The sequence below is a fragment of the Dromiciops gliroides genome, chromosome 3 (genome assembly GCF_019393635.1).
Source record: "Dromiciops gliroides isolate mDroGli1 chromosome 3, mDroGli1.pri, whole genome shotgun sequence".
In the NCBI taxonomy this organism is placed as follows: domain Eukaryota; kingdom Metazoa; phylum Chordata; class Mammalia; order Microbiotheria; family Microbiotheriidae; genus Dromiciops; species Dromiciops gliroides.
This window is the reverse complement of record NC_057863.1, coordinates 238,682,133-238,754,221: the sequence shown is the minus strand read 5'-3', so window position 1 is coordinate 238,754,221 and position 72,089 is coordinate 238,682,133. Positions and strand designations below refer to the sequence as shown.

At 35.4% G+C, this 72,089-nt stretch overlaps 1 protein-coding gene across 1 annotated transcript; it reads left to right on the top strand.

Moving 5' to 3' along the window:
- The first annotated feature begins 34,392 nt into the window (after positions 1 to 34,392).
- ARSH (arylsulfatase family member H) lies at positions 34,393 to 70,615 on the top strand. Its single transcript, XM_043995941.1, has 10 exons — positions 34,393 to 34,415; positions 39,835 to 39,984; positions 45,250 to 45,371; positions 50,938 to 51,063; positions 52,865 to 53,288; positions 55,258 to 55,394; positions 57,880 to 58,014; positions 60,606 to 60,768; positions 61,693 to 61,814; positions 70,248 to 70,615. Exons 1-10 carry the CDS (start codon positions 34,393 to 34,395, stop codon positions 70,613 to 70,615), a joined length of 1,770 nt encoding a protein of 589 aa, XP_043851876.1.
- Positions 70,616 to 72,089: the final 1,474 nt, after the last annotated feature.

Here is a 72,089-nt window from a genome sequence, read left to right as displayed (position 1 = left end):
AATGGAAGAAGATAATGGAGAGAGACCTACAGGAGACTCAAAAGAGAAAATGGATAGATGAGTGATGGATGAAGGACATGGAGGACATATGAGGAATAAAGTAAAGGGAAATGACAGAGATATTAGCCTCTGAGACAAGAAGGAAAAAGATGAAATTATGAGTTGTAGAGGTGCTTATATCTGGTAGCCTTTATTTCTGAATATTGAATATGAGTTAATTAGCATGAGTGTGAAGGGTTGATGGCTTGAATAGAGAGATAAAGGTCCAAAACAATTTCTTTAGAGGATACAAAGAAGGAGGCTCAGATAAGAGTTTAACTAGGAATTGTGAGGCTTCCTTGATAAAAGTTTTAAGAAGGAAAGTATTCTTTTTATTTTTTTCTAAACCTAGACTCTTACTTAGCTTAGTTAGCTGACTCAAACAGGAAGCTCTGAGAATTCACATAGTTTGCTAGTACTTTATGAAATATTGACATGATTGGAGGCAAGTTACAGAGGGACTTAATTGTCATTCAGAGAAGTTTGTGTTTGATTTGACTCTAGGGGTAATGGGGAGCCACAGAAACTTCTTGAGTAGGGGAATGACATGGCTTGACTGACCTATGCTTTAGGAACATCCATTTATTAGCTCAATTACTTTGTATCATCAACCTCATCATCTGTTTTACTTTGCCCATTGACCACACTTCTAATAATTATATTCTTGTTTTTTCCTTATGAGAAAGACCCTGCCTTCTAACTCATTTCAGAAAATATTTCAAACTTGTTTCCCTGAATAAAATCTCAACTCTCAGAACTGTGAGACAGTATGGTATAGTGTATAGAGTGATAAATTCAGAATTGTGAAGACTATAGATTTGAATATTGACTTGGACTCTTGCTAGTCATTTGAGCTTGGCAGGAGGTTGCTTAACCTTGGTCAGCTGTAAAATAAACAGGTTAAACTTAATTTCTAGCATCTCTTCCAGGTCTAAACTTCTGATCCAATGGCTCATGTGCTATTTTCTCTAGTTTAATCTCTATAAGAAATCTTACCCTTGAGCTGCACTTCTTGTGACTCAATCCCCAATACATGCTACCAGACTTTTCAAATGCTATTTTTGTTTCCCTCCATTTATTATAATTAATAATAACTCACATTCCTACAGAATGTTCAAGTGTAGAAAGTGTTGTCCTTGCAGAGATGCTGTGAAAAGGGCATCATAAAATTTTATGCCATTTTATAGGTGTTAAGGGCTAAAATTCTAGCTAGTCTGCCTAAAATATCTAATGAGTGGTCGCCAATAAATTATAAGCTTTAGCAAGAGTTAGACTTTTAGGCATTTATAAAGGAGAATAAGAATTTGGTAAAGAGAGAGAAAGGCCTACATTCATCTATCTATTAAAGGGAGAGCAGGTTTCTAGCTCCCTTCTCTGCCAGAGTCCCCAAGAAAGAGAGTAAGACCGAGCGCCAGTCTCTTCCTTCCTCCTCCCACTAGCCCGTGTCACTTCCTGATGCCAAAGAAAAGACTACTGGTCTTGCCCTCAAAGACCTTCGCTTCATGGGCGGAACTCTTCTAGAGTAAGTCTCCAGCAGGTGGCATCATTCCAATCGTTACATAGGTGACTTAGGATCCTAAAATCATGTCTTCAAGAGACAATGGAGAATAAACTACTCTAAATGTCATTATTTTGTAGATGAAGAAACTGAAGACCATAATATGATACAGTATGTGGGAGAGAACACTGGATTTTGAATCAGGTTTTCAGTTCAAATCTTGGCTCTGGATTCAGGAGGACAACCAGTAAGCATCAAGTGTCTGAGGCTTGATTTGAATTCAGGTCTTCCTGAATCCAGGGCCAGTGCTTTATCCACTGCACCACCTAGGTGCCCTCCGAAGTATTTTTATATATAAAATCTCTACCAACTCTACCACTCTATTCATTACACTGTCACCCGTCCCATATGTTTAAATTGGCATTACTAATCTACTCTCCCTACTATCCTATTCTAAGACAAATAGTCTACACACAGAGGTTCCAAACCAGGGATCCACTAACTGGAGGAGCAGTGAAGTGGCACAGTATATAGAGCACTGGGATTGAAACCAAGAAGATTCATCTTCATGAGTTTGAAACTGGCTTCTGACATTTACTAGCTTTGAACCCTGGACACAGCTAGTGTCGAGTGTCTGAAGCTGGATTTGAACTCAGGTCTTCCTGAATCCAGGGCTGACCCCAATAAAATGATTTTACACACACATGCCTCCACCCTCTCCATATATATATATATATATATATATATATATATATATATATATATATATATATATATATATATATATATATATATATAAATCTTTGCAAATCTTCAAGTGCTATTTAAATACTAGCTTTTGTTATTCAGTCTTTTCAGTCATGTTCAACTCTTTGTGACTCCATTTGTTTGTTTGTTTGTTTTTGACAAAGATACCAGAATGGTTTGTCACTTCTCCAGATAATTTTACAGATGAGGAAACTGAGGCAAAGAAGGTTAAGTGACTTGCCAAAGGTGACACAGTTAGTAAGTATCTGAGGCTAGATTTAAACTCAGGTCTTCCTGACCCCAGGCTCAGCATTGTATTAGTAATTATCATATGGTGATGTAATTTAGAGGGTATTACTGAGTTTTTCATAGAATTTATGTAGAGATTGAATCCTCTGCAATTGATATTGTTATAAAATTTGTAGTTATTTTCATGCTGGTATTAGAAATATTTATCACTGATATAAAAATACTGGATATTCAATTGTAACTTATAATGATATTTTTCCTTGCTTTGGGTTGCATGATAAAACTTGCCTTGCTGACTCTTATTTTTATCCCCAAGGAGAACTTGTGAGCTACCTTTTTTATTTATTAATTTTTTTAAAGTATTTTATTATTTTCCAGTTACATATAAGGATAGTTTTCACAGGTTTTTTATTTCCAAATATTTTTTCTCTAACCCTCCCTTCCCTCCTCTCCAAGACAGAAAGCAGTCTGATATAGATTGAATATGTACAATCACATTAAACATGTTTCTACATTAGTCATCTTGTGAAAGAAGAATCAGAGCATAAGGGGAAAACCTCAAAAAAGAAGGAAAAAAAACAAAACAACAGTCTAAAAGTAGAAACAGTATGGTTCAATCTGCATTCATAATTCACAGTTCTTTTTTCTGGATTTTGGGAACATTTTCTATCATGAGTTCTTTGAAAGTGTTTTGGATCATTGCACTACTGAGAAGAGCCAAGTCTATCAAAATTGTTCATCACACAATGTTTCTGTTACTGTGTACAATGTTCTTCTGGTTCTGCTCCTCTCAATCAGCATCAATTCATGTAAGTCTTTCCAGGTTTCTCTGAACTCCTCCTGCTCATTGTTTCCTACAGCACAATAGTATTCCATTACATTCATATACCACAACTTGTTTAGTCATTCCCCTATTGTTGGGCATTCCCGTGATTTCCAATTCATTGCCACCACAAAGAGCACTGTTATAAATATGTTTGTACATGTGGCTCCTTTTCCCTTTTCTATTGTCTCTTTGGGATACAGACCTAGCATGGTACCACTGGGTCAAAGGTTATGAACAGTCCCATAGCAACTTTGGGCATAGTTCCAAATTGCTTTCCAGAATGGTTGGATCAGCTCCATCAACAATGCATTAGTATTCCAGTTTTTCCACAGCTTCTCCAACATTTACTATTTTCCTTTTTTTTTTTTGTCATATTAGCCAAACTAATAGGTGTGAGGTGGTACCTCAGAGTTATTTTAATTTGAATTTATCTGACCAATAGTTATTTGGAACATTTTTTCATATGGCAATAGATAGCTTTGACTTCATCAGAAAACTGCCTGTTCATATCCTTTGACCATTTCTCAGTTGGGGAATGACTTGGATTTTTAGAAATTTGGTTTAGTTCCTGATGTATTTTAGAAATGAGGCCTTTATTAGAAATGCTGGCTGTAAAAATTGTTTCCCAGTTTTCTGCCTCCCTTCTAATTTTGGCTGCACTGCTGCTGTTTGAACAAAAACTTTTAAATTTAATGTAGTCAGTCTTCCATCTTGCATTTCATAATATTCTCTATCTCTTGTTTGGACATAAATTGTTTTCCTCTCCTAATTTATCTATGGTATCAGCCTTGATGTCTATATCTTAAACCCATTTTGACCTTATTTTTGTATAAGGTGTAAGATGTTGATCTATGCCTAGTTTCTGCCATACTCTTGTCCAGTTTTCCCAGCAGTTTTTGTCAAATACTGAGTTCCTGTCCCAGAAGCTGGAGTCTTTGGGTTTATCAAACAGTAGATAATTATAGTCATTTACTACCGTGTCTCCTGTACCTAACCCACTCCATTGATCTACCACTCTATTTCTTAGCTAGTACCAAATAGTTTTGATGGCTGCTGCTTTATAGTATAGCTTCAAATTTGATATGGCTGGCCTACCTTCCTGTGTATTTTTTTCCATTAGTTCCCTTTATATTCTTGACTTTTTGTTTTTCCAGATAAATTTTTTTTTCTAAGTCTATAAAATAATTTTAGGTAGTCTGATTGGTATGGCACTGAATAAATTAATTTAGATAGAATTATCATTTTTGTTATATTAGCTTGGCCTATTCATGAGCAACTGATATTTTTCCAATTACATAGGTCTGATTTTATTTGTGTGAAAAGTGTTTTGTAATTGTGTTCATAGAATTCCTGGGTTTGTCTTGGCAGGTAGACTCCCAAGCATTTTATATTGTCTACCATTACTTTAAATGGAATTTTGCTTTCTATCTCTTTCTGCTGAGCTTTGTTGGTCATGTATAGAAATACTGATGATTTATGTGGGTTTATTTTATATCCTCCAACTTTGCTAAAGCTGTTAATTGTTTCAAGCAGGTTTTTTTTTTTTTTTTTTGCGGGGCAATGGGGTTTAAGTGACTTGCCCAGGGTCACACAGCTAGTAAGTGTCAAGGGTCTGAGGCCGGATTTGAACTCAGGTACTCCTGAATCTAGGGCCAGCGCTTTATCCACTGCACCACCTAGCTGCCCCCTCAAGCAGTTTTTTAGTTGATTTTTTAGGATTCTCTAAGTATACCATCATATCATCTGCAAAGAGTGAAAGTTTTGTTTCCTACTTGCCGATTCTAATTACTTTAATTTCTTTTTCTTCTCTTATCACTATAGCTAACAATATTAAATAATAGAAGTGATAATGAACATCCATGTTTCACGCCTGATCTTATTGGGAATGCCTCTAACTTATCCCCATTACATATAATCTTTACTGATGGTTTTAGGTCGATACATCAATTTGTATTTTTGTAAATATTCATACATTTCATTTAGATTGTCAAATTTATTGGCATAGAGTTGGGCAAAATAGCTCCTGATTATTGCTTTAATTTCTACTTCATTGGTGGTAAATCATCCCTTTCATTTTTTGATACTAGTAATTTGTTATCAGAAGAGGTATCAAAGGCATTAATAAGGATGATATGAAACAGTTATCAGTATTTATTTTACCTGTTATGACAAACTGCTTTAAGAAAATAGCTTTGATCTAACTGATGTAGCAATTTGAAGGTTACAAAAGGCTTTCTTCACAATAAGTCTCAGAGATAAATAGTACGTACACCTTTTATTTTCCCTGTTTTACACATGAAGAAAATCATAAAGATTAATGGCTTGTCTATGTTTATACCTCTCAAAGACAGAAATAAAGCCCAGATGTGTCCCTGCCAGAATTCCAATTTTTTTTCATATTACTTAATGTATGCATATTGGAGCATATGTATATATGCAAATAATTATACATATGTATGCATATATATGTGTGTGTGTATTAGTAGGAGATTCAGGAGACATGGATTCTCTTTTTGCCATTAACAAGCTGTAGACAATTTTGGGTAAATCTCAGGGCCTATGTTTATTTATCTACCAAGATGGCAAGTTCATTTAAATGACTACTCCTAGCTCAAAAATTCTGTAGTTCTAAATTGTAAAGGAATTATTGAACTAATTCATAATAAAAAAGGCATATTGCTTAATATTTAATCCTTTCTGTAGCTCTATGGCAGAGTGGAAAGAGCACCAGCCCTGGAGTCAGAAAGACTCATCTTCCTGAGATCAAATCTGACCTCAGACACTTACTAGCTGTGTAACCCTAGGCAAGTTACTTAATCCTCAGTTAACCTCAGTTTTCTCAGCTAAAGAAGGAAATGACAAACCACTCAAATATTACTGCCAAGAAAATCACAAATAGGATCACAAAGAGTCAGACAGGACTGAAACAATACGACAACAACAAATTAATTCTTGGATGTACTAAGAATCCCATGATTTTAAGGTTGCCTATGGACATTAATTTATACTTTAATATTCTAAATATGAGGTTCTTCTCTAATGGCCAAAGGGTGAGTATACTACAGAAGAAAACTAATGACATTTCTATTGACACTTTTACCATAAATGAAGCCAAAAGAAAATAAAAGGTGGCTTAGGGGGAGTTCTGGGGGTGGAGCCAAGATGGTGGAGAGAAGCCAGGAAGTTGTCTGAGCTTTCTGTGTTTCCCTCAAAAACAACATTAAATCAAGCCTCTAAACAGATTCTGGAACTACAGAACCTACAAAAAGAGAGACACAATTCTCCTACTTGCAATAATTTAGAAGACTTCAAAAAAGTTCTGTTTCACTTGGGTGAAAGGGGAGGGCGGCTCAGCACTGCTCAGCTCTGCTGGCAGCTCAGCTCAGCACAGCTTGGCTCAGTAGGCAGCTCAGCTCAGGGCAGCTCAGCTCAGCACAGGTCAGTTCAGCACAGGTCAGCTCAGTGGGCAGCTCGACACTGCTGCAACTTGACACAGCTAAGAGTGGGGTAGCTGAAAGTGGTGCAGCTGAGAGCAGTAAGAAGCTTGCAACAGTGAACCCTGTGCCCCAGGAACAGACCTCAACTTTATAAGTTTAAAAATAGGCTACAACATGAGCAAGAAACAAAAAAGGACCCTTACCATTGACAGCTTCTATGGTGAAAGGGAAGACCAAAACTCAAACTCAGATGAGTTTGCCAAAATGCCTATAAGTAAAGACTCAAGTGGGAAGATGAACTTGTCTCAAGAACACAAAGCCTTCTTTGAAGAGCTCAAAAAGGCTTTTTAAAACCAAATGAGAGAGATAGAAGAAAAATGGAAAAAGAAATGAGAGGAATGAGAGTTACACTGCAAAAAGAAGCACAAAAATTGACTGAGGAACACAATTCCTTAAAAAATACAATTGGCCAAATGGTAGAAAAAATTGGATAAATGGAAAAAGAAGTGCAAAAGCTCATTGAGGAAAATAATACCTTAAAAATTAAAATTGGGCAGATGGAAGCTAATAACTCCATGAGACATTACCTATTTGCCAGGCACTTTGTAGGTACTTAACAAACTACTATTCTCTTCCCTTCCCCACCCCCTCCCTCCTGCAATAGAGTAAGGTTTACTAAGAAGGAGGTCTCCAGGGGAGGGCCATTGAAAGCTATCCTTGATCTTTAATATATTTCATTAATAAATTCATTGAAGGCATGGTTATTCAATTTTTTTTTTTAGTGAGGCAACTGGGGTTAAGTGACTTGCCCAGGGTCACACAGCTAATAAGTGTTAAATGTCTGAGAAGGATTTGAACTCAGGTACTCCTGACTCCAGGGCTGGTGCTCTATCCACTGTGCCACCTAGCTGCCCCTTATTCAATTTTTAAAGACACAAAAATGGTATTACAGTATGATGAATAATATACATTTGCATTGGTAAATCTTTGATCAGGAGTTGAGAGATGATTATGTAGGAATTAATGAATGACCTGTAGCATACTACATATTTAGATTTATGCAATTGATAGAAAAGTATGAAGAATGCAATTTTTTATTGTACTTATTGTCAAGTGAAAATATTTGATTCAGTAAGACAAATTGCCACCTTATTAATAACAACTATCATTTATATTTAGCGTTTTGCCTATATTATCTCTTGATAAAACAACCCTCATTCAACAAAGTATTTCCAATGTATATATTATGACCAAACAAAAGTTTATAAAAAATACAGTAACATTAATTGACAAAATATTGACATAATAGATATAACATTAATTGACAATGCTCTCATTAAATACTACATTTAACAATGTTAGCCAGTGGTATGTGCCACAATTACAGAAGATATTCAGTATATATTTCAAATCGAAGAGATGGTGAGGACTTCCAGATGTTTCTGTTGGCAGTAACATTGGTTTGATTGTATGAAGTTACATGACATGCTTTTAAATTTTTTTCCAGTTACATGTAAAGGTAGTTTTCAACATTCATTTTCATAAGATTTAGAATTCCACATTTTTCTCCCTTCCTCCCTTTCCTTCCCCCTCTACAAGACAGCAACCAATCTAACATAGGTTATATATGTACAATCCACAAGTAATATATTTTTTTTAGTCTGTGTTCAATTAATATCAGTTTCTTTCTCTGGGAGTGGATAATGTGCTTCATAATTAGCTCCTTGGGATTGTCTTGGATCGTTGCATTGCTGAGAGTACTCAAGTTATTCACAATTGCTCATAGAACACTACTGCTGTCACTGTGCACAATGTCTTCCTGGTTCTGCTTACTTCACTATACATCAGTTCATATGAGTCTTTCCAGGCTTTTCTGAAATCATCATGCTTGTCATTTCTTATAGCACAGCTTCTTCAGTCATTACCCAATTGATGGACATTCCTTTGATTTCCAGTTCTTATCCACCTCAAGAAGTTGCTATAAATATTTTTCATATAATTTTTTCCCCTTTTCTCTTTTTCACAATTACTTTTGTTAACTGTTTCCTTCCATCCTATTCCCTTCCCCATGATATTTACTCTATTATCTATCTTCTTTCACCCTATTCCTCCTCAAAAGGGATTCTGCTCTCCCTTCTTTTGCCCCTCCCTCTTTATCCCCTTACCCTCCTATTTTCCTGAAGGGTTAGATAGATTACTCCACCTAATTGAGTGCGTATGTCAATCCCTCCTTGAGACAACTCTGATGAGATTAAGGTCTTTGAGCCTATAATGATGACTGTAAAGTTAATTTACTGCCCTGCTCCTCCCCATCTATCCCCCTCTCTCCATATGCCCCTTCCTGTTTCTTTCATGTGGGATTTCACCCCATGAAATCACTCTCCACTTCCCCCTCCCCCAGTGCATTCCTCTCACTCCTCAATTTTAATCTAAAGATGTCATCGTGGGGCAGCTAGGTGACACAGTGGACAAAATACGCACACTGGACCCAGGAGAACCCCAGCCCAAATTTGGCCTCCGACACAAGACACTCACTGCATGACCTCAGGAATGTCACTCAAATACAAGCATCCCACAAAGACAAACAAAAAATAAATACTTTGCAGATATTATCCCTTCATAATCAATTCTCACCTGTGCCCACTGTCTAAATTTATTTCTACCATCTGCCCTAATAATGAGAAAGTTCTTATGAATTAGACATATTATCTTCCTATGTAGGAATGAAAACAATTTAACCTTTTAACATTCTTTTTTCTTTTTCCTGTTTACCTTTTTATGGCTCTCTAGGGTCTTGTATTTGAAAGTCAAATTTTCCATTCAGTTTAGGTCTTTTCATTACAAATAACTGAAAGTCCTCTTTTTCATTGAAGTCCTATTTTTTTTACTCTGAGAGATTTTACTCAATTTTGCTGGATAGGTGATTCTTGGTTGTAATCCCAATTCCTTTGCCCTCTGGAATATCATATTCTATGCCCTCTGATCCTTTAATGTAGAAGCTGCTAGATCTTGTGCTATCCTGACTGGAACTCCACAGTACTTGAATTCTTTCTTTTTGGCAACTTGCAATATTTTCTCCTTGATCTGGGAGCTCTGGAATTTAGCTATAATATTCCTGGGAGTTTTCTTTTGGGGACCTCTTTCAGGAGGTGATTGGTAGATTCTTTAAATTTCTACTTCACCTTCTGCTTCTAGAATAACAGGGCAATTTTCCCTGACAATTTCTTGGAAGATGATGTCTAAGCTCTTACCTTGATCATGGTTTTCAGGTATTCCAATAATTTTCAAATGATCTCTCCTGGATCTATTATCCAGGTCAGCAGTTTTCCCAAGAAGATTTTCACATTGCCCTCTATTTTTTTATTCATTTGGTTTTGCTTTATTGTGTCTTGGTTTTTCATAAAATCACTAGCTTCCATTTGTTCAATCCTAATTCTTAGGCAATTATTTTCATCAGAGAGCCTTTCCATTTGTCTTTTCAAGCTGTTGACTTTATTCTCATGTCTTTCCCATATCACCCTCATTTCTCTATATTTTCCTCTACCTCTCTGACTTCAAAGTACTTTTTTTTTTTTAGTGAGGCAATTGGGGTTAAGTGACTTGCCCAGGGTCACACAGCTAGTAAGTGTTAAGTGTCTGAGGCCGGATTTGAACTCAGGTACTTCTGACTCCAGGGCCGGTGCTCTATCCACTGCACCACCTAGCTGCCCCCTCAAAGTACTTTTTGAGCACCTCTATGGTCTGAGGCCAATTCATATTTTTCTTGGAAGATTTGGATGTAGGAGCCCTGACGTTGTTATCTTCTTCTGAGGGTGCACCTCAATCTTCCTTGTCACTAAAGAAATTTTCTATGGACCTCATCTTTCTCTGTCTGCTCATCTTGCATGTCTTTTACTTGACTTTTAGTTCCTTAAAGTCGGGCACTGTTTCCAGGCTGCACTGTTCCAAGCTTCAGTGGGTCCCAGGTGGTACAATTTAAGGAGGGGCAATTTCTTCACTCATCTGGCCTATTCCCTGGTCTGTAGATAACCCCAGGCCAACTTGCTAATTAACCAGACATCAAAACTTTGTGTACTGTGCTTGTTAGTTCCTATGAGCCTGTGCCCTTCCCTCATCTGGGCCACTGCTACTCAAGCTTACTTCATGGTCCCCAGCAGGGGTTCAAAACCCAAGTTGTGATTTAGCACAGCAGAGACTCCTGTAATCTCCCCACTGCCAACCACTTAGCCCTCTCACCAGACTGTGAGCTTAGTTCCAGATGACAGTGGTGTTCCAGCTGATTCAGAGGCTCTGGGGGTCTCCTTCTCAGGCTTGGCCTGCCTGAGACTGGATCTGTGTCAGTGTGACTGTGGGGTTGGGCTCCACTCCTGCCTCAGCACAGCAGCCCCCTCTTTCTGACCTTCTAAGCCATCTTTGTTTAGAAAATTATCTCAATACATTCTTCTGTAGGTTTTGCTCAACATGCTTTTAAATGAAACCCATAATCATTCAAAAGATTTTGGTTTAGATATCTATGTAGGTATGACATGTGGAATCAGAAATAACAAAGGAAACAAAAGTTGAAGCTTCTGAGCATATTTATTTATTAAGCAATACATGCCAATTATATAACAAATCAGGACTAGGATCCCCAGCTTGCACTGGACCTTAAATATAGTGGGAGACAATTTTTATGCATTAAAAGCAAACAATAGGATTTAAAACAGGATACAAGACTAGATAATCTGATTTCTAGTTAGAAAAAAAGATCAGGGACTTTCTGAGTTGGAATATGGATGAGATAGTTTTAGGAGTTGGAAGAAGAGACAGCAAACAGGTATGCTTTTTGGATGTGATACAGGATGTAACTCAATTCTCATTATTAGCAAAAAGGTATAATTTAAAGGAAAATGAAACTTAAGTTTCAAAATTTAGTCAGTTTTACAAGATGGAGCTGGGTTGGTTTACACAATTCTCTTAATTTCTTCCTTTGCTCAATGGGGGATGGGGCCACCCCACTCCCCCATAGATCACTTATCTATGAGCCAAATGCATGAGGTTTTTAATGTGCTTAAGCTAGCTATCACTGTTATTTATCAAGAAGAGACCACTGGGAAGCACCTTTTTTCATAGCTTAGTTAGTACAATAGCTAATACAAAGCCTAAGAACAGTAATGACAATATCCCCTAAGGACATAAAACTTCTTAAATAGGTTCTATAGATAAACTTGGCCAAGCTATAGTTAAAAGTACTTAAAGGGCTTACAGTGTACTAATTTTTAGAGGGGAAATTTACAGGTAACCAAGAAAACTTAGCAAATATAAACATTATGAAGAAAAAGGCCAAAGCAATGTAACATCAAATCTCCTTGTATCCCCCACTCCCAGTGTCCATTTAATCAGCACATTTTGTCTTGAGTCAGATATCCTATGTAGCCATCTAGTTTCTAAATATATCTTCTCTTGGACATCTAAAATAGACTTTATTCTCAGGGAAGCTCTGAAAGGGGCCCTCTTTTTCTGGTTCTAAGTCACTTGTAGATATGCCTGGATAATTCTGCTGAACACTGACAGTAATAAAACCTAATACAATTTAGTAAAATCTCTTAAATTGGTTTTCCAATAATTAGTTCATGTGGTAAAAAATAGCTCAAGCTTTATGGATCTGATCCTATTAAAATAAACTATAAGAAGAACAATAAATTAGGCACCAATAATTTACCTGAGACTTCAAAACGTTTCAGTTTTTACATACTACTTGCTTTTTCTTTCTTTCTAAAATCTTAATAGTATTTTATTTTTTCCAGTTACATGTAAAGATAATTTTTAATGTATGTTTTTATAAGATTTTGAATTCCAAATTTTTCTCCCTATCTCCTTTCCCATCCCTAAGATGGCAAGCCATCTGATATATGTTATATATGTATAATCATTTTAAACATAGTTCCACATTATTCATGTGAAAGAAGAATCAGAAAAAAAGGGAAAAACCTCAGGAAAGAAACAAAAAGTAAAAATAGTATGCTTCAATCTGCATTCAGATTCCACAGTTGTTGTTGTTGTTGTTGTTGTTGTTGTTGATTTTCCTGGATGTGGAGAGCATTTTCCATTATGAGTCCTTTGGACTTGCCTTGTTTCATTGTATTGCTGAGAAGAGCTAAGTCTATCACAGCTGATCATCATGCAACATAGCTGTTACTGTGTATAATGTTTTCCTGGTTCTGCTCACTTCACTCAGCATCAGTCCACTTACTTCTTTCCAGGTTTTTCTCATTGTTGTTTCTTTCTTTACCTAAACCCTGTACTTGATATGAGAATCTAAAAAAAGTTCATGAGGGTCTGACCTGTAAACTGAAATCTTCTCTCTTAAAATTAACAGATACTTTAAAATAGGAAAATAATTCCATCTTCTTCATAATTATTGGTGCAATTTTATATGCAAAATCCTTAACCTAATTTTGAAGAATTTGTGATGATTAAAAATGCAAGAGAAATGGTTTCTGGATAACTTAGTCATTTTATTAATGAGTTTGACAGGTTGTTAATAAAAGGATGGTCATTTGACATCTCTCTTAGACCAAAGACATTCATGGTGGTAGAACACAGAGCTTATATACCCTTATCTCCAGCCTTGGTCTATCAATTCAAAGAATTCCTTCTCTTCATAGGACTCTTCAGTAGGAGCCCCCAAAGTGACACCCACACACACACACACACAGAAGCCTTCAGCTTTCCAGATAAACAGATCTGTCTCCACTCAAGACTCCTTGGCATTCCTCTTGTATTTACCTAACCAAGATGAAGAGATTCAATTCAATCTTATTTCAAGGAGAAACTGGACTTCTAAAAGTCAGGACGTTAAAAGAAATGGGAAGTTCTGAATCTCCCCAATATATCAGCTATTAATAATAATTTCTCACAATCCACTATTTTATTGTTGAGGGTCATGTCCTTCCAATGAATGACTAACTGATATTACAAACACTTCATCAAGAGTTCTTAACTCTGGGGCTTATGGTGTGTAACAATATGAGGGGAAAGGGGGGAGAAATTGGGAAACACTTTGACAAAACCAAAGGGGACAGTCCCCTTTTGTAAGTATACCTTACAGATAAAGTATGCAAAGGGAATAAGTAAACATTAAAAAAAAATGTCCAGGGGGCGGCTAGGTGGCGCAGTGGATAAGCACTGGCCCTGGATTCAGGAGTACCTGAGTTCAGATCCGGCCTCAGACACTTGACAATTACTGGCTGTGTGACCCTGGGCAAGTCACTTAACCCCCATTGCCCAGCCAAAAAACAAAAAACAAAAACAAAACAAAAAAAAATATGTCCATTTAAGTCTCAGAAGTCCCATCTTATACAGCTGCCTGATTCTTGAGACACCATCTGATGCAGTTCTCTGGTCCAGGTGTGATCTGAGAGCATCCATCTGACTGTCTTCTTAAACTCAGGTCACTCATAGAGATTCTCTTCCTCTACTACAAAATCTCCTACAAAACTGGTCTTAACATACATTTAAATTACTTTGCCAATTACCAGATCAGATAATGAAAGTTAACTTAACCCTTATTTCTCTATTGTTATAAAATCAAATTTGCAACCTTTTTGACTGGGGAATTTAGAATTTTATATTGTCCAAATTGTTTTGTGTTACATACATGTGTTACATGTGTATATTTGAATGTATTTGTAGATAGATAGAGACAGACAGACAGACAGATAGATAGATAAATAGATAGATAGGAAACTCAGATACAAACAGAAAATTAGAACCCAATTTTTATACTTGGTATTATTCAATCCCCCATTAGGAGGATGAGGTTCCACCAAGAAATCTCAGAATCCTTTTTATAAGAAGATGGACTCTAATACAAAAAAAAAAAAAAAAGGAATTCATATAAAAGTTTCCAGATTGACTGCAATTATAAAAAAGTTTCAGGAATGATTTACAAAAATATATTGAGTAATTAATTTTACAACAGTGCATATCAAGTAAATTATTTATAGGATAATATTTTTAATTTCTAGCCATGTTCAAATGAATAACCCCTAACAAAAGTGAATTTCTCTTTAAGACAAGATAGACCACAAGTCATTCTTCTTCTAACATAAGTAATTGTGCTGTTTCCTTAATACAGAACTGAGATAATTGTGATAATAACTAAACAACAAAATCATATCCTGGTTTCACAAGTTTTTGAGTTAATTGCTTAATCATCCCCATACTATTATGAGAAATTAAAGGACATTCTCCCACACAGAAATATACAGCTAGTAACAGATGTCAAGGAAAAATACTTTATTGTTAGTTGCTTGGCATATAGAAAGTACTAAAGTAAATCTTATACCAACATCTTACTATAGTAACTCAGATGTATTCCAGTATTAGCCTATAAAATAAAGATGTAATATTGTTGATACTTATCATATAACATGCTTATAGAAATTTGTCATAAAAGAATAAGGACATAACTATACAGTAAGGGAATAATTTTCCCATAAATTCATGTCAATTCTAGGCAAAAGTGATGCAGATGGATAATTGCATTGATCCAGGTGTAAAGTCAGTGAGGTGGGATATTTTTCCAATGTAAGAAATGTCATCTTGGGGAAATTAAATTAGAAGAATCCTACCTCAGCCCCTGACAATATTCATTTTCCCAGCCTTTCCCAAGAGAACTCTATTTGCATGTGGAGGGTTGTTGGCATTATCAATCATTGTGTCAGTAGCATTCATTGATGATCATACCTGGAATCAGACTTGGAATAATATCAGTTAACAATCCCATTAGGTCTGAAATAGCAAGTTCCAATAATTAGAGCTTGAGGTGGGTTCCACGCTCAAGAATTATATATTCTAGATAACAAGCATTAACCATAGTCTCAAATTGCCAACAGTGAGAATTTCATTACAGAAAAATCATATCTTATCTTGATATAACTAGTATTTGTTATTGCATGCTTTTTATCCCTAAATTCAACATTGCACAAATGATTTTGCTTTAAAATGTTTAATAACAAACAACAACAGACTTGGGATAGGGCATGTAAATATAATAATCCCAAAGTGTATATGGATTAGACAATGTTTCACATAATAGTATATAGTTATTAATCATGTTACATGTCTCAGAATTCTTTTAAACAAGGGGAACATCTTTAAGGTTATTTTTAACTGACTCATTTCTTTCTAAGCCCACCTTTACCCTCCAAAATTTCTTAACTGCTTTTGCTTAAAATGTATATAAATCCACACAGTCTACTACCTGGTGTCCTATTCAGCATAGGCTGGATAGTACCCAGGCAGTATGTTAAAATTTTCTTCCCTGCTCAATAAAAACTTTTATTTAATTTTATAAGCATTTTCTTTCTGGTTTTCCTTCTCTTTTGGGAAGAATGGGATTTAAATCTCAAGAATTGTCCTCTCTTTTCTCTGGAGAACTGGCCTTTGCATTCTTCAGTCTTCCCCTTTGGGGAACAAGAGATCTAAATTCCATTTTAAGAGACATTTGCTTCATTTTACACTAACATAACTGACCGTACTGAAATTGTATTTCTTAAAACAAATACAAAGGGGTTCCTGCCTTTTTTTCTCATTTTCCTAGCCTATTTCTTGACTTTTAATTCTTTGTTAAAGCAGGGCTCTGCACTGTCCCAATCTTTTGTACAGCTGTTATCAGAGATACTTTTAGGGACCTGTAAGTTTTCATTTCTTCCAAGGTGGTATGATCTAAGGAGAGGTGTCTTTACTACACCCCTGGCCTGTACTCTGGTCTGCGAGTGACCACAAGCTCTCTTTTCTGTCCTGGAACTGTCACAAAAGCTCCATCTCCACTGTGGCTGCAAGCTAAGGTGTGCTAGCGTTCCTCCTGGCCCTGAGATTGCCACCCAGGCCTGTGACCTGGATCTGAGCATGAGCAAAGCAACAGAGTCCTGTCTCAGTGCTAGCAAAGAGTCTCTGTAATCTCCTACAGGCAAGTTATTTGACTCCCCTTACTTTCTGTAGGCTGAGATTTCCAGAAGTAGTCACTGCCTCTGCTGATCCAGTGGCTCCCAAAGCCTGCTCCTGGTTTGCTGGGGCTTGGGGCTGTGTTGATGTGGCCTGAGTTGGACTGCACTCCACTCTCACCTGTGTGCAACAGACCTTTTCTGCCAACCTTCTAAATTGTCTTTGGTTGGAAATTATTTCCCCCTGTCCTTTTTTTTTTTTTTTTGGTGAGGCAATTGGGGTTAAGAGACTTGTCCAGGGTCACACAGCTAGTAACTGTCAAGTGTCTGAGGCTGGATTTGAACTCAGGTCCTCCTGACTCCAAGGTCGGTACTCTATCCACTGCGGCACCTAGCTGCCCTGTACCCCTGTCCTTTTGTGGGTTCTGCCACTCCAGGAAATTGTCTTATGACTTTATTTAAAGGTATTTGGAGGGTTTTGGTGGTGGTAGTGATGGTTGTTTTGGGGAGAGCTCAGGCCACTCACTGAATTTCCTTTACCATCTTTGCTCTGCCTCTGGTTCCTGACTTTTAACCTTAGAAAGAATAGATCTATATAAAATCAGAAAGTATTTTCCACTTATAGCTTATGACAATAATTTGATGCTTTAGTATTAATTCAATAACTGATAGATTCAGTAATATAATGGCAAGTTTTCCCTTTGTGAGAATCAGGTTGCCACCCCTTGCTGAGAAAGATATTTCTAGTAAGGGAATGTCCAACCTTTCCCAAGGTAACTTCCCTACCTTATTCCCAGGGATATTTACCAGATATTTACTAGCCTTAGTTCTCAGATATTGCTTGCATTGACTGCTGACTGCTGACATGTCTCTTAAAGAGAATAGTTCAAAGACTTGACAAACCTAAGCATGAAACTCAAAAAGAATTTTTAGTCTCAGAAAAGCTTTCTCATTGGTTAATAAAGTCTCACTAATCACAGTAGGTTTGGACATAATTATTATGAATTTCAAATTATTGCAATATATTAGCTTGCAGATAAAATTTAGTAGACCCTCTAAAAATCATACAAAAGATCATTTACTTAAACATCACACAAGTTTTTTTTTTAATGAATGATTGATTTAACTTAAATGTTTCTTCCTAAAAGTATTTCTCTTTCTTAAAAAAAGCTTAAAATTTATCCTGATGTTATAAGGAATAATAACTAAACTTTTATGAAGTAAATTAGAAGCTAGAATCACATATATCTTATTCAATCTTAAAGCAAAAATAAATCTTTAAAGTTGGCATTTATCAAGATTAAATTGGTATAAGATATCTTTAAGTGTCATAAATAAATCCCAAAGTACTACAACAAAATAAATTCCTAATTATTACAAAATTCCTAGTTACAATCCCCATTCCTCAAAAGTTGTTTGCAATGGGGAGGAGATTCAGTAAATCAAGAAAATGATTACATTCTAGAATCTCACATAGTTAATTAAGTCCCTAGAAAAACTGCACTGGCCAATTGCTACAAGCCTCCACATTAATAAACATGTAAATATATTCTTAGAAGAAGCAAGTTTGAAAATTACACCCCTATTTTGTAAAGAGCTTTCACAGAGTTGATTTATGACCAGCTGGTCCAAGAATTCTTGTAGGCTTAAAAAGGAGATTTTTCCAAGGTATTTTATTTGTATAATTACCAATTTTCTCTCTTAAAAATATTTATATAAATACTTGATTAAAGGAATAACTTAAAACAACTTATCTAACAATCTCATAATTTCTTATAAGCAACAGCAAAATAATTTAAGGTGAACTTCCTCTTAAACATGAAGACAAAACTTGGAAGTGTATAAGTTCTTAATTACAGTACTTCAGAACATTACCAAAAGATCATCAGGGCTGATAGAATGACCTCATAGCTTCCTAAGCCATTCATTCCTGCTCTCTCTCTTTTTTAAACAGTATAATTACTAATCTAACAGCTTTGAGATTATGAGAAATTGCTTTTTTAACATAGCTGATACAAATGATACTAAATTATACACTAAGAAAATTTAGAAATGTAACAATACCCTAAACAATATTATGTTTGTAAAACTTGAGACATAAACAGTTAATTACCTAAAAGGTGAATCTAATTTCATTGGATGAGCTTCCAAATTACCTTACAGAGGAAATCATTCATATCATCAACATTGACATTGTATATTATAAAAACCATATGAAGTTTTCAAGTGAAGCAATTACATCTAATTAAAGAGATAATATTTATATAGCATTTGCCCTATATCAAGCACTGTGTCAAACACTTACAATCATGTAATCCTCACAATAACCCTGGGAAGTAGGTTGTATTATTATCCTCTTACCGAAAAGTAAACTGAAACCAATAGAACTTTCTTGGGGCCATACAGTTAATAAATTTATTAATTCCAAATAACAAATCTCTTTGTGTTAGGTTCTAATTTACCATAATAATCCAGATAGAAGAGCACTTTCAGGCTGTATTCTTACTTCCTTTAGGACAGATTTTGGTTTAAATCAAATTAAATCCAGATTTATAATTGCTAATGGTAGTATTTTAATTTCTAAGGCTTAATACTGTTAGCACTTTAAATGAAAAAGAAAGATTGTTAACCATAAATTCATATATTTCCTTTTTTGAAAAAGACACAATTCCCAGCCTTCCATTATGTTGTTTTCTACTTTCTTAAAAAGCCAGCATTCCCTGCCTCTACCTTTGAAGCTTATCAGATACAGAGTTAGCCAAAGAAAGAACATTCCAGCTCCCCATTCTCATCCTCCTGGGAATTTCAAGCTGCATATACTAGGAAATACATAATTTTACAAAACAGTTTGAAATCACTGCTGTTATCATCAACTTAGCTTAAAATGCACGCCAATATTCTAGTTTGACCTGCTTTTTTTTTTTTCTGACCCAGGCAAAGAAGTCTAAGGAATTTGATTTAATAATGGCAGGGAGTCAGCCATTTTCCCAGGCAGAAACCTCGAGAGCTTTCCAGAATTACTTAAATAATTCTCATTTCGAACAGCACAAGGAAACATTTAAGATTTTATGTAGTAATTACACTGACCAATAACCAATGTTTTTACCATATCCAATATTTATGTAGTGTTAGATTTAATAAGGCTTTCCTACAGAATTTATCCTGAAAGGTGGGTGCATATGATTAATTATATGATTATCTAAACTTACTAGTTGGAAACTAAACTCAAAGCTGAACGTCACTCTTAGGACGGTATGGTCCAATGGTTAGAGGCTGAATAATTTAAGGAATAAAGATATTTTTTTTCTTCGTAATTTCTAGCTCTTAACTAAAATCAAATCACTTTACTGAGCATGTGGCTATATCCTGAAATCTTAAAATACTGGCACTCTAACTCAGTTGCTGATCTGATACTGATTAATTTTCTTTTTACATCAGTCTTACCAAGTTAAATCTGTAACCCAAAAGAATTAAAGAAGAGTTCACATTGTAACAATATCTCTAATACAATAACTTACTAAACTAATCTTAGGCACTTTTCTTTTACACATTAAAAATCACAGAAGTGGGGTAAGAGCTTGTTTCTTAATATAGCACAGTAATAATACATTTCACTTCAAATGAGAGCAGAATTAATTTAATTACACCTAGATCCATTTTCCAAATATTATCATATAGAACCTTAATTTATAATTTCAATTATTTAGTATTATATTTTATACAGGAGCTGTTTATTCCAAGCATTTCATATTATGGGATTTACTATTTCCAGTTAATCCACTGCAAAAAAGATTTTAAACATAGCAGTATATAGCAGATTTTATCTAGAAAAAAATCTTATCACACTTAGGAACCAATTCTTATTAGATTCCTCCGTCCTCCTATAACAGAAACTGGCAAGAGGAACATGAGGGATTTAGAACACTTGGCATCCTCCATTATCCTCCTATATGTCTGTAACTTTGTCTCTTGGCTCATTAATTAACCTCACTTGAGATAATGTTCTTGCTCCTAAGAATCAGCTCCAGCAGCCATATGCTGTTTGGTCTAAGATGTTATCAACTTGGAATTGCAAGTTAAACCCCACCGAAGAAAGTTGGCATTTTTATTCCTACTAGTTAATCAATCACACAGGCACAAAGACAAAGGAATAGAGCCTTAGCGGCCCTGAAAGCAAAAAGTTGAAATCAAAACTCCTTTTTTCCCTTGCCTTAGTATCTCACACTTCAATTTATTAACCCCATTTTAACTCCTCTCTCTCTCTCAAATACACACACACACACACACACACACACACACACACACACACACACACACACACCTTAAATTCTAAGTACCAAATTGTAGCTTTAGAGATTTTCTCACATAGCATTGGATGATTGCCTCCCTGTGAGAGTGAAAATTAGGAAAATATGTTGCTGAATCACAAAACAGTAGACCTTACATATATAACACTAAAAACACTAAAACAGACATTTATGGTTACCCAGAAATGATCAAAGTTTAGAATCAGAAGTTTTAGGCTGAGCAGAGTCAAATCTCAACTTAGAGCTCCTCAGGAAAGGGCTTCTTTTCAGGTGGAGAAATCTTAGCATGAGCTCTCAAATAAGAGAGCAGTTTCCTCAGAGACCCTAAGCCAGACCTGTCTCTTTCCCTCAAGTATCCCTTCATGGTTCACCATAAGTGTGATGCTTAAAAATATGAGATACACAGTTTCTGAGTTATTTAATAATTTTGTTAATAAGGCTGACAGGTTATCAATGAAAGGATGGTCATTTGACATCTCTCTCAGACCAAAGACAATCATGGTGTTGGAGCACAGAACTTATATACCCTTATCTACAGCCTGGGGTTATTCAAAGAATGCCATTTTTTTTCAATGGGTACCCCCTCACCCCCCAAGCCTTCAGCCATCCAGATAAACAGATCTGCCTCCACCCACAATTCCTTGCCATTCCTTTGGGATTGGTCTGACCAAGATGAAGAGATTCAATTTACTCTTATTTCAAGGAAAAACTGGACTTCTAAAAGTCAGGGTTATGGAAGAAAGGGGGAAGATTTGAATCTTCTCAAGATATCAGTTATTAATAATCATTTTTCACAACTTAATAAACTCAGGGACTGAATTTACCATTAGAAACATTTAGAAGTCCATCATATGCATATGTATATATCTTAGTTTTTATAGAAAACTGTCTTATCTTGTTGTTTTCTCAAATTTTACTATTCCACTTAATTAGAAATCTTTTATATTTTATTACTTTGTATAATTCCTCCCTTAGGAGGATATTATCCTTATATCATAATTTGACCAAAAATAGTTCAAATGTTTCTTGATCTAATAACTAATAAAGTTAGTATTTCAACAACAAAACTTCTACAGTTTACAGCTATTTATAGAAATTTTCTACAAAAGGAAGAAGGAGGGACATAATTATAACATCAAGGCTGTTTCACCAAGGGCACAGACTACCCTGACATATACCATAACAAGAGAAAAACTCCCTTAGTTCTTCTATCTGATTCTAGGCATGAGTCATATTTAACAGCCAATCAGGTAAGGAAGCTCGACATTTTTCATATGGTACCATAGGCAGGCTCAGAATTAACTAGGTGATAAAAATTCGTTCAGAAGTAGCCCCATGGGAAAACTAAGTCAAGAGGAATCTACCTTAGACCAAGCTAAGGTTGTTTCCTCAACTCCTCCCAGGACAGACATCTACCTATAGTAGTTCTCTGATTGTAAGACGTCATTTTCTCCTTGAATGGTGGATTATTGGCTTCATGACAATTCAGACAATCATTCCTGTAATGAAAACTCAAAACAATATTATATTATGCTCCCAAGGAATTTTTTCAAAAATAGTAAAATTTCAATAATCATATCTTTGGGCTTGAATATTATTAGTTTTTGAATATTATTAGTTTTCTCATGTTTCCCGAATACTTAATATTTCATTTATCCACTTATAAATTAAAAGCAACCACATTATGGAGTCCTTCAAATTACACATAACAGTGAATATATTATAGTTTACCCAAAATTTGTTTAATAACAACATACCTCAAATTCAAACACCCCATCTTAAAATCCTTGAATGCAAAGTCCATTGTTATCAAGTTGGCTCAAAAATGTAACTTCATTACATATTATCCAGATAAAATTTCATAATTTTACATAAGTGATAGCAAATAATTTTACATGAAAATTCTCTCTTTATTATAGCAAACTTGTAAATTGACCCTTTTGATAAAGAATGGAAGAGAGAATCTTATTTTCTCAGTTCTAGGTTCTCAAAGTTCAGAACTTTAAAATTTTACAACGTGCAATCAGCAGGGCTGATCAGAAGTTATGATCCATCAGGAATAGAAATTCTCAAGGGATTTTACAGATAAGCATATCTTAAAGGGTCTGTGCATACTTTTTCCCAAACAGTATATTATTTTTGTTGTTGTTGTTATGATCACCATCTATTTTAAATCAATATATGCCCACTATCTATTTAAGAGTTTTCAAATATCCTTTTATCACACTTTTTAAAAAAGCTGAAGTCAATCTAATAGTATCTGGGTGAAAAGAGAAATTATTTGTCTTATAGCATTTTGATACTAAGGTTCAAATTTCACAATATAAGACAAAAATTTAGAAACATAATAACATACACAATATGCATCAGATGATGATGTAAATTCAGCCACATGTATTTCAAATAACCTTACATAGGGAATCATTCATTTGACATTTTATATTAATCACATCTAAAACTCAGTGTAATGATTGTAATGACACTGCCTGCTGGAGAGTTACTGTAGGAAAGCCCTGCCATGAGGAGAAGGCATCTGAGGGCAAGCCATGCAGCTTTCTTTGGCATCAGGAAGTGACATTTGCTCATGGGTACTGTCAATCAAGGCTACCAGCCAATTAGCTTGGAGGTGTGTGCGCATGTGGAGGGGATATGCCCAGTTTCACAGGAGGTGTTGGGTCCTTTTTTGTTCCTGACCTCTCCATGGCTGGTCGAATGATGGGGGTCTCTTAGAATACCTTTCTCTCTTATCCTAATGCTCTTTAATGAATACTTAAACACTTAAATACTCTTGCTAAAGCTTATAATTTATTGGCAACCACTCATTAGATTTTAGATAGTATAGCTAGAATTTTAGCCCCTTATATCAGTAAAGAGTTATTCAGTATGGAACAATTATATTCCATTAAAAAATAATAGCCAACACTTATGTAGTGCTTACCATATGGCAGGTACTGTATTAAGTACTTCACAATCATTATATGATTTGATCCTCAGGACAACCCTTTGAGGTGGATGTTCATCTTATCCCCTTTATACATTAGGTAACTGAGTCAAACAGAAAGTTTATATATATCTTAATGTCATGTAGCAAATGCAGCTTATATTAGGTTCTGATTTATAACAATTATTCTATTTAAGGGTTTTTTTTTTGTTTTTTGTTTTTAGTTTTTTGGTTTTTGGTGAGGCAGCTAGTAATTGTTAAGTGGCTGAGGTTAGATTTGAACTCAGGACCTCCTGAATCCAGGGCCAGTGCTCTATCCACTGTGCCACCAGCTACCCCCTATTTCATTTTTAAACTAAATTTTGTCCACATCATATCTGAATTTTTTTATTACTAATGGTAACAATTTAAATATAAAAAAAAAATAAATCCCAAAGGCCTTTGTTGGCAGTAAATTTTAGAGCCTATTGTTATTAGTTAGCTCATTTTCAATGATTCACAATAGTACTCCCAGCTCCCTATAACTTTTCCTTAATATCCTTTTAAGCCACCCAAAAAAGTCAGATCAATTCCTTTTGTCTTCATCAGTATTCTCTCATCTTTCCCTGAGGCTTTTCAGTTTCAACACCTGGCAAAAAAAAAAAAAAATACAGGAAAGGCTTCAAGTAGGGGCCTGGAAATCTCATGAGGTTTCAAAAGATTAGGACACATTCTTAGAATGGTCTTTCAGGGGAAGGGCACTATATTTTCCAATCATAACCCAGATTATCTAAAGAAATAATCTTCACTCGTATTTTTCCTTGGTAATTTAGCAGAGATATTATAAAACAACCTGACTAATTTCAATACATTTTCAGGGTTTCTAAGAGCTTACAAATACATGATTTCTTTCTAATATTCTTTGGTAATCCTGCTTCTAATTTACATAGACATTTTTGTTCTATTATTCTGTTATATAAGGCTTTGAAAATTCAATTTAAGGCTTCCCAAAAGACATTCCTAAGTTCCTGGCCATCTCCTCATTTCTATCATTATGGATATCTACCCCCATTTTGAAGAACAGGGTCTGGGTCCAGGTGATGATGAGGGTAGAATGTGTGGTTCCATATGGCTGGGGGTTGGCTTTAGCAGTCCCTCTTCATAGCACCCTCTTTGTTATAAATCTCCTTTTCTATGTCTTTTTTTTTGTCTGTTTGTTTTGTTTTTTTTTTGTGGGGCAATGGGGGTTAAGTGACTTGCCCAGGGTCACACAGCTAGTAAGTATCAAGTGTCTGAGGCGGGATTTGAACTCAGGTCCTCCTGAATCCAGGGCTGGTACTTTATCCACTGCGCCACCTAGCTGCCCCCCTTTCCATGTCTTAATTAAATTTTAGTTATTTTAAAGTTGCTCCATGAGTTAAACAAGCTTTTCTCTTTTCACAATCAAGAAAGGCTTAATAAGAGGCAGTTCTTAAGCTCCAGATAAATTTAAACTGCAAATTGCAGACTTATTTTTTCCCTTTTTTCTTTAATCAATGCAACTACTTTCCTTTATTGAACTAATACAAAAGTTATCAACCTCCAGGGAAAGAGTGGTAAGAGGTATAAGTCCTGTTTTCCTTGTAACTTTAATTAACTCTTCTCAAACCCTTACCAACTCTAAATCCTTTCCTCCAGAAAGGGGAGAGAAGTGTGTAAACTTCATCAGCAAATGTTCAAAATCTCCTATAGGGTGTGGCTAGGTGGCGCAGTGGATGAAGTGCTGGCCCTGGATTCAGGAGAACCTGAGTTCAAATCCGGCCTCAAACACTTGACACTTACTAGCTGTGTGACCCTGGGCAAGTCACTTAACCCCCATTGCCCTGCAAAAAATCAAACAAACAAACAAAATCTCTTATGATTTTATTTAACAGTTTCCATGATTTGGGAATTTATAGTAAAGATATATTTCAGTTTCAAATTCAGTCTCTAATTAATTTATAATGCCACAAATTTCCATAAACCAGGAAAAAGTTTTCCTCTGACTTTATTTTTGTAAGCCCAAACTAACCATGCCTGAAATGAGAAAGAGAAAGCATCTTGCAGGTATTTTCTTCCTAAATCTCCTGCTAAAAGCCTAATGTAGGAGTTAGTCCTGTTTACTTGGACAGGGAAATTACAGAAAGCTGAGGACTGCTTAAAGTGTGAAACTTCATTTATCGTCCCCAGCATACTATACTCTTTGGATGAAGCTTTTTTTTTTTTCCTGGCTGGGTGCATTTTCCCCTTAGAAATCTTGCAAGGCAGCAGAATCTACAAACTACACTAGACACAACAAAATACTTTTTTTCTGTGCATTTTACAAAGAAACAAAACCAAAGACAAATCAATAAGATAAACACAGACTTGCAAGCCTCCTTATCTCCTACTTCAAATCTAATCTCAAAGCCTTTGATTTGCCATAATTACAAATCCCTTCTTCTGGACAAATTGTGTACCTATTTGGATTTTTATGCATTTTAGGATAATTTGAGAGCTCTATCTTTTAGTCACCCTTTTCATTCCTGCCTGGGAAGCTATACCTGTTTTCAGGCCAATAAATTAATTTTCTAAAGGGGTGTCAATTTACAAGTGTGTTTTTCCCATGGTCCCAGGACAAAAGAAAATTTTCTGGGGGGGCGGGGTTCCCATCAGTATGCTGGTACCAGATCCTATTATTCCCACTACCAGTTTGTCAGTCACTTGGCAACTATGATTATTTATGACTGCCAGTCAAACCACTTGCCAATATGGTTATTTGTGACATGTAGTAAATTATTTTCCAACTTAAGTGGAAGTTTACCTATTCTCACAAAGAGATATCCTGGGAAACAGCTGTCCCCCAAATGTGGGGGCTAACCTTGATTCAGAAGAATTGAGAATGAGGGCAAGTCCAACCTCTGGGCAGTCTTCCATTAAGATGTCCTGTACTAAAAATCTATCTGAGTAGGCTCTGGGGTTCTTTCTGAAAGTCTGTTTGGGGTCTGGAGTTTTTATATTGACCCATCCGTCTTTTCTAAAAACTGCAACATATGAACTCTGAAATAACTGAGGAGTCAAAGGTTCAAGCTTCCATGCATATCAATTTAATAAGTAGTGAATGCCAGTTGCAAAACAAATTGGGACTAGACCCTTCAGTTGGTAATGGGCCCTAAATACAGGGAGACAGATTTTTTTTTTTCAAAAAAAGCCAATAATTAATAGTACAGAAACCAGGATACAGGATTAGGTAATCTGATTTTAATACTAGGGACTTTCTGAGTCAGGAGAGGGATGAGTAAATTGTGGGAGTTGGGAGGAGGGAGAATGAGCAGGTGGACTTTCCTGGATGGGAACCAGGCTGTCACCCAATTCCCATGATTAGCAAACACATGGAATTTCCAGGAAAATAAAACTTGTTTCAAAATTTAGTCAGTTTTACAAGATAGAGTCAGTTTGTTTCACCCAATTTTATCATAGAAAAGTAAAACAAAAAAAGTAAAAGAATGCCTGTAGTCCAGATAATGATATGCAGTTGGATGGACAATCCATAGAGCTAATCCATTAGTACATGTCTTGGAACTGTACATGGAGGGTAAACTAGTCTCAGAATTCAATAGGAGGAGAGTGTGCTAGATTAGTTTTTCAAAATCATCTTGGACATCCAAGGACAAACCAAGTAGAGAACTCCAGGGGAAAGGAAGCCACTATAGCCTTGATCAGCTTACAGCAAAGTGAAAAGAGATTGAAGATAATTGAGCGATCATGGTTGAGTCCTTGAAAACTCTTAGAAAAGTGGGTTTTGCTCAGTAGATGCTGTTTTTTTAAATGTGAGGTTACATGTTTGTTTCACCACTACATAATATTGGCACTGAATTGCTATTGTTTCCAAAAGCAGTAATATGTTTGAGTTGTTTCATTCTTGTTTTCTTGCAGCCACTGTGATAAACAGTGTGTTTTTTAAAACTGCCTAACCTAGGAGAGGGGAATTAAGCATCAGATGAACTTGGTTTCTTTAGCACCTGATTTCCATAATGGAATTCAGAGGGTTTCTTAAAGGAGCAAAGGGAAGAGGAAAGCTCAGCAAAATAAAGGAATATAGGGTGTTATTATGTAGGGAAATAGATTCCTTCTAGAGCATGTTGGCTTAGTTGAGCATATGATTTTGAGATTAATTTCCATATTCTAGTAATACAAGGTAACCAAAAAGTATTGGTGTGGTCTTAAGCTTTAATAGCTTTTTATTTGAACTTTTAACCATTAAAACTTAAAACTGCACTGACATTTGGAATACACTGTATATGAACTTAAATTTAGGCCTTCCCAGTATTTTAGTTCTCTCATTAAATAAATGAGGTTACAGTTCTAAGCCACTTCAGAGGCATGTGGTGAGACTAAATTATGTAATGTTTATAATGTGTTGAGATCAAAAGATACCATAAAGTACAAAGTATTATTAACCATGTACTTTTCTACTGTTTTCTTCCTGGGTGTAGTGATCAAATGATTTTTTAAAAATCTGTTGCATTGATTCCTGTTAATTATAGTTGTATTTTAAGTAGTGATGGGGACAATATTGGTGACTAGTCATTCATTTCCTAAATAACTCAGTCACTGTATTTATAGGTAATTTTTTAATAATAAAAGTAATTAATAGGCAGTCTAATATCATGTTCTGCAAGATATCCTGCTGTTCTATGGAGGTTTAATAAATGTTAACTAAAAATAATAACTATCTAAGTAAAATCATCAGAGTTGCAAGAAGTTTCGGAGTGCTTGCTGCTTTCACAAATATAGGAGTAACAGAGACTAACTGCTGAAGGTAAGTGGAAGTATCTGACTTTATCTTGCATTCTATAAATGTGATGTCTTTCTGTTAGATTATGAAGGGATTAGTGCTATTCGTGTCTGAGCTGGGAATTGAGTTCAAGGTCTTAAGATTTCTTATTTAATACTTAATGGATATCATGGATCTCATGACTTCACATAGCAACTTGTGTCTGAAAAGTTATTAATTTAAATCTGATACTCAGGTGATAACTATCAAAGGGTGTCATTGGGCCATTTTTAGGGTTATTAATTCACATTCTGTGCATTTTATTTTATGGTGATCTGGAGATATAGAATCTGAGAACATAACTATCTCCCTCAGGAGGAAAATGGTAAAAATGTGAATATTCACTGAAAAATATGTTTAAGAAGGGGCAAAGGAAATGAAGATGGCAGTTGACTGATAGAATTAAAAAGCATATATGAGTTAAGTTGACGAGTTTCAAGAGGCAGTGTTTATCTGTTTTGCTTACATTTTGATGACAGGCAATAAAATTAAATTATTTGAGTAAAAATTTGAAATATGTAGAAGTTAAAGACAATTTTGTTGATACAAGGACTGCTTTTCCTACTAGCTTTAGTATACGTCTGAGAATTTTTCTGACTACAAAAGCAAGTAAGGATGGAGAATCAATGGATTTTAGTTTGGGTCTATCAGCAAAAGAAAAGGAAGAAAACTTTAATTGCAATTCACTTTATTTTAGGGATACAAAAATCATTGAATATTTGCCTCATCTTCTTGAGTCTTTATCATATAGATAACTAAGAAAATTAATATCAAATGATTATTCTAGATATGGGGAAAGTTCAGGACAAGAGATGATCTTTTAAACTAAGTAGATTTTTCTAGGGACATTATAACCCAAGATCATCTAAGATAGCTCTATGTACAGACTATAAATTCTCTTAAGACTATGATTAGGTTATCAAAAAGATACTGAAAATCAGTCTAATTTAATCAGAAACTAGCCTAAGTAAATTATAAATATAGATGCTCTTCCATGAGATTTTGGAAGTTTGTGGTCAGAATCTATACTTTTTATTATTATCCAATATACTTGGTATTTCTAATGCCTTTTACCTAGTTTCTTCAAATGTTCTATAAGCTTTCTCTCACGGGTTATTATAGCATGCTCAAAATCATGGTAGAAGGCTGGTAGGTATTCCTGGTTCCGTTTTGTATATGACCAGAATAGAGGCACAAAGAAGATATTTTCTCAAAAGAATTCAAGCAAATGCCCGAGTGTAAGGTGTCCAAATTTGTTACCAATACTTATTTGTTATCATGGATTTCATGACTTTACCTAATATCATATATCTGAAAATGACTAACAGAATCCAATGTTTAAATGATAATTATCACACAGATCAAAAGAGAAAATGAAGATGGTGAGAAAGCTAGCTACCCTATTAAATTAGTTGCTTAATTCTCCCCAGGATATATCATATTTAGTCTTGAATGCAAGAAAAGAATGAAAACCAAAAGGGGAATCACAGTCTTGAAACCTGTATTCTGGAAGTTTGGGTGCTCCCTATTTTGAGCACAATCTCATGCTTCCTGTATTTGAAGAAGATAGGAGGATCCTTTGCCATTAGCAGAATACCATTTTTCCAAGATAGCTTGTTTTTAATTAATGGGTAGGGTGCATCTGAATGAATTGGGTACCCTGAAACAAGTCACCTAATTTCTGTTGCTCATTTTTCTCTATATAAAAGCAAAAATTATAATATAGTTACCTAGTTCCTCATTAAGATGCCATATGGTTTAATGAGATATTATCTCTATATCACTCTGATAAAAGGTCTTATAAACTGAATTACTATCATTCTTCATGGAGTTAAGAAATGCCTTCTTTCCTATTATGATTTCAGCAGCATGGGGATGATAGTATGAAATTTTGTCAAGACTATTATGATGTGTTGGTTCTTTTACATAACCTTTCCCTTTGGATTTATAAAGAAGGGGCAAAGGAAAGGAAAGTGGCAATTGACTGATAGCATTGACAAAAACAACACGACATGAATAAAGTCGATGGGTTCCTAGAGGAAGTGTTGATCTGTTTTGCTTATGTTTTTATGACTTAGGCAATAAAATTAAATTATTTGATTAAAAGTTTGAAATATTTAGAATTAAATACAAATGCAATTGAAGGAGGGGGAATTATCTTGAAAGTATACTGATCTATAGGGAGATCTATAGGGAGATCTATAGGGAGAGCAATAAGGAAAAAGGATAGGACCTGGAATCTCATCAGTGCAGGCAACTACTCATTGCCCCTTTCTACCAGTGCAGATTGGCACTTTCTCTATAACTTATACTCTAGAATTGCTTAGATAACTGAGGGGGTAAGTGGTAAGTCCAGATTTACATAATCAATATAAGTCTTAGACAGGACTTGAATCCAGGTCTTCCTAGTTCTAAGGCTAGTGTACTATGAAAAGGCAATCAGCATCTGGATGATGTCAGTTTTCAGATATGTCCGTTGGTAATATCACAATAGTGCTATAAACTGGGAAACATTTGATAAAACTCTTTTAAGGGAGAAATACCCAGGAATACCTGAAATTTATAGGTTACATTGAACAGCATAGCTATTATTCTATCAAAAAGGTCAGAAAGTAACAATAATTTATAAGTAATAGTGGGAATGCTGGAATAGAAGAATTGGTAGTGTTTCAATTATAAATATCCAGATAGAATATCAGGACTATTTTATGATCGAATGAGTGAATAGAGTATGACAAAGTACTTAATATAGGTATTCCAAAAAATTCCATAAAGCTTTAACAAATTAAAATTTTTATTGATACTTTTAGACTACTCATTATTAGATTCTCTTAGAGATATGAAAACTTTTAAAGTAGTTCATCAAAAAACATTTATTACAAGCTTATTATATGACAGCCACTCTTAGTGTTAGGGATACAACCCCTTCCCCCAAGCAAAAAATATTATTTGCCTTCAAGAAGTTCATTTAAAGGGGCAGCTAGGTGGCACAGTGGATAAAGTGCCGGCCCTGGATTCAGGAGTACCTGAGTTCAAATCCGGCCTCAGACACTTGACACTTACTAGCTGTGTGACCCTGGGCAAGTCACTTAACCCCCATTGCCCTGCAAAAAAAAAAAAAAAGAAGTTCATTTAATCAGAAAGAGAAGATATACATATAGGTAGGTATAGGTATAGGTATATGTAAGTACATATGTAAATGTGAAAGGCTATGCACATGTATGTATATTTACATATGTATATACACTCCTACGTGCACAGAAGATACATGAAAAGTATATAAGACCCTTCATTTCAGGGAACCTACCATGTTTCAAGGAGTTCATTCAATATTAAATAATTGTTAGGAAGTTTTGTCTTCAACAAATATAGAGAGGCCATATGGTACATTAGAAAGGGTATGAGATTTGATGGAAGATGAACTTAGTTCAAATCCAGAGTCTGCCAAATATCATACATGTGTCCATGGGTGAATCTTTTATTTTTCTTGATCTCAGTGTTACCATCTAGAAAATAAGGAGGCAGGAATAGATGTCCTCTAAAGTTCCCTCTTGCTCTAATTCCATAATTCTATGATGGTTTTTCATTTGATAAGTTTTCACTACTCTCCATAAACTCAATTCAACAGGATCTGATAGGGAAAACTAATGTGGTGATCTTTTTCTTAACAACTATTCTTTATCAAAAAATAATATAAAAAAAGACCATATTTGTTAGCATTTAAAAGTCAACTAGGAAGATTAAGCAGTTATATATAATACTTTCATTTCTCAAAGTTGTAGGAGTCAATTTCGATTACTTAAGGACTAGTCATGTAGGTTGACAACTACCCAGGGATTATTTCTTCACTTCTGTTTTTTGTGTGTCTTTCTGTGTGTGAATGTGTGTGTGAGAGAGAGAGAGACTTGGGCTCAGTGAATTAATGTATGCATCTAAAGATGGACTAGAGAAAAAAAAGAGACAAAGCTCAAAAAAGTCCCTTTTCATAATGTAAAATTGTCAGCTTCAAAATCAAAAGAAGAAATATATTAGGCATGATGGAAATGGTATATTTTAACCCTCTAATCTTGCCTATCCCTAAGGTCAAGGATGGTGCTAGGAAAAGTTATTAAGTGAGGTAAAGTTTGTGTAGGATGGTGTCCTACCTTTATTTTCCCTCTTTCCTTAGATCTAGGTGCTCAAAATACTCTACTCAGGCTGAACTTCTCAGGTCATTGCCTATATCAATTTCTCTTTGCTTGTCTCTCTTGTATTTTTTTTTATTCTTCAGATGCATATCCTTGGTTACCTATTAAAGGAAGAAGTAGTTTGGTAAAACTGGGCATTATGGTGTTAAATAAAGCTATGATTTATTATGCTACTCCTCCAGAACTTCCTTACTTAAACAGAAACAATATTTTAACACAAATAGATAAATATTTAAGATAGGATATTAAAAATAATTTCCAGTTCAGTGGGAAAAATATCCCAAGAGCAAAAAGGTCTTCTTCAATACCCTCATATGTCATTGTCTACTCCTTTCATTGTCAAAGCTGGATTTGTTTCTGACCTGCCCAAAGGAATGAAAAGCTATCTACTAGTGAAAAAACATGAGTTATGGGTTTCACCAGAATATGTCTTTAAAAATAAAGGGAAGAAGATTCAAGGTATTGATCATGAAGGAAGATACATATTATTGTATCAGGAACTTGAACTCTATCATCCACTCTACAGAAACTTTTGTCATGATAGTTGTTGGGTCACTTGAGATATAGTTAAGCAAATCTTGGCAAGGCATATTTAATCTTAACTACTTTTCAGGATAGAGTCAAAGAAGCTACAACTGAGATTTTTAAAAAAAATTTTTATAAAGGTTATCTCTGAGGGGGGAGAGGATGGTAAGAGATTCAAGTGACAATTTAGACAATGAAAAACAAAAACAAATCAATAAACTGTATCTAAAATAAATCTACATTACTTTGGGGTTTAAAATGACACCTTTAGTCTATCTTCCTGACCTCTCAGTCACTTAGAGCAATTTGGTAATCTCAAGTGCCACCTGAATCTTATTACGAATGGGACTCATCTTGATTCATGTTAGAGTTGGCAAACACATCCATGAGCTATGATGATTTTGACTATAAAGATTCCTTGTTATTCATAAATATTACTCATAATAAATATAATAATAATAACAACAATAATAAAATAATTATTTTCTTTTTCGATTAAAAGAAAATTATGTCACTGATTCATCATTAGTAGAGCATAACCTTTGTTTTGGATACCTAGCAGAATGCCTCCTACACTCTAGGTTGAAATGGATTTGTGTTTATCATTCCAATATGTATTTGAGTTGTTTTTTTGAAGAATATAACTAGCTTGTTTTGTGCTAGGCTCTCTGTGTTCTCATTTGCTCTTTCAACATGGTGAACTACAGCTTTCATCTGTAGTCATGCTGAGTGGTGAGGCAGGCATGTGGGTGATGTCCGTTCTAGAACAAAGCTAACAGATCTACCCAAGGTTTGAGAAATAAGTCTCATTAACCTGAATAATTATGCAACATCCTTTTATTTTATAGGTGAACTTAATTGATCTTGTTCCCTTAGGTAAACTAACAAGAAGCCATGAACCTCCCATCAAATGACTGGTAAGTAGGGAAGTTTGCGCTTCCTTGTTTGCTTATGTTCTGAACATTAATAGGTATGAGAGGTCTGGATTGGAGTTAGGACACTTAGCAATCTTTGATCTTCCTACTTATTACCTGTTTGATTTTGAACAAATCATATAGGTATCATAAGTTTCAGTCTCTTCATCAGTAAATAGAGATAATATTATACTATATTGGGGCAGCTAGGTGGCACTGCTCCTGGATTCAGGAGGACCTGAGTTCAAATCTAGTCTCAGACACTTGACACTTACTAGCTGTGTGACCTTGGGCAAGTCATTTAACTCTCATTGCCCCACAAAACAAATAAACAAACAAAAATAAATTTAATTGTTAACTTTTCAATGTTAACATGTACATCACAGAAATTGAAAAACATGAATAAGGATGTGATTTTTTGTTTTGTTGATTGTCTAAACTTAAAAAAATGGAGAAAATGTTAATAATGCAGATTAAAATGAAAAGTGTGTCATATGCATTTTTTTGAGGAAAGCAGGTTTTAAAATATTTAATAGTACACTGTGCTATAGGGTATGGGGCTACTAGATTAATCAATACCCAGGCCTACACACTGGGTAGCCAGAGAACAGCTTAGCTTTCTTTAAGTTTATAAGGGTTTTGAGTGGCTACAGAGTTCTTTCATACTATCGCCCAAAAGCCCTATTTTCCCCAATATCAGTTATCAGTTAATAGCTTCCTGATGTCCATCAATCAATTTAATGAGAAAGTAAAGGAAGGATAGAAGTGCAAAAACACTCTCTTACCCTCAATCAAGCATACTGTCTACCCATGCTCAAATTCTGTCAGTAGAGAGAGTGGATTTAAGCTTGATATGGTCATTAGCATACATTCCCTCCCACCAAAATTGATTTCTGGATTTAGCATCCTGCTTGAATTGTTTTCTTCCTTGATGGACCTCAAGTGTTGACTTCTGGGTTGCTTCACTGTTGGGCTGGTTCAAGTAGTTTGGTTCTCAGATCTGCTTTCTCCTCAGACTTGGCTTTTGCAACTACTGTCAAGAGTCTGCTATGAACTCCACTTGCAGTACCTCTACTGATTCTTTTGACCTTTCAAAATTCAGAGGGGAACTGTTCTTTCTCTAATATTCAGTCACAAAATCAGGAAAGAATGAATCAATGAAAATACATTGTTGGGGGTAGCTCACCAGCCCTGGATGTAGGAGGACCTGAGTTCAAATCCGGTCTCAGACATTTGACACTTACTAGCTGTGTGTCCTTGGACAAGTCACTTAACCCTCATTGCCCTGCAAAAATAAAACAAAAAGCAAACAAAAACCGAAAGCCAAAAAAAAAACCAAACCATTGTTATGTGCTTACTATATGCCAGGAACCCTGCTAAGTGCTAAGAATACAAAGAAAAAAAAGAAATAAAGGAAGAAAGAAACAAAGAAAAAAAAAGAGGCAAAAGCAGTCACTGCCTCCAAGGAACTTACAATCTAATGGGGGAGACAATATCCAAAGCAAGCTTCATACAGAATATATATGAGATAATTAACAGAAAGAAGGCACTGGAATTAAGAATATTTGGGGAAGCCTTAGACAAAACAATAAGAACTCACTTTCATGGACTGGTGGCAAGATGGGTGTGTTGTGAGGGGAGGCACTCCCATTGAGCTGTTCAGAGCACTTCTGGCCTCATTTCCTACCAGGGAAAAGAGAGATTTCATTAATAGGACACTTTTGAATTCCTACTCAGTTGTAATTCATTAGTCAACTAAAATCTTTTTGTCCTCATACAATAAGCCAACAAGAGATAGTAGAGATACTTATAACTACTCAGAATCAGGGAAGAAAAATGGACCCTCTATCAGGAATTTCTGGAAGCAGGTTCACCCAGCCTTCATGTAAGTTTTTGAACTTGCCTGTTGTCATGGACAGGTGTTGGCCTCTCTAATTTACCATGATCATGTAGATTCAAGCTGAGGAAATCATTTTTAGCATGATCCTCACTATCTTTTGGTTCTGGTAGTTTTCCTTGCCCCCTTGTCCTCTCAACTTCCCCCCCCCCACACACACACACCTCAGTTGTTTTATACACACTAAATGAGAAAAAAAATAGACGCAAAATGAAATATGAACCACATCAAGTATGGAAGGACAAACTAAATATTTTTGGCTGCATTTGTGCAAAGCAAAGTGTTTTATTGTTTCATTTTGTTTTTGCAGTTCTCTGTCATTTGACCCTAAGTGCTATTTGCTCCTCTGTCACATCATCACATCTTTCATCTGTTTTTTTTTCCCTCCTTTCACATAGTCACCACCCTTATTACTACTCTCTTGGGTGAACATAATCACCCCAATTAATATTTCTACTTCCCTCTCCAATCCATTATCTACACACTGACAAAATAATTTTCCCAAATCACAGGTCCTGAACTTTTTACTTCCTGATCAAGAGCTTAAGGTAGTTCTTCTCACCTCTGGCATGAAATAAAAACTCCTTGGTCTAATATTTCAGATCTTCCACAACCTGGTTCTAATCTTCCTTTCCAACTTGATTTTATATTGCTTCAGGCACTTCACATTACATCCAAAGAAGTTAATTATTCTCTTGGACTTGTGTGGGAGCATAAAGATTCATGATAACCATCCTTTTATTTCCAATGAACTACTTTCTCATTACCACTTTTTATATTCCTCTTCACATGGGGGAACCTTGTTCCCCCATATCCAGTAATAAGTTGCCATGACCTGTCAGTTTCATCTTTGCAACATCTTTTGTATATACCCCCTTCTTACCTTTGATACCACTACCCCTGTGATGCAGGTTGTAATCACTTCACACTGGCCTATTGAAATAGGCTACTGGTTGATCTGCCTGCCTTGAGTTTCCTCCATCCTGGCTTCCTTGCTGTTTCCCAAAAAGGATATTCCATTTCTTGGGTTTGGGCATTTTCTTTAGTAGTCTGGAATGTACAGAATGTGCTCCTTCCTCATTTTAATCTACTGTTTTTCTCTAAGTCTCAAATGAAATTCTTTCTTCAGGGAGCCTTTTTCTAATCTTGATTAATGTGAGTGCCTTTTGTCTTTTAGTTATTTCCAATTTATCCTGTATATAGCTTGTTTGTACATAATTGCTTATTGTTTCCTCCATTAGATTGTGAGCTCCTTAAAGGCAGGAACTGTCTTTTGCCTCTTTTTTTAACCCCAGCATTCAGAAGAGTGCCTAGTATATACTAGGTGCTTAATAAATGTTCATTGACTGAGAGCCCTAAAATAAGGGAATTTTCCATGTAAATGTTGTCACTGTGTTTGATGAATTTCTTTCCTTGCCCTATCAATTTTAGATCCACGAAGAAATAAGGGGTATTAAAACACCCTAAGCATTCAGAAATGTTTCTCGTGTCAAAAATGAACTTTGCACAAATGATATCTGGAACACTTCCTTGAGACAATGCAATTAATATGAGGAAATCTTACCTCAAAGTTAAAACATATTTCAATAAACACCATATTCTAGTGTGCAGAGGCTTTTGTTTTAAATTAATATCTGTAGAGTCATACGCATATAATTCTTGATTTCTTGAAAATCATTAGAATCCTACATGGCTTCTAATGTCCCAAACACCTTGAAAATTCTATGAAAATCAACTTCTTTACAAGGTAATTGACTATCCTCAATACAATAAAATCAATCATTCAACATTGCCATGCTGTGAAAAACAAGACTATTGATGGCTTCTTAGAGCTTAGACAGAGCCAGAAGAGTGAAGCAGGTTATTTTGCAGTATACTTTGTAGTATACTTGTGGGAGGAAAGAGAAAGGCTTATCATTTCATTGCATTTTCAGGAGAATATGGCATCAAATAGTAAGCAGGTAACAGGGACGTCACCCCGGGAGGTCTGGCAGCAAGTAGATACACATCCAGGGCTTGTTTGGGGACAGAGCTCTAGTCTCTAGAAAGGTCAACAAGATTCAAGGACAGCCATTTAATGACAAGGGAATGGGAGAGGGACCCTGCTAATAATAATTATAACAACAACAGTAGCTAGAATTTATATATTACTTTAAAGTTTGCAAAGTGCTTTCCATATCTGAGTTCAGTTGCTCCTTCAACCTGATAGGTAAGGACTATTGTTATGCCCATTTTGCACATGAGGAAACTGAGCCCACCTTGTCTTCCTAACTACAAGGCTAGTGCTGTATCTACTATTATGATGATTATCAATGAAGTACAAAGTGGAGGGGTGGGGCAACTTGACCAAAATGAAGGTTATGTTTTAAAATTGTATTATTATTTATTTTTTTTTGTGAGGCAATTGGGGTTAAGTGACTTGCCCAGGGTCACACAGCTAGTAAGTGTCAAGGGTCTGAGGTCAGATTTGAACTCAGGTCCTCCTGAATCCAGGGCTGGTGCTCTATCTATTGTGCCACCTAGCTGCCCCTAGATTTGCATTTTAAGATTGTAGTAGAATAGGCAGGAAGAGTTCCTTGAGGCTGAAATATCTTTTTCTTTCTTTTTTTTTTTTGTGGGCAATGAGGGTTAAGTGACTTCTCTAGGGTCACACAGCTAGTAAGTGTCAAGTGTCTGAGGCCGGATTTGAACTCAAGTCCTCCTGAATCCAGGGCCAGTGCTTTATCCACTGCGCCACCTAACTGCCCCAGTGAAATATCTTTTTACCAGCCATTGTAGGTCTTTGCCTTGAAGGATATGGCCCCAGGACCTGTGCAGAGTTAAGAGGTACTCAATTAAATTCAGCTGGACTGAGATAGGCACAGAGAGAGGCTAGTCATCTTTGATCCACTGTTTAGCAGTGAACACTTTTAAATGTTTCTTTGTCTTGTCTTTCCTCTTTTACAAAAATGAGAGCTATGTCCTAAAGTGCCAAGATTGCTTGTTTATGGTTAGCATTCTTAGATTCATCATACAGCACTTTCATCTCTATATTTATTGCTTGATATGAATTAAGGAGGCTCTAGGAATATTTCATAAATAAAACTAAAGAATAAGTGGCCAAAAGCAAATAATTCATCCCAAAGTAGCCAACTTACTAGTAGTGATTTTTTTTGGTACTTAGTTTGCTCAGAAAGCAAAAGCGTGGGTTTTTTTTTTTTTGTTTGTTTGTTTTGTTATTTTTTTGCAGGAATAAGATCCATAACTTGTCTAACTTAGCAGAAGTAGCCAGAACTTATCTTCTGATGTGATAAATCTTCAAAAATACAAGTTTACCTCCATGACAAACTTTAATATTAGGTCATTATTCATTACCAACAGTTTGGATTAATTTAGTTTTCCATTTTTTGTTTTTGTTTTTTACTGCAAACAACAAAATGAAGGCCTGAAACAATGTAATTGACATTATTTTTTTTTTAAAGTCTGAAACTAACCTCGATGAAAATCTCAGTTGATAATTTAACAATTTTTATGTGTTTATTTCAGGAGCTGTTGGACTTTAATATCAATTTGTTGCTTATTTTGGAGAGTGAGTGGATTGAACCCATCAATGAATTCTAGGCCTAATATTGTACTCTTCATGGCAGATGACCTTGGAATTGGAGATTTAGGTTGCTATGGTAATAATACAATGAGGTAAACATACAGGAACTGTTTTCTATTCTTTTTTAACATAAGACATGATTCAAGCAGTGACTATCTTTACCTCTAATTAAGATTTTCTTTGTTCCTTTGTTTGTTTGTTTCTTTTTTTGGTAATTCCCATAAACCAGCACAGATGAACAAAACTCAGTGGTCAGTGAAGCAGTTGGGCTAGCCTGAGGCAAATTTAAGAAGTAATGAAAGTATCTCTCTACTTTTAGCATCCCCACCCTTCCCTCATAATTTTTTCCCATACTCTCTCCAGGATATTCCTTTCTACTGCCTCCTTGCTCTCAGAAAAGATTTATTTAGCATTTGCACTTTGTTATAAATTTAACTCAGTGTTACTAATATCAGGAAAATTTAAGATTTAGAACATTTCTCATTGTGGAAAGAAAGGTTTTGCTCCATGTTAATGTAGTGTCAGGCAGACTTGAATAGGTGAGGAAATGATTTTCCCCCTGAAACCTTCTCATTACTCCTAGAATCACAACATATAGGCACCAAGATACTTTGCCCTCATTAAGCATCACCTTTGTGCAATATATAGAATCCTGATAATGCAGTCATTGGGGATTAGTGGGGGTGGGTAGAGAGAGCACAACCACTAATAAGGACACCTGTGTTCTCACCATTTTGTGTTGAGCAAGGTGCTGATTAGTACAGATAAGGAATCATGTGAAGCAGTTTCAGGTAATCAAAGTCACTTTATTTATAGTTATAATTATGTAAAATATGGGAATTTGACCCACCCTGATGGAAAGACGCAGTGCAAATTCTAATAATGTGACCACTTCAAAGGATTTATTATTCAGATTAATTGGGACCTAGCCATATAGTGGTATAGCTAAACTTATGAGATATTATATGCCTTGGGCATTACTTATATCCTCAAAATTTCCTAGTTGTCTGAAAGGTTAACAAAATGCAGCTAGTTTATTCTTTTAATATTTTGTGTTAATTAGTTGGAAATATAAAGGCAGCATATTGTAGTGAGGAGAGTGTTGGGTATTGAATTAGGAAGACTTGGATTCCAGCTCCCCTAGACTTAGAAGGAACCTCAGCAACCATCTATTCAAAGCCATACCCACAAATAATCATCATTTGACAAATCTTGATTACTTTTCCTTCAGCGTGAAGACCTCTAATTAAACAGAACTTGCTACCTTCTAAGATGGGGTTTTACACATATAGATGACTACAGTTTTTTTCTAACATCAAATCCAAACTCATATCTTCATAATTTATGCTTGTTGCTTTTGGTTCTGATCCTTGTGGCCAAACAGAACAAGTAGAATCTCTTTTCCATGCTAAGCCCTTCAAAAGTTGGAAGATCGCTATCATATCTCCCATGAGTCTTCTAATCTCTAGTTCCTCTAACTGATCCTTGTGCAACATGGATTCAAGGCCTTTCACAATCCTAGTTGCTCTCCTATGAGTATTTATCTTATATCAATCACTGTTCTAATATGCCAAGGGCAGAATGAAGTTAGTTTTCTTTATTCTAATTTCTAGATGCTTATACCTCAAACTTACTGACCAAAATCACACTACGTTTTTTAGCCTTCTGTATCTTCCTATTAATCCCTAGAGCATTTTGAAACAAATGGCTAGCTAACCATTTCCATCATCTTGTACTTTTGAATTAAATTTTTTTGTATTCATGGAAGATTTTGCATTTAATTCTACTAAATCTCATTTTTTAAGTTTTATTCTAATACTGACTCTATCATCACAACAAGATTCACATCATTTATACCAATTATTGAAGAATAGATCCAGAAGGTAATTTCTCTTTTTTCTTTCCTTCAATTTTTAAAGAATGAAGTTATGATTAATTCAAGTAAAGAAGTTATTGGTTGCATTTTTTACAGACTGAGAATTCCAATAGATACATGCATAATTTGTTTCCTCATTATGGCTATATCATGCTGCTGTGCCAAACTTTTGATCTCTTTTGGCATTTTTATTTTCTTTTTCTGTCCAAGTGTTTTGTAGTATACTTTTGGAACTCTTACATGGGCTAGTTTTCCTTTGTGAGATACGGGCCACCCATTCTCTATGGCCTGGTTAACTTGCATCAACTTATTTTCATATAGTCAAGTCTGGGTTCCCAGAGAAGGACCATTACCACATGACTATAACTCAAGTTATCATAGGGACTTACCAGTAACCCTTTGTAGAGAACTCTATTCTTCCACTTTGCCACCCAAACTCAGGAGCCCTCATCATTGCTTTCCATTTCCTCAAAATCAAACAGTTCTAGTGATCACACTATTAGCTACTAAACATAATACAGTTACCTAAAAAGAACCAATAATAATCCAAAAAGTCAAAGTTACTTAATATAAGGCAAATGCAGGAATAATTAATACATCATATGCTACACACAAACGTGAGCCTTATGCTCCCTCTAATGCACACAGTATCAGTATGGGAGGATGGGAATATGTCTACAGAAACCTAACAGAAAGAAGGGGACATCTAGGTGGCTTATTGGATAGAACACTGGTTCTGGAGTCAGGAAGAACTGGATTTGAATTTGGCCTCAGATATGTCCTAACTTTGTGACCCTGGGCATGTCACTTAACCTGTTTACCTTAATCCACTGGTGAAGAAAATGGAAAACCACTGCATTATCTTTGCCAAGAAAACCCCATGAACAATATAGTCACGAAGAGTGAGGAATGACTGAACAACAATAACTAAGATGATCCATGTAGGTGGGGCAATTCATAATTGTGAAGTACAGGTTTTGAAGTCCTTGGTTCCTTTGTGCAAAACCTGGACTACACAAAATCATTTCTCTACTATAATTCCCCTTCTGATCCTCATTGTTCTTTTCATGTGCAAATCTGCTCCTGTTCTACCTTTGAAAAGATACAACAGTAAGGAACTCTTTTAAATCATAATCATCCTGAAAGAGCATTGATTACTATGCAATTGTGATTTGAAGCAGATTCATAAACAGTTTCGTTAAGCCAGCAAAATGCAAAGCTCATTAGGTTGGTTTGCTAGGAAATAATGACAAGTTGAAATAGCTCAAGAGGATACTGACTCATCTAATCAGCTTCAGCTTATACTTACAGTAAAGCAAATGCAGAGCTTGTCTCCCCTGCGCTACCACTATACTTTTCCTTCTGAAACCATAAAGGAAATCAGAAAGAAACCAGCCATTTCTGAGAGTTTTTGCCTCTTTATTCTTTTGTTTATCCTTTAGATAGTGCTCAGTGGCAATAGTGGAAACTATAGCAGACTTTAGCTCTCCTCTAGTCAAAAGGCTCATGAGCTTCCCCCTCCCCCCCATCTAATTGAAAGCAAGATGGCTAAATTTCTGTCAGCAGCATTCTTAGAACAGCTGCTACAGCCTTTTTGTCAGCTGAATGATTCTGCTATCATTTTCTCACTCATTTTCTGCTGTCTTCTTAACTGCCCCTGTTCCTTCTCCTTCTGGATTCTACAACACTCCTTTTTTTTTTTCTGGGCAATGTGGGTTAAGTGACTTGTCCATGGTCACACAGCTAGTAAGTGTCAAGTATCTGAGGCTGGATTTGAACTCAGGTCCTCCTGAATCCAGGGCCAGTACTTTATCCACTGTGCGCCCAACTGCCCTTCTTCAACACTCTTAATGGCTCAAAATTGAGCAAATCACCTTTGCATTATGAAATAAAACTCATAAAATCAAACCTTCAGTTATGCAATGAATAGTTCTTATTTCATTGTCCCATAGTCTCTGAAAAGTTTTTTTTTCATTATTATGTGAGTTTTATTCTAACAAACTCCACAAACAGTTACATGCAAATGAATTGAGGGAATACAAAGGCCTACAACCTCAAACATTTGTTTTTCCTCAAACAGTTCCTCTCATATCTTTATTTGTTCTTCTACAAGTCCTTGGCTCACATTTCAATGGTAAAACTATTTCTTTACACATGAGTTTCAATAGTTAGTTTTTCATGCACATAAATTCTTTGTCCCTTGTTACAACCAAGCTTTTTACATATGAAACAGTCGGTGACTTGACAAGTTAATTTTTCTTTACAAGAGTACATTTTCATCCCTCAATTGACATTTTTCTTTTTTTTCCAACAATCAAACTGCATATGTGAGGAAAGACCAGTACCTTACACACTGAGGATAAAATCACTTATTTTTCTTCTAATCATGTTCATGCAAATGCTTTTCATATACAAGCTGTATGGACCTAAGTGTGTTACTTGATGCCTATGTATCTTAAGCTATTCCTTTGCTCTTACCTATAATCCCCCATAAATCTCTATTACTGATAACTAGATATTCTTGTAATTGGAAAAATATAAACATAAGAACTAGAAATAGAAATGAACAGCATTAAGATAAAGAATATTTCACCCACTTTAAATACCACAATTTAGTTACAAATAAGGCTAATTTGTTCCACAGAAGATCTTTAAAATTTCAATCTAACCAGCCTACATATCATTACTTTTAGTTCTAACTAATTGACAGTACACATCACTCCCATGAAAATTGTTGGCTATTTTGTCAAAAGAAATACATCCCTTCTAACAATGGATGTAATTTAATATTTTGTCCAGTTACTTGATGATAGCTATTATTCAAATGAATATTTGTCAATACTTCTTGAAATATCTATAATGTTGATAGTGAATGCTGACATTTTCAGTGTAGAACTCAACTCTGCTACAGCTTATTCAATGGTCTTCATGTTCACCACTTTCTAGCGAACCTGGACATCAGCCTTCCCTGCTCCCAGTGAGGATGGTCCTTGAACAACACACATGGCAATACATCATCTGACCCATACTTGAAGACTTCTTAGTTTGGTAGGGATTTCATAAGATCATAGTTCACTGACAAAATATTTAAGAATATTGGCTCACCTCCATTACATAATGGGGTACCAGAGCAGGATCAGAGAGACAACATCGTACAGTGGGAAAATTGCTGGATTTGGAATCAAAGGATATGAGCTCAAGTGCTGCCTCTGCCACCTGGTAGACCTTGGTCAAGTCACCTTACCTTTCTCAATCTGTTTCCTCATCTGAAAAATGAAGGGATTGGATTAGTTGACCCTAAAGTTCCATCTCTTTGTAAAATGGAATCCTGTGATTATTACTGTAAGTACGTGACAACATATAAAAAAGATTTACCAGAACTGAACAAAGAGATCATCTTGTAAGTTGGTAAGCATTTAATACTGGTCTATTTTGTTGGAATTAAAATCTCAATGTTTTATACTCTTTCTTTGGATTTTAGCACCCCTAATATTGATCGCCTTGCTAGAGAAGGTGTAAAACTCACTCAGCACCTAGCAGCAGCTTCAATGTGCAGTCCAAGCAGAGCTGCTTTCCTGACCGGCAGATACCCCATCAGAACAGGTTTGGAAAATTTTCAATATGGCAGTATTTTCTAACCAAAAAGTTTGTTCAAGACACTATATGCACATTTCTTTATAAATTATTTATAATAAATATCATACATATCTTCCAAAAGGATTTGATAGGATAGTGGTGGGAAGTAGACTTACGATTTCATTAGTATAGTGAATTCCCAGGTTAAGGAAAATCTTTCTACTTATGCAGGTTGGCACCTTCTCTGCAGCTTATTGTCTTCCATAGTTACCTAGAGGACTGAGAGTTTTCGTAATTCATCTAGGTGTCACTGCCAAGTGTGTCTGTCAATGGGTCAGAGGCAGGGCTTGAACTCAGGGGCCCTGACTCTAAGATTTGCTCTCTATATACTACAGCACATTCTAATGCTAAAAATAATATGAAAAATGATAAAGATACAGCAAAACTTGTTCAAAAGATCAGTAAAATGGAAGTACAGGATAACTAGAATTGCTTAATAGCAGCTATGTACAAATCTACATATAAGTGAAAGGGTGGATGATGTGATAGTGTAAGTTTGTGTTCCCACTTTTATGTGCCTTCCTGACTCATGTAACTATCTTGAAGTCCTGTTAAGTTGTCATATGTTGTCCCTAGATCCCCTAGAGGTGTCACTGGAGCTTCCCATTGGCACTCTGGGGAAGGCGGTTTTAAGTAGACCCAAGATATTGGAAGATATCAGTGTCTGTAGTTAGGATGTGAACAGAGTTGAAAGGAAATGTCTTGGCCTGTTAGAAGGTAAAAAGAGGTTTAGGATAAACATATACTATCACCTCATTTATTTGACATTATGAGAGAAGTAGGCATTCCAATTAAGAGAATAACAAGTCATTCTTGTAAAATTTTATTTTTAAAATGTTTGCCATTTGAATAGAAAACTTTTGAAAATGGGCTATACATATCTCAGTTTTCTTAAAGATTAGAAATAGGGACTGGACCTAGTATTTCATAGTTATAGAGAGTTCCCAAATGAAGAAACTCCTCTATCTTTCCTACATGCAGTTGGCACTTTCAAGTGAAACTTAGTCTTAGAGAGTTGCTTAGAGATCAAATGACTTGTCTAAGGTTGCACAGCCAGTATGTGTCAGGGAAATAAGGTTTGAACTCAGGACTTCTTCACTTCAGAGTCAGTTTATTACCTACTATGCCAAAGCATGCTATGGCAACTTCAACTTTTTCTTGATGACTTAGGGTCCTCATAATGAATACCAATTTTATACTGTACTGTATTTTGATCACATTTCCCAGAGGTTATTGTGGTATGTAAAACTACTTCCACATTGTTGCCACTGACTTAGAAGTGCTATGGTTGTGGTTTTTGTTTGATTGTTCAGTTGTGTCCAACTCTTAGTGACTGTGTGGACCAACTGTACATGGGGTTTTCTTGACAAAGGTATTGAAGTGGTTTGACATTTCCTTTTCCAGTTTTGGAGGTAAGGATTAGGTGACTTGACCAGAGTCACACAGCTAGTAAGTGTCTGAGGTCAGATTTGAACTCTAGTCTTTTTGATTTCAGGGCTTGTGCTTTATCCACTATGCCACCTAACTGCCCAATCATTATTGTTATTGGTTGTTTTTCTTATTTCTGGTATTTACTTTGTGATGTGTTTTTTTCCTCTTTTCTTGTCCAGCTATCAATCTCTACAGCTGTCTGTGAACTTGTAGCAGCAACTCCAGCTTTGTTACTTTTAGATCTGCCCTGGACTTCACATCCCATATAATCAAACTTATTTAAATTATGTCTAAGTATAAATAAGTTGGAAATAATAAAAGTGTATGGGTTGTGGCCTTTCACTTCTCAGATGCTTTCCTCCCTTTTCACAAACTTTTGGGATTTCAATAATTTCCCACATCAATGAAATTCACACATAAGTGACATCTGACTCTTTACAAAAAGAGTGTAACAAAGAGAAAACTGTCTGAGGTTCTCTTCCAAAGTTTCAGTAGGCGAATATGGAGGTGATTTATAGGAAACTGTATCATTTTTAGTGATTATCATGTAAACATTATCTCAAAAGATTCAATCTAAGATCTAGAGTTAATCCAATCCTTTTATTTTTGTTTCTCCTTTTTCAGGGCCTATCTTCCTCCCATATCCAATGCCCTATAGGAGGCATGAATGAACAGAATACATTGATAGTTGCGGAACTTGGTCTTGAGAGTTCAGTAGGAACTTCATCCTCCCCCACCATATATGGGTTCCAGGTGCCCCACTTTATTTTTGGTTCTAGTTTGAGGTGTATGAAAATGAATGAGAACCCATATAGATTTAACTGGAAGGAGACTGGTATAATGCTCTAATCCCTGCCATCCCCAGGTCTAGCTCTTCCTTCCCCACAGATAAAAGCTCTCTCAAGTTTTGCAGATGCAATCTATACCTCAAAGTCTGTTTATATGTGACTCTTCTCATTAGTGGAGATTGATTTTGAAATGCCTCGTCCCTGTATGACGGATTTAGTTGGTAAGAAGTGAGATCCTGATCTGGCTTCCAGCTTTGGAAGAAGAGACTCTCTTCATATACCTGAAGTGAGAGAAAAACTCTGGGAAGAAGCCAACAGCTTAATCAAGGACCTTTCCCCAGCTTACTACACTAGTGATTTTGGAGACTTCTCCCTATTCTTGTGTATATAATTTCTGTAATTTCTGTTTGTTCCTGGTTTGGATGAATGGGTTCATTTGGTATTTGCTATATGTATTTTTTGAAGAACTGGCATTTGGTTGAAAAGGAGTCAAGACTGTTAAGATATTGCAATCAGATGCTGAGTTTAAACCTAAAAATCAATTCTCTTAGATTAACAACATTTTTAGGGGGAGATAGATATAGTTCCAGCTCAGTAGCCCTTCTCTGATAAGAAAACAGTGGTCATTCTCTGACCTTAATCTTCTCTCCCCTCTTCTGACAAAAATCAAAGGCTCCCTTAGAGAATGGGGGAGGGGAGAAGGTTTTAGAAATATCATTCATGGGCCCTCTATATAATTAAATTGCTGCAGTAGCCAGTCCCCAGTTTATAGATTGATGGCATTCCAAAAATTCAATTGCAAATTAGGTGTTTGTAATATAACACATTTTCCCACAGAAATGAACATAAATGTTATTTATACGCACAGGCTAGCAAATAAATGTCTATTTAATTCACATTGTAGCTATACCATATGGTACTAAAGACCTTGAGATGCACAGACTATTTCTCCCACTATCCTACTAGATTGTTTCTCTGTTTTTGCTTTGCCTGGTTTTGGTATCACCACCATATTTGTGTCATAAAACGAATTTGGTAGAACTCCTTCTTCACCTATTTTTCCAAATAATTTGTATAATATTGGAATTAATTGTTCTTTAAATGTTTGGTAAAATTCACCTGTAAACCCATCTGTCCCTGGGGATTTTTTCTTAGGGAGTTCATTAATGGCTTGTTCAATTTCTTTTTCTAATATGGGTTTATTTAAGGATTTTATTTCTTCTTTATCCTACTAGATTGTAAGCTTCTTGATATCAGAAACTCTCTTTTACCTTTATTTGTGTCCCAAGTGCTTAGCACAGTGCCTAGCACATGGTAGGCACTTAAATGTTTGTTGATTAACTAACTCACCTTGCTTCAACACTTATTATGACAAGACATTTTATAATTTCTTTTTATTATTGAGTGAAGATCTGAAAAAAATAAAGCATTTTTTTGGATTCAGTTTTGTGCTTGTTATGGGATCTGATTAAAGCACAGTAGGACATAAGGAAAAGGGCCATGGACTTGGAGTGAGATTTGGATTTGAACCAAAGGTTTGATACTCACTAAATTGAAGACCTTCAACAACTCTCATAACTTCTTTGAGTCTTGGCTTAATGATATGTAAAATGAAAAGTTGGGACTAGATGATTTCTAAATTTGCTTCCAGATTATTTCCTATGAAATTCTCCTTTTAGGACATAGATATATTCTATTTTTTCCAGTTATTACTGGGAAAATTTGTAATGGCTGAATCATTGAGTCAAATAATGTTTTTTTTAATGCCTTAACAAGGAATTTATTTTTATATCACATTGGCATTATTATGATTACTATTAGCATTTCATCTGCTTTTCAAGGATTGTTTGGGGTATGTTGCTTATTACTGGAAACATCAGGACACAGTGGATAGAGAGCTGGCCTGAGAGTCAGGAAGAACTAGGTTCGAGTTCCATTTCTGATACATGCCAACTGCAGGCAAAACTCTTAACCTTACAATACCCTAGGCACTTAATTCTCTTAAGATTTCAAGTTGGGGGCGGCTAGGTGGCGAAGTGGATAGAGCACCAGTCCTGGAGTCAGGAATACCTGAGTTCAAATCTGGCCTCAGACACTTAACACTTACTAGCTGTGTGACCCTGGGCAAGTCACTTAACCCCAATTGCCTCACTAAAAAAAAAAAAAAAAAAGATTTCAAGTTGTAGGAAGTATTGATTTGTATAAGTAGGAGGAGCTCCATATGCTAATGGAATCATAGATATCATCGCCCTATATTGCTTATTTTATAAATGTGATAGTGACTAAACCAAAGGTTTCATGACTTTCGCATTTGTCTGTGTACCTAAAGTATTTTCCACATATTCCTAATAGTCACAAGATTGGATCATGATTTATAGAGATGGCACAAGAATATCTAACACATGGTCAGCTTTAATAGACACAGAACTGAGAGGTGATTGAGCTTTTTCTTTCCTCATCTGGCCCAATATATGTTATAGACACCAGAGAAGCAATAAGAAATTCTTTGTGCAAGTTATACACATCCTATATCAACAGATGTAGTTTCTTTTGCATCATATAATGGGAACAAAATGATGCTGCAGATTAGGCTTAGCAAGAGTAAAATCCAACAATTTAGGACTTCTTTCTACACTATGTAAGGCATTTCAAAGACAATATATATAATGGCTAGAGTTCTGGAGTTAGGAAGATAAACTTTCTAATTTTGTCTCTGATGCTTTTGAGCAATGTGACCCTGGGCAAGTCACCTATGCTCTCAGTGTCTTGGGCAATTTATTTCCCAAAATGTAAATAGGTTATGATTCATATTGGTGAAAGGGAATTTCCTGCACTGATGCAATCACAGATCCTCTTACATTCACATCCATATCATATTAATTACAAGTATTTCTTATCCATAGTCATCTCAATTAGTTATAGATATATGACAAAAAGCTCTCACTTTAAAAGAAGACAAAATAGGGGCAGATAGGTGGCACAGTGGATAGAGCACCAGCCCTGGATTCAGGAGGACCTGAGTTCAAATCCAGCCTCAGACACTTAATACTTACTAGCTGTGTGACCCTGGGCAAGTCACTTAACCCCAATTGCCTCACCAAAAAAGAAAAGAAGAAGAAGAAGAAGAAGACAAAATATCTGACATTTTGTAAAAAGAAAAAGAAAATAAAAGTAGTTAGGATGAATCCCTGGTAGTTGGCCTTTAGAGTATGGTAAGAGGCTTGTTTTAACTTAAACAGTTTTGGTTTGCAGGGGAAATCTGGGCCAATCAAGAAATGCAATATGATATATCCTTCCCTTACCATCTATTTCAGGTATGAGTTCTTCCTTCAATATGAATCGTGTCATCCTTTGGCTTGGCGGTTCAGGAGGCCTTCCAACAAATGAAACCACATTTGCCAAGCTGCTTCAGCAACGTGGTTATAAGACTGGATTGATAGGTACAGTGTGGGGTTGCCACTTTAAAGGAACAAAGCATACATTTTCCACTGCACATTTCAGATTTGTGTCAACTAATATAGCATGGAGATGAAGAAATTTGAGTGGAATTAGTGCAGTGTAAGTGATGATAAAGGTTATATCTGAACTAATGAAAAAGAAAATGGTGGTAAGTTTAAATATATTATCTATGACATCATCCATAAAACCCAAAAGACATATTTGACAATCCCTTTTGTGACTTATAGATTCAATCCATGACAAAATGATATGATTGGGGCATGGGGAACATGGATGCAACATGTAGCAATGGATAACAAAAAAGGTAGTCACATAGGCATAATGGGGTGTGCTGGTAAAGGTTTAACAATCAGCACTGAAGAAGCTTAAGTATGGCACATATTTAAGTTTAATATGCATCATGAAATTTTATTCATCACTTTCTTAAGTCTAGACTATCAACAAAACAATAATTCAAGCCTTGATTTGTAACATTTACTAATTTGTAAGGTGTGATTGGTCCCACTGAAAATTTAACAGCTTCTCTTGGTAGCACAAACTATGTATAAATGAAGTTTTATACTTTAAAAACTTATTTGGAAGAGAAAAATTCATTGGAGATTCACCACAAGAATTCTACTTCTATAAACCAATTTGGTTTCTCTTTGTTTTGACCTTTAAAGGTCCAGAAGATGGTTAGGAAGCAAAAGACTTTTCAAGTTATATTGGTGAAGGTTGAGGCCACTGGTAGTACCCTTAAAATGCCTTCTTGGAAATTGAAGTGGTTAGTCTTAATATATTCTATCCTCATAGAGAGCTAGCCTTGTAGTGAGAAGAATCTGGTTTTATCTCTGGTTTTATTCTCTGATAAAATCTGTGTAAGTCATTTGGTAAATCACATCCTCTCAATGATCTCTCAATCTATAAGATGATAAATTATAGAGGTATTGTTAGTCTAGGGACTTCAATATTTGCAATTCACTACAACAATGAAATTAAAAATCTAGTATCCATTCTATTAGCCAAGTCCCCTCCCTCAAGTACTTGATGATGTCAAAAAGAAGAAATAGTGGTGAAAGTAATAGTTTGAGACTTGATTATGACACTTTTAGTTTTAATTTTTAAAATTTTTTATTATTTTTCAAAATAATAAACATTTTAATTTATAGTTTGGGTTTCCAATTTTTATTCCTCTTCCCCTCCCTCCCCTTTCCTCTTCTTGAGGTGGCAAGCAGTCAGATATGGGTTATACATGTATAATTATGTAAAACATCACTATATTTGTCATTTTGTATAAGAAAACTTGATTAAAAGAAAAAATGAAAGAAAGTGAAAAATAGCATGCTTCAGTCTGTTCCATCAATATCAGTTCTTTCTTTGGAGGTGGATAGTATGTTTCATCAAAAGTCCTTTGGGATTTTTCTTGGATCATTATATTGTTGTGAATTGTCAAGGATTATGACTTTTTTATCTATGTGACCGTGAGCAAATCACGTCTAGTATTATAATTTTTTTTTCTTAGAATCAGGAGATCTGATCTTGTGTTCCATCTCTGACACTTACTGGCTTTGTGATTTTACCTAACCTCTCTGAACTTCAATGCCTCAGTTTCATTTTATAAATTAGGAACCATTAGTACTGTCTTCACTTAAACTCATGTCACACAGTTTTTCTAAGTAAAATGCTTTGTAAAGCATAAACTGTGATTTTATTGTGAATTACTATTCCAAACTATGATTTACATTTAACCAAAGGAACATAATTATTTCTTTTTATAACTGTTTATTCCTATATTTCCCCCAGGAAAATGGCATCTAGGTTTAAGCTGTGCCTCTCGAAATGACCACTGTTATCATCCACTAAACCATGGGTTTGATTACTTTTTTGGGATGCCTTTTACTCTCCTAAATGAATGCCAGTCGACAAAAAGACCTGAGATGCACAGAGCCCTCAGGATCAAACTTTGGATTTCCAGTGTGGCTCTTGGCCTTGTGCCTGTCTTACTTCTGATTCCCATATTTTTTGGATGGTTCAAAGTTCCATGGACTATTGTGATCATCACTGCTCTTTTGGCCATCTTGTTTTTCATCGCTTGGTATTCTAGTTACGGATTCATTCGTCGTTGGAATTGCATCCTTATGAAAAATCATGAGATTATTCAACAGCCCATGAAGGAAGAAAAAGTGACTTCTCTGATTTTGAAAGAGGCTCTTTCATTTATTGAAAAGTAATGAAAATTTTCCATTTTCTTATTCTTTGTAATTTAAAAATAAGTATCTCTTTCAGAGTATGCCAGTCTCCTTGGTCAGGAAAAAAAATTCTGATATATTTCTGATATATTTGACATTCACATTTGACATTCCTTTTAGTCTGCACAAAGTCAAAAGAAAACAATATTTTACTAGAAGGCAGCATAATACAGTGGAAAGGGCACTGCCTGCGGGTTCAAAAATCACATTTCTGACACTTAAAACCTGGCTTTAGACAAGTGCTTTGATCTTTAATTATAAGAGATATAGACTTAATATCATCTAAGGAAACTTCTAGATCTATGATCTGAGGAAACAAATATATTAATCATATCTGGAATGTATGTTTCATTCTGTCTCTATTATCCACCACCATTTCAACATCATTTCTTCTGAAGTAATGATTTGTGACTGCATCAAAGTCATGAAGTCTTTCAAGCTGGTTTTCTATATATTAACTTGCTCATCATGCAAATTGTTCTCTTGCTCATGCTTATGTTGCTCTAAATCAATTCCTATGTCTTCCCTGGTCTTTCTGATTCCTTCATATTTATAATTTCTTGTAGCACAATTATATTTATTTGTTTACTAGTTGACATTAATGACATTAATGTACCACAAAATTTTTCAGCCATTTTTATATCAGAGGAATCCACCTCTAACTTTTTATTATTGTGAAAAGTGTTTATATGTGTATATGTGCATGTGTATGGATATGAACTTTTTCTGGGTCTTTGACCCTTTTGGGATGTACAACTAGCAAATGGTATTTCTGGGTCAATAAATAATGACATTTTAAATAGAATTTCCTAATTTTATTCCAAATGAGGATAGTCCTCAGGTGTTCTCACTCAAGTCCTCAGTTGCTTTTTCTATTGTAGTATTTGAAAAGTTGTCATTTAGAAAAAAAAATTATTAGACTTATTCTACTTTTCCTAGATTCGTAATTATGACTGACAGGTAAAAGTCACAAGGAAGCATATTTTTGCTCAATCTAAGATGGGATGTCCTCAAAGCTAGTGGTTTTATTTTTATCTATAAGCTCTAATTAGATATTTCTTTATCATTGAAGTTACTTAAGTGGCAGGTGGCTTATGCTTTTTAAGGAATACTATTGTGGTGATCAATGTTTCGTATAGGAATTTGGACAATATTGCCTCAAAGTTCCTTTCAAACCCTAGGATCCCATGATTTAGGCTACAGCCAATCATGCTACAGTTTTCAAGGGGAAAATAAATAAATACAATAATAATAGTTGGCACTTAAAGGGTACTTTTTTAAACACCTCATCTCATTTTAGCCTTCCAACAACAATGCTCTGAGATAAGTACTATAATTATTTTTACCCTCACTTTTTAGTTGAAGAAAATTAGACTTAGTTACTTACCTTAGTGACACAACTACAAAGTGTCAAGGGCAGATCTTGCTGACTCTAAATTTAATGAATAGTTGAAGTAATATGATATTTCTCTACCAAAATATTGTTCAATTCTCACACCACATTTTAAAGATGTTGACAAGCCAGTGAATATTAAACAGGAAGGTCAGAATTCTTTTTAGTATTAAACTATATATATCTATATCTATCTATATCTATATCTATATCTATTTCTCTCTCTCTTTTTTTTGTGGGGCAATAAGGGTTAAGTGACTTGCCCAGGGTCACACAGCTAGTAAGTGTCAAGTGTCTGAGGCTGGATTTGAACTCAGGTCCTCCTGAATCCAAGGCCTGTACTTTATCCACTGTGCCACCTAACTGCCTCCATATTTCTCTTTAAGACAAATATCCTTGCTATATTTATTTTAAAATACATTTACTATTTCAGTCAACTTTCACTAAAACTTTCAACGAATTTTCTATGATTTGACATTTCACTGCAGCTTCTTTAAATGCCAAATATGCTTTTCCAGGGAGGGAAGTGAACTGGATTTATTTTTCTTTCTTAGGTACAAACGTGGGCCCTTTCTCCTCTTTGTGTCCTTTCTTCATGTCCACACTCCACTTGTAACTAAAGAGAAGTTTGTTGGGCGTAGTAAATATGGTTTATATGGGGATAATGTAGAAGAAATGGATTGGATGGTAGGTAAGTATCATTTTGTGAAATAGTAAGTTGATAACTGTATGTTAGGTGACTCATGATCTCATTGAAATGAGGACTCCTTCCAGGCAGGCAGATTATATGACGTCTATACCTGTTCATTGTCTGAATTTTCACTAGGCCTTCCCTTAGTTACACAAGGCTTCCCTTACCACATTTTTCCTTTAGTTCTCTTAACAATATGGCAATACCAGGGGAACACCAATTAACCTTTTAACAACTGAGCTATAGGAAAGAATAATTCAATTTGACAAATGCTGATGATGAATCTATATTAATTAATTGGTACAGAATTATATATATGACAACATTTTGGTTCTAGGTTCATTACTATCTCAAATGGTGTTTGTACTCAGGCAAGGTTTTTAAACTTTTAAAAGATAGCCAATTGTTAAATTTTCAGTGTACCTCAAAAACTGATTTATCATTTTCTTGATTTTCCAGACTTAAGAAAAGGATGGAGCAAATATTAATAATTCCCCTTAAAGGAAAACATGTGTAGTTCCCTACATATATTTTTGGACAGTTGGTTGTTAAACATTTACCAGCATACCACAGTGTATATACATATATATATATATATATATATATATATATATATATATATATACAGTGTATATGTATATATGTACACAAGCTGTCTCTATCCATAGGTAAATAAACATACACATATATGCATAAGTATATGGATATTTATATATGGTTTGGTTTTTTGTGTGTGAGGCAATTGGGGTTAAGTGACTTGCCCAGGGTCACACAGCTAGTAAGTGTCAATCGTCTGAGACCGGATTTGAACTCAGGTCCTCCTGAATCCAGGGCCAGTACTCTATCCACTGAGCCACCTAGCTGCCCCTATATATGTATATTTCTGTATTTGGAGAGAAAAGGGAGAGAGGGAGAGGGAAAGGGAAAGGCAGCAAGTTAGAGAAATGAAATGGCTCTCCTAAGGAAACACAATAAGCATCAGACATAGAACTTTTAGTATCTTTGCAGACATTTTTCATTGGCAATATCTAGTCATTGGATCATGGCATTTAAAGTTAATAGGCATCTTTGAGATCATCTTCATCTTCTCCAGTGCCCTCACTTTACAGATCAGGAAACTAAGGCTCAAAGAAGGAACATGACTTTTTCTCCTACTTTATCATGCTGTTTGATCCCCATTACTAGCATCACTTTATATTTTAAAGTTTGTTAAGTATTTAAGTGACTATTTATTCTTAATTCTTTTGTCTGGAATTAGTGAATATTTTGACAAGGTGTGGGGGTAGTGGTGCCAGGTTTGTGACTTCATGGTTCAAATAGTTGTTACATTTAACTAAAAAATCCTACTCATATATTTTTGTTGTTTTCCCCAAAAAGGACTTTGTTGTAGACTAGTTAATTATACCAAAATTAAAGAACACATGTAAAGTGATTCATTTTGAATGAAAAAAAGAAGCATCTAAGTACAATTTTGTACTCCTTATGTATTAACTAGAACAATTTATTTTAATTTCTAGAATTAGAGTGTGATAAGAATATTCCAAAGATAACTAATGCAACTTTTGTCAATTTAGAGTCCAAAGCCAGACTTCCCAAATCTTCTGTGATTCTACATGGTATCAGATCCCATAAAGAATTTTGTTTTTCTGTAGCCAGTAGCTTTAGCTCCCGTAGCAAGGGCACTTTTGCTGTCCAACCTTCCCAGCATAAGCAGACAAAACTCTTTATTTTCTTTTTTCAAATTTCTGCTTCCTTATACATGCCAGAGGAAGAAGAGAAAGGAACAGGTTAAGTCTGTTGGCACAGGCCTATGTAATACCCCATGATCTCTGTTCTTGGTTAGTTTATTATTCATCTTTTTAACTTGTTATGTTTTGTCTATTCAGATGAATGCTCTACGTTGTTAGATGTGTTGGTAATGTGGTAGAGTGGGAATGTGTTGGGTTTGGACTCAGAGGACAACAGTTCCAATCTTCCTGTTTACAACTTTTGTGATCTTGGCAAAGTTATTGCATTTTTCTGGGTTACTGGTTTATGGATTTAGAGCTGGAAGGGATCTTTAAAGTCATCTTGTTCAACTCCTAATTTTATATACAAGGAACCTGAAGGTTTCAGTTTTCTCAGATGTAAAATGAGGGGGTAGGATTGCACAGCCCCTAAGACTCCTATTTTCCATTGCTTTCAAAAAAATATGGGTTTTGGTGCCGTTCAAAGTTGTCTTAATTTTTATAGTTATAAAAAAGGGATTTTACTTTCCTTGGAGTGAATTATTTAAGGAATATTTTTAGGAATTATTTAAGTTTTAAGTTCTATTAAGAGAGTTTCAAATAAACAAGGTATACTTAAATTATCTTGGGCTTCTTTCTATTAACATGTATATCTGTCTGATGTATATTATGGTTTTTTAAAAATGAGATTAAGTTGTCTTCTTAGAAAAAGAAGGATAGTGATTCACATTGTCTTGATTCATCTGTCTTTATCATAGGCAAAATACTTGATGTTATCGACCAGGAATATTTGAGAAATAACACACTTGTATATTTTACTTCTGACCATGGAGGTCATTTGGAGTCTCAGGAAGGAAAATCCCAGCTTGGTGGTTGGAATGGAATATACAAAGGTGGTAATAATGCTGCATTAAAATGCTTCCTTTTGAAAATTAAGATTTTTAATGTCCCTAACTATAAACATTACCAAAAGTGATGCTTTATTTTATCTAAAATTTTTAAATGAGAAAATGTAAAGATAAACTATTTGATATACAAAACCTATGTCTATAGAACTATATAAATCCTTGAAATATTCCCAAAGTTTTCTGGTCCTAAGTGTAATTGGAAGCATGATTCATAAACATATGCAAGATTCTGTCTTCTCAATTTTAAATAGATACATTTAAATTGAAAAGCAGCATGACATAGCTAATAAATGGCTGACATTGGAGTCAGGAACATCAGGGTTCAAGTCCTTGACCTTGGGTCAGTTACTTAAAGTGATAGGGCTACAGGTAATTTTTAAAGTTAGAGATCAATTGCCAATCTGCATTAGTAAAGGGAGTTTCATACAAGCAACTCCCACAATGATAAAATTGCAAGTCTGGATTTTCTTTTTTCTTTAAGGATTTCATGAGTAGGTATATGTAAAGTGTAATTGTGAAAGGTGTAACTACAGATTAACATGACTTTCTCCTCCAAAGAAAATATATAATCATTCATTTAGACACATTACTGTAGAAGGAATTGTCTTCAAGGACCAACAGAACATTGTTTTATAATATCCTAGTATTAAAATGCAATTTAAGGTTAATTTTGATGATGAAGATGGCCAATGAATCATATCAATTCTGTTACTTTAGTTGTACCTCAAACAATTGTCAGTAATACATACATACATATACATATATATGATGTATATAATATATAATTAAATAATGACTTTGAGCCACTTATGCTAGAATATTTAGAATGAGATTTTCAGTGTTTTTTTCCTCTCTAGTGACATATACGTATATATACAAACATATTGATACACATACATACATATACCTACACATGTATATACATATATGCATGTATTCTCTTCTCCCCTCTTTTTCTGTCTCTTTCCATATTTACACATACCTATCCATATCTATAACACATGATTTGAATATGTGTACACACATATAAACTACTAATATAAATGATATAATGCATGAACATATACATATCCAATATATACATATACATATACATGACTAAAATAGGATATGGTCATTTGTAGAAATGTGGGTTGATTTTAAACAGATGTTATTTATTTCAGCTACTCTGAAGGACTTCTGATTTTTAAAAAATATTTTTAATGCTGGAGACTTGTTTATACTGTACAATTTAGTGCTTTTATTCTTACTCATTTAATTATTTTGTGTATTTTTGGATATGACTTTTCTCTCCAATTAGATTTTGAGCTCCTTCTAGTCAAACCACTTCTAATAGTATTTTTATAGAATAGGTATTCAATAAATCATCATTAAGTATTGATCATAATTATTTTATCTATGTAATCTAAATCTTTGAAACAAATAAACCAATTTTATTTAGGAATTTGCTAGTGAAGTGAGAATTTGTTTTGATCCAGCTTTGGCTATAACATTTGGCATGAGAATAACCTTTGAATTCTGTAAGCCTGATTTCCTGATTTGTAAAACAAATGTGATGGTTTTTGTTTTTATTTTTTTGGTGGGCTTTTTGAAACTTTGTTTTGATAATATTGGTACCCTGCTAAATGGTTTCCTCTTGGCTATGGGATCTAAATTCTGTAGTCTACAAAAGAACCCATTTTATAGACTCAGTGATTAGTACTCTTTTGCATGAATCCTTGTATCCAGTTAAAATTATCCACTCCTTATTCCCTAAGCACGATTAGTGATATTTTGTTGCTATTTCTTGGCTGTTTCCATCCCTCACCTCTGTCTCAAAAACCTGAATGCCTTTCCTCACCCTATCTCTTAATTACTATACATTTTTTCTTCTATTAAGATGTCCCAGAATGCTCTAGTCCACAACGATCTCTGAATGTATAACTTTCTTTTCATTTTTTTTTTTTTTGGGTGAGGCAATTGGGGTTAAGTGACTTGCCTAGGGTCACACAGCTAGTCAGTGTTAAGTGTCTAGGTCAGATTTGAACTCAGGTCCTTCTGACTCCAGGGCCGGTGCTCTATCCACTGCACCACCTAGCTGCCCCAATGTTTAACTTTCTAAATAATTTATTGGCTAACTTAACTGTGTAACCTTATAACAAATTCAGTAGGCTCTTTGTACTATTCATTGAAAACCTTGAGGTTTTCAATTCCCAGGTGCATAAACCTTACTTTGCCAACTAGATGATAAGGTTCTTAAGACAGAATATATCTTTGTTTGTTTTGTTTTGTTTTGTTTTTGTGGGGCAATGAAGGTTAAACGACTTCCCCACGTTCACACAGCTAGTAAGTGTCAAGTGTCTGAGGCCAGATTTGAACACAGGTCCTCCTGAATCTAGTAGCACTGTTGCTTTATCCGCTGCACCACCTAGCTGCCCAAGGACAGAATATATCTTATATTTCTTTGTCGTTTCCATATTGCCTAGGAAAATGATAGGGCATAGCATATTATCAAGAAATTATTTGATATCTACTTCAATAAATCTATGTACATAAGATTATTCCTGATTATTTGTACTACTGGTTTTGAACTTTAGGAGGCAAAGGAATGGGAGGCTGGGAAGGGGGAATTCGGGTGCCAGGAATATTTCGATGGCCAACAATCCTTCCAGCTGGTTTAGAGATTAATGACCCTACAAGTCTCATGGATATTTACCCAACATTGTCTTATGTTGCTGGAGCAATGTTGCCACAGGACAGGTACACATATTTATGATAATTTACTATTTCAATGTATTTTTCTCCTTATATAATATTTGAGACCATATTTATAAAATGTGTACATACATGTGTATAAATATTTTTGTGTGTGCATGCAAATTCATATATGTGACAGAAAATAAAATAGAAACTGAATGTGACTGCTTTTATACTCACAAGGTCTGTATTTGTCTCTTGTTATACCAATAAGAGGATACCTACACCCCTGTTATAATTCTACACCAAAGCTAAGTCTATATGTATATGTTTGAGTAAAGTAAGACAGAAGATTTGGTCATTCCAAATACTGGGCTTATCAAAATAGCTTTGGTAATGGTTAGAGTATTATTTGTACTGCTTTCAAAGTTTAAAAAATGTCAAATTTCAGGTTACCTGGATTACTTTCAGGTTGCTCAAATTATATGGGCAAAATTGTGCCAAAATATAATTATATATCATATTCAAAAGAGGAGTAATGTATACTTTGCATCCAATTTAAATTATAAAATTTTTTCTGGGAGGTAGAATAAAGAATGATGGATTTGGGTAGAAAATTCTACTTCTTATTCCCAGCTGATAATTTGTGTGCTCTTTTCACAATTATACTCCAATATTGAGTTTCCCATCCTTAAAGTGGGGGTTTGAGGACTACTTGCCAGTATTGTTATAATAGATATTCAGGTTTCTGCTATGGATTGGACTAGTCCTATAAGGACTCTTAAAATTCTGAGAGTATATTTCTTGCATGGAGATATTAAAAGACATTAGGCATGTAATAATGATTGTTTTAATATATTCAAGGTGAGAAAATGCATAATCCTTCTTTAAAATTTTTGGGGATGCTGGTATATATTACATCATTGAATTTATTATGTATCACCTAGGATATTCTTCATTTACATTCTCTTTCTTTTTTTTTTCCAGAATAATTGATGGCAAGAACCTGATGCCTTTATTACAAGGTAGAGTTTTTCAATCAGGACATGAATTCCTCTTCCACTACTGTGGAATATATTTACACACTGTACGGTGGCATCAAAAAGACTGTGAGTATTAAGATATAACTGAATGTGACTCAGATTTGCTTTCCTGTGATACTTCCTAGATTGCCAAATAATCACATTATAAAAGCACAAATTAAGGAAATAAATTCTTATTTTAATTTTTTCTTTTTTAAAAATTATGCTTCAATCTGTATTCAGACACCATCAGTTCTTTCTCTGGTGATGGATTGCACTTTTCTTAAGTCCTTCAGAGTTGTCTTGGATCATTTTATTGCCAAAAACAGCTAAGTCATTCACAGCTATTCATCTTACAATATTGCTGTTACTTTGTATACAGTATATTTTACTTTTCATCAGCTCATGCAAGTTTTTCCAGGTTTTTCTGATAGCATCCTGCTCATCATTTCTTATAGCACAATAGTGTTCCATCATAATGTCATCCCACAATTTGTTCAGCCATTCCCCAACTGATGGGCATCTCCTCAATTTCAAATTCAACCTTTTGATTTTTATCTCTTTTTGGATACTGACCTAGTAGTGGTATTACTAGGTCAAAGAGTATACATGGTTTTATAGTCATTTGGCCATAATTACAAATTGCTCTACAGAATGCTTGAATCAGTTTACAACTTCACCAAGAGTGCATTAAAGTCTCATTTTCCCCATCTCCCCTACAACATTTGTCATTTTCCTCTGCTGTCCTATCATCCAATCCAATAGGTATGAGGTAGTAACCCAGAATTGTTTTGGCCTCCATCTCTCCAATCGATGGTGACTTAGAGTGTTTTTTTTTTCATATGGCTATAGGTAGCTTTGATTATTTCATTTGAAAACTTCATGTCTTTTGATCATCTACCAATTGGGGAATGGCTCTTATTTTAATAAATTTGACAAAGTTCTCTATGTATTTGAGAAATGAGGCCTATCAGACAAACTTGCTTCAACTTTTTTTCAAAGTTACTATTGCTAACTGTATTTCCCTCCATCCTATTCCCTCCCCATGACATTTACTCTATTTTCTATCTTCTTTCACCCTGTCTCTCCTCAAAAGTATTTTGCTTATGACTGCCCCCTCCCCCAATCTGCCCAACCTTCTATCATCCCTCTCCCCTTATCCCCTTCACTTCCTACTTTCCTTCAGGGAAAGATAGATTACTATACCTAATTGAATGTGTATGTTATTCCTTCTTTGAGCCAATTCTGATGAGAGTAAGGCTCATTCATTCCCCATAACCTCCCTCATCTTCTACTCCACTCCATAAGCTTTTCTTGTTTCTTTTATGTGAGGTACTTTACCTCATTCCACCTCTCTATTTTCCTTTCTCCCAGTGCATTCCTCTTACCCTTTAATTTTATTTTTTTAAAGATATCATCCCTTCATATTCAACTCATAACTGTGCCCTCTGTCTAAATATACTCCATTCAGCTGCCCTAATAATGAGAAAGTTCTTATGAGTTACAAGTATCATCTTCCCATGTAGGAATGTAAATAGTTTAACCCTTTAATATACCTTATTATTTCTTTTACCCGTTTACCATTTTATGCTTCTCTAGTATTTTGTATTTGAAAGTCAAATTTTCTATTCAGCTCAGGTCTTTTTATCACGAGTTCCTGAAAGTCCTCTTTTTCATTGAATTCCCATTTCCCCAGAAGGATTATACTCAGTTTTGCTGGGTAGGTGAATCTTGGTTGTAATCTCAGTTCTGTTGCTCTTTGGAATATCATATTCCAAGCCCTCTGATCCTTTAATGTAAAAGCTACTAGATCTTGTATTATCCTGACTGTGGCTACACAATACTTGAATTGTTTCTTTCTGGCTGATTGCAATATTTTCTCCTTGACCTGAGAGCTCTAGAATTTAGCTATAATATTCCTGGAAGTTTTTATTTTGGAATCTCTTTCAGGAGGTGATTGGTGGATTCTTTCAATTTACATTTTACCTTCTGCTTCTAGAATCTCAAGGCAATTTTCCCTGACAATTTCTTGGAAGATGATGTTTAGGCTCTTTTTTTTTTTTTTAATCATGGCTTTCAGGCAGTCCAATAATTTTCAAATTATCTCTCCTGGATCTATTTTCCAAGTCAGTTGTTTGTCTAATGAGATATTTCACATTGCCTTCTATTTTATCATTCTTTTGGTTGTACTTTATTGTTTCTTGATTTTTCATAAAGTCATTAGCTTCTATTTTCTCAATCCTAATTTTTAAGGAATTATTTCCTTCAGAGAACTATTGTACCTCCACTTTGACTTTTCAAGGCATTTTTTTCCTCATTGGCTTTTTTGTAGCTCTTTTATCATTTGGTCTAGTCTGTTTTTTAAGGTGATATTTTCTTCAGGATTTTTTTGGGTCTCCTTTACCAATCTGTTGACTTTTTTTTCCATTTGCTTGCATCACTCTCATTTCTCTTTCCATTTTTCCTCTACCTCTCTTACTTGATTTTCAAAGTCCTTTTTGAGCCCTTCTACGGTCTGAGACCAATTCGTATTTTTCTTGGAAACTTTGGATGTAGGAGCTTTGACTTTATTGTCTTCTTCTGAGGGTATATTTTGATCTTCCTTGTCACCATAGAAACTTTTTATAGTCAGCATTTTTTCTGTTTGCTCATTTTCCCACCCTATTTCTTGACTTTTAAGTCTTTGTTAAAGTGTGGCACTGCTTCCAGGGTGGAGAGCACACTGTCCCAAGCCACAGGGAGTTTGAACATCTATTTTCTGAGATACTTTTAGGAATTTGTAAGTCCTTAGTTCTTCCAAGGTGTTATGATTTAAGGAGAGGTATTTTCATCACTCTCCTGGTCTGTTCTCTGCTCTGCAAGCAACCACCTGCTTTTCTGCCCTGGAACTATGAACAGAGAACTGCTCCACTGTGGCTGCAAGCTCTGGTGTGCTTGTGCTCCTTCCCTGCCTGGGGCTGCCACCCAAGACTGTGACCTGGATCTAAGTATGGGCAAAGCAACAGAGTCCTGCCTCAGTGCTAGCAAAGAGAGCCCTGTAATCTCCTTCTGTCCAATTGTTCAACCCCCTTACTATCTGTTAGCTGAGTTCTGCTGCCGATTCAGACACTCCCAAGACCTGGTCCTGGTTTGCTGTGGCTGTGGCTGGGCCTGTGCTGGCATGGCCTATGTTGGGCTGTGCTCCACTCTCACCCAGGTACAACAGACCTTTCCTCTTGACCTTCTAAGTTGTCTTTAGCTAGAAAATTATTTCACCCTATCCTTTTGTGGGTTCTGCTGCTCCAGGAATTGTCTTGTGGCATTATTTGAAGGTATTTTTTTTGGGGGGGGTCTTGGGGAGAGTTTAAGAAAGTCACTGCCTTTCCTCCACCATCTTGGCTCTGTCCCCAAGGTCCATGTATTATTTAATTTTGTTCTACTTGAGACCAGACAATGTGATATATAGGAAAAAAAACATAACTATGAAATTTGGTTCTTTTGGTTAAATATATTCAGGTAAGCATTTTGGTTTCAAAACAGTTATACATATTTGGACTAATAGTGATGATGGTTTGTGTATGAAAATGTTCAAAAGAAGTGTGTCAGTATGTAAGTAAAACTGGGGTAACTGATTTAAAAAAAACCTTTGAGTTTCCTTGAATTTCTTAGTGTGGTATTCCCGATGCCTTTTTTTTTTTTAACTTTTTAGTATTTACTTTCTCCTGTCCATTTTTGCTCACTAGGATTATGTAAAAATAGAACTCATTCAAGAGAACAATTGGTCTTTATCCTAGCAGCATGTGACAGGTGAAATCAGAAATAACTGAGGCAACAAATGTTTGAGCTTCCGAGCATATCAAATTATCAAGCAAAGCATGCCAATTGTGTAACAAATCAGGACCACTCCTCTACTTGACACTGGACCCCAAATATAGAAGGAAACAGATTTATATGCATTAAAAGAAACCAATGAACAGATAGAAAACAGTATACAAGATTAGGTGATTTGTTTTCTAATTAGAGGAAAGATGATGGATTTTCCAAGTTGGGGGCAGGGGGAAGGTGTGGAGTAAGTATTAGTCAAATTGGGAGGGAGTTATTGGGTTTAGAAATATTTCCTTTCCCAGAAGTGGGAGGTGCTGATTAATTGCATCCACCTGCATTTTATGAATAATACATGTAGAAAAACCTGATGGAATCAGTGTTAATTGGATTCTCACCCTAAACCAACTCCCTTTTGTAACCAGACTTCACTCTGTTTCCTCAAAAGAAATCCCATTCAAGGTGTTTGGAGATATAAATAAGTATAAATATACTTTATTCTCTGATCTAGAATTTTTACCTAACAGAAAATTATATGATTTGCCCTCATGAATACAGTTAATTATAATGTGGGTTATCCATCTCATGAATATAGAAAGGATCTCTCAAAACAGAAGCTGTGCAAGGAAAGTCCTCAGAAAGTATTTTCCATATAAGGACAGAAATATTTTATATCACTATTCAGTGAAGGTGAATTTTCTTTTTCTGTTTCTTTTATTAGGGTATATAAGAAGGGAAGTATATATTTCAAGAATGCAATTGGTTTCCTTTGTTATTATCTCAACTCAAATAGTCCTAAGATATTATTAAGAAAAGTGGGAGTTGGTGGTAGAATCTCATAGCAATTAAATGGGATAAATAATTGGATTCTGGATTCTCATTAGATCCCCTTTGTGACTTCTTTTATTTGGACAATTATCAATCCATTACACATTGGTCATTTTAGATGAATCCCACAAAGATTTTAGCTGTCCTCACTGATGGGAAATACCCAGGTTAATTCCTAAGGTAGAGGGGCAAAATATTCCCAATATCAGCTATTTCCTCTATGAATGTCCTTCCAGAAAGAGTAGGTGGAGATGACATTACCTTCACTCATACTTTGTGTACATAGCATTGCTTGAGATCACATGATTGAGAGCATATAATTGGCACTTCCTTGAAAAACTTAGTGACACATTTGAAATATTTTTTACCTGACAGTCACTGAGGGATGACAATCACCATTCAGTTCAAGTGAAAAAGAGCTGTCAATAACTTTTCCATATTATATTTAAAAAGAAAGGAACTATGAATAATCTTTCCATATCATACTTATATCATCTTCAAATATGACAGTTTGAAAATAAATTTTATAGTGTAAAGAAATAATTATTATTAACTATATATAATCTGGAAAAATTTATATAATTGGATTTACAAAAAATTGTGATTATATGAAAAATTATAGGTTTAGAGAAATTATAATTGGGCTGTAAGTCCTGCCGCGGTTGCCATTAAAATGTGAAAATATTTTTGTTGACTAGGCCTAATTTGGGGGGCTGATCTGACTGGAGGACTAATCTGGGGACTTTTGACTATTTGGCTATCTGACTGCGTTTAATTTAATATAGGCCGTTTATAAAGTTCCACCACACTGCTCCACTCCCAAATTGATAGGCAAAATATTAAGAAGTCTCTTACCTAAATAATCAAAGCAGAGTTTATTTATGAGATACTATTTAAAATTAAGAATACAGGGTAATAAAATGTACAACCTGACTGCTTTCCTGCAGTCTCTTTCCCCTGCATCTCTTTCCCACCTGCTGCGCACTTGGAACTTTTTTTTTTTTTAGTGAGGCAATTGGGGTTAAGTGACTTGCCCAGGGTCACACAGCTAGTAAGTGTTAAGTGTCTGAGGTCAGATTTGAACTCAGGTACTCCTGAATCCAGGGCCGGTGCTTTATCCACAGCGCCACCTAGCTGCCCTGCTTTGAACTTTTTTAATACAATAAGGGCCTTACCCACCTCTCGCCTCAGGGTATTTTCACTTGCTCAACTACTTTCACTAACTCCACCTGTACCCTTTCACTTTGTAAATCCCCCTGCTTCTAACTTTCCTCTTCTTACTGCCACAGCTGAACCCTTATGTTTCTCTCTCACCGGCCTTCTGTCTGTCTGCTCCGTCAGTCTGCCCTTCGGCCTCTCTTTTCCCTGCTCCTAGTCCTTTTCATCTTCTCCTGCGTCCTTGTAGCCCCATCTCTAGTCTGCTGTGCTCCAACCTTTCTAATCTCGTCAGTCGCTGCTTGACCTCTTCTCCGCCTCTTCTCGTCCATCCGAACCCCTTGCTGTCTAACTCTCAGGTCTATATATACCTTTTCTTCTCTCCACTGAAATCTCAGGGCTTCCTGCGCCCCCATAGACCAAGCTAATCTGCCAGCCAGGGCTGTGGCTGGTCGGGGGCGAGGTGTGCTCTCCAGCCTCACGTGCCTCAGCACAGGCTATCTGGGATCTTTCGGATAGCTCCGCTCAGGTCAGAGGGAGCTGGGGGCTTTTTCTCCCCAGCTGTCTGACCTGGTATCTTGTACAGCCCATGGGGCTTTTTGGCTCAGCCAAAGCAGAGGGGAAGGGGCACCAGCACCTCCCACACAGAAGAGACCCTGAGGGCCTAAGGCTTTCTAATCTCGGCCTAAAGGTAGGGTCCTCAAATCAAAATAAATTTCCACAATAGAAAGGAAGAGGAAGGATAATCTTTATTTAGTAAAACTTAACATTTCCAGATGTTCATGACTATGTTAAAAGTAGCTCTTAATAGAATCTTTTAATTCCTATGAATATGGAATACAAGTTAGGAAGTATTATCCCAAAGCCTGTACTTTGACAGATACTGTGAGTCCTAAAGATCATGCATTATATAGCTGGGGTTCAGTAGTCACTCTTTTTGTTGTTGTTGTTCCTTAGCTACTTTGAGATTTTATTGCTGTCATGCTTCTTTTTGCCTTATGTTTTTTTTGCTAAATTCTTATCGATAAATTTTGTTTTGATATGACTTAAATTTCCCTACATCCTTTTCTCTTTCCATTTCTCATCCCCTTTCCCCAAGGAAACTTTAAAAAGCAAAAAAGGAAAGGGAAAAATCTTGAGCAAAACTGATCACCATATTAAAATAAAATCATTGTTCTAAAGCTATGTTTCTTATCTTACCTAATACCCCTGAATCTACAAAGAAGTGGGAGGAATGTTTTTTCCTCCTATATATTCTTGGGAGACAAGTTTGTTCTCTGCAGTTTTGCAACATCATTTTGATTATTTTGTAATGGTTGTTCTTTCCATTTGCTTTGTTAAGATTGTTGTATATCATTTTCCTGGCTCTGGTTACTTCACTTTGTATCAGTTCATGTATTTTTTTCTGTACTTTGCTTTATTTTTCCTATTTGTCACTTCTTATAGCATGATAATATTCCATTCTATTCATGCACTGCAATCAATTTGTCATTTACCATTTGAGGGATCATTACTACTACTATTTCTAGTACTAGTAGTATGAGTACTAGCAATAATAATAAACAACTAGCATTTACATAGTGCTCTAAGGTTTGCCATTTTGTTGTTGTTCAGTCATTTTCAATTGTGTCTGACTCTTTGTGAGTGACCCCACTTGGGGGTTTCTTGGCAAAGATACTGGAGTGGTTTGTCACTTCCTTATCTAGCTCATTTTACAGATGAGAAAACTGAGGAAAAAACAATTAAGTGGCTTGCCCAAGGTCACAGAGTCAGTAAATGTCTGAGGCCAGATTTGAACTCAGATCTTCTTGATTCCAGGCTCAGCACTCTATTCACTGTGACAGCTGGATGCCCTATAAAGTTTCCAAAGTGATTTGTAAATATGATATTTTAACTTCACAACAACCCTCGGAATTTTTTTCAAGTGCCATTTTTATCCCCATTTTATAGATGAGGAAACTGAGGCACAGGTTAAGTGATTCATTCAGAATTGCATAGTGTCTGAATTTCTGTGTGAACCTAGGGTTTCCTGACTCCAGGTTCAGAGCACTATTGATTATACCTCCTAATTTGTTCTCAGTTGTTTGGTGCCATGAAAAGTGCTGCTATATATATGTTGGTATATATGAAACCATTCTTTTTGCCAATGATTTTCTTGAGGTTACATGCCTAACAGTCAAATCTATGACTGGAAAGGCATTGGTATTTTAGCCACTTTGTTTACAAAATTCTAAATTGTGTTCCAGAATAGTTTACATCTCTACTAATAATTAATTAAATAATAAAATTAAAACTAGATTATTTCAAAGGTCTCCTCTAGCCCTAAACCCTTAATCCTTAGTGAATCCACTCATGACATCACCAACTTCACTAGAATTGCAAGTGTTTAGTTTTACTAATCCTTCCTGGACACTGTCAAAAGGACCTTTCCAAAGCTCCCCAACATTGACTCATCTCATCTAATATTATCTTTGCCAATTTTCTAGAGATACAGATAAAATCTTGGTGTTGTTTTGATTTTTCCTTATCATTCATGATTTAGAGAATTATTTTATTGGTTGGTATGCATTTAATATGTCTTAAAGTTTCTTTTTCAGTGTATTGAGGTGAGGAACAGGTAAACATAGTTTTAAGTGATGGTGCTTAAGGAAAATAGCTTTGATTTGAGAAAATTTTGGAATACTGTAATTGTTAACATTTATTTCTCTGTTTTAATAACTAGTTGCCTTTTTCCAGGTGGTACAGTGTGGAAGGCTCATTATGTGACTCCAAAATTTCAGCCAGAGGAAGGCGGAGCCTGCTATTGGAGTGGACTTTGTTCATGTTCTGGGCATGTCAACTACCATGATCCTCCTTTGCTATTTGATATTTCAAGAGACCCTTCTGAAGAGCATCTTCTTACCCCTGATAATGAGGGACTTTTTGATGCTGTGATAAAGAAAATGGAAGAGGCAGTGAAAGAGCACCGGAGAACATTGTTGCCAGTTCCACAGCAGTTCTCTGTGTTCAACACCATCTGGAAACCATGGCTCCAACCTTGCTGTGGGACTTTCCCATTTTGTGGCTGTGATGAGGAAGATGACACTCTGCCTACTGGACTATGAAGAAAATAAACTGCTGGTTACTGGGATCTACTGTATATATTATATGAAAGGGAAAGTAAGCATGAATGGGACAAATTAACAACTTGTTTTCATTTAGAATCTGAAGGAATGGCTTTAGGAGCCATTTAGGTATCTTTTTTTTCCTCTTCCCCTCCCCCAGAGCTCACTAAATTAATTATTTTTCAGTATAATTACTAAGCCCAATTCAAAACATTTCTTTAAGTTCTAACTTTATAAAATGTTAACAGGGCATTGTATATCAGGACTGGGGAGAGTTATTGCTTCAAAATAGCACATTGAGAAATCCTCTAATTCTATCAAAAATTGTTTATATTTGTAACATCTCAATTTAAAATTTAAAAATATTTTCTCTGGCAACTTTTGCTTGCAATTTATAACATCTTCAGCTTTGTATGATCAGGGATATCTGTTTAAGTTGGTGGTAAATACTAATTAGGTTTCAATTTCCATTTGAAACTCAAGATGTTTTACCAGCCCTGTGACAACATGAAGGAAAGGCAGGGAGTGGCACTAGTATTCCTTTGGTAGTCAAAATTTTGCTACTCTAATCTCAGTAGGTGAAAACCAGTCCAGACTATTCCACCAGGTTGCTTTCCATCTATCTACCTGTTTTCATGGTTTTGTATTATGGTTTCTCTCTTCTTTCTGTCTTTGATATCTCCCTTTTCCCCCCTTTCTTTTTTTTATAGGTTAATGACTATTTTGGGGTCCATGTTTATTTATGTATTTTTTTTTTGGTGGGGCAATGAGGGTTAAATGACTTGCCCAAGGTCACACAGCTAGTAAGTGTCAAATGTTTTAGTTAAGATTTGAACTCAGGTTCTCCTGAATCCTGGGCCAGTGCTCTATCCACTGAGTAACCTAGCTGCCCCCTTTCCCCCACTTTCTCACTCTCTCCCTCCCTCTCTCCTTTCCTCCATTTCTCTCCCCCTCTCTCCCTCCTTACCTCCCTCCCTCCCTCACTCTTTCTCTCTCTCTCTCTCTCTCTCTCTCTCTCTCTCTCTCTCTCTCTGTCTTGTATAGCTTAAAGAAAATGTATAAGTAAGTTTGGGATAGGATGAAGAAGGAAGGGAAATACTAGACAGAAGGGAGGAGGAAGAGGGGAAAAACCATAGTACATCCTTATTTTCATTATTTCTTTTTCTGCTTATCTATTGTGAATACTCTGTTGTTCTGTGTGGAGATTTACAACACATCCTGGAACACTTTCAGAAGACAATAAAAAGTTCATTGTAAAAAAAAAGTGCTCAGTGTCATGTCATGTTCTAGAATTTGTCAAGATAATGGAATGTGATAGATGAGATTTGGCAGATACTCAGGAGCCCACCTGAGTGGATTACTGGCTGATTTGACTGGATTACTATTTGACTAGATTCTAAGCACATCTGGCTGGTACTTGAGAGTACTTAAGAAAGCATGGTTCTCAGAATCTAAAAAAAACTTTGAACTTCCG

Excerpts from the sequence above, each read along its gene's own strand:
- ARSH (XM_043995941.1), top strand. The coding sequence starts at position 34,393 with ATGAACCTCCCATCAAATGACTG. Across the intron at positions 45,372-50,937 it reads CAGATACCCCATCAGAACAG|GTATGAGTTCTTCCTTCAAT; the intron begins GTTTGGAAAATT and ends CATCTATTTCAG. Across the intron at positions 53,289-55,257 it reads GCTCTTTCATTTATTGAAAA|GTACAAACGTGGGCCCTTTC; the intron begins GTAATGAAAATT and ends TTTCTTTCTTAG.